The 72089-nt window shown below is 32.1% G+C and overlaps 2 protein-coding genes across 11 annotated transcripts; both read right to left on the reverse strand.

The window, feature by feature from the left end:
- Window positions 1-12975: 12975 nt before the first annotated feature.
- On the reverse strand, window positions 12976-30862 carry LOC142643862 (cyclic nucleotide-gated ion channel 1-like). 2 transcript variants are annotated; one of them, XM_075818589.1, is made up of 5 exons: window positions 30706-30862; window positions 25090-25399; window positions 18354-18634; window positions 16534-16645; window positions 12976-13474 (listed from the first exon to the last, which is right to left on the reverse strand). In XM_075818589.1, exons 1-5 carry the CDS (start codon window positions 30750-30752, stop codon window positions 13298-13300), a joined length of 927 nt encoding a protein of 308 aa, XP_075674704.1. In that variant the 5' UTR covers window positions 30753-30862; the 3' UTR covers window positions 12976-13297. The 2 variants fall into 2 exon arrangements, with proteins under 2 accessions (XP_075674704.1, XP_075674705.1); XM_075818590.1 differs by lacking the exons at window positions 25090-25399; window positions 30706-30862 and adding an exon at window positions 19577-19777.
- Window positions 30863-40592: 9730 nt separating this feature from the next.
- On the reverse strand, window positions 40593-60372 carry LOC142642559 (cyclic nucleotide-gated ion channel 1-like). Of its 9 annotated transcripts, none has more exons than XM_075816940.1 (7): window positions 59917-60372; window positions 58189-58319; window positions 52461-52767; window positions 46967-47170; window positions 45799-46079; window positions 44086-44197; window positions 40593-41037 (listed from the first exon to the last, which is right to left on the reverse strand). In XM_075816940.1, exons 2-7 carry the CDS (start codon window positions 58233-58235, stop codon window positions 40861-40863), a joined length of 1128 nt encoding a protein of 375 aa, XP_075673055.1. In that variant the 5' UTR covers window positions 58236-58319; window positions 59917-60372; the 3' UTR covers window positions 40593-40860. The 9 variants fall into 9 exon arrangements, with proteins under 9 accessions (XP_075673055.1, XP_075673057.1, XP_075673056.1 ...); XM_075816942.1 differs by lacking the exon at window positions 59917-60372 and adding an exon at window positions 58967-59109; XM_075816941.1 differs by lacking the exon at window positions 59917-60372 and adding an exon at window positions 58744-58767.
- Window positions 60373-72089: the final 11717 nt, after the last annotated feature.

Here is a 72089-nt window from a genome sequence, read left to right on the forward strand (position 1 = left end):
ATTGTTATTCAAGAATTCTTTATTAAGCAATTTACATCATCCATGTCTCTCTTTTGGTTTGCTTAATATGGCATTCACCTCTATTGTGGTTTGTTACTTTTCTTTGTGAGGTATTTTGATTTTTGACTAATTTTGCTACCTTCAGCGGAATTTTATAATGTGGCAAGTGCTACCAACACTCACTGGGAAAGAATTAAAAAAAAATTATTTGTTCTACCTTAAACGCTCTCTCTTTTAAACATACACAAACCCAAATGTCAGGAATTGAAATAGAAAATTAGAGAGAGAACCAGAAATATGAGGGTATGAGTCTTTTTCTTCCATTCTTTTTCTATCTGTGATGTTGGCAATTGCCAAATCATCAACATTAGCAAAAATGCTAGCTGCATAAGGCAATCCATGACAAGTTAAATGTCCTTTAAAACGAATCACACTGGAATTATTAAGTGTCATGAAATTATTACATGGTAGTTCTATGTTTGAAAGTGTAAAGTTGTGATTTCGAACTAGCCTTTGTTGGCTTTAATTCCGTGCCAGATTTGGTTGTAATTCAGTCAATCATTTCCCTGTATTTGTATGGGTTTAATTGTAAGGGATGAATGTAAGAGATTGGTGAAAAATCAAGCGTGCAATGAAGATTAGTATAGTTTCATGACTAACTTGTGAGAAGCTCGAGAGTAAAGTAACCCCCAAAAAGGCCATGTGTGAAGTACATGACTAGAAGCTGAAGAGCCATGTTAGCTTGTCATTTCACGAGCACTTCGCAAGAAAGACCATCTCGCGAGGTACCTACAAAACCCTCTGTTTTACAGAAATGAAAAGTGTTTTTCTAAATTCTTTGTACACACTATATATACTCTCATTACCTATGAAATTGTAAGGAGTCATTTCAAAGAGAAAACCCTAGCAAAACACTTGAGAGTTGAGATTGTCATACCCACAATCATCTACACAAATTCTCTTGATTTTTCTTTATTCCTACCTTTTGATCTATACATCCTTGAGAGGTTCTTAGCCCAAACACTTACCTCACCCATTCTGAGTGTTAAGAGAAGTTTTGGTGCCTTTGGGAAGCATTGGAAGAAGCTATTTAGTGGCGGATGCAATCGGGTGAAATTTTAGGATCCCGAAAGCTAGTGAAGACAAGACTCTGAAAAGTCCGTTAGTAGCTGGAGCTTGAAGGGCTCAAGACATTGGGTAGATTAGGCTTGAAGGGTCTTTTTGATATTCATGTACTCCAACTTATTCACTAGTGGATTGATTTCGACTTAAAGGGTCACAGATAGGTTTTTCACTAAGTACTTCTATTTCTCTTCGATAACACGCCTCGGTGTTATCTTATGTTTGCATCTCTCTTCCCTACTCTTTAAGCGTTACTTTTATTACTCATTGTGGTTGCATATGGCTTAGAGTAGTGTTACTAGTTTATAATGCGTGTTTTACTCTTATTCCGCACTTAGTTAAGTTAGAGTATGTAAAGTTGTTATTTACAACTATTTTGTATTGACTTTAATTCTATGCCAAATTTGATTGTAATTTTATTCAATTATTTTTCCCTGTATTCATGTGGGGTTTTAATTGTAAGGGATGAGTGTGAGAGAATGTGAAGACTTAAGCTTAAAATGAAGAACAAGTAGATTTCATGAAAAACTCACGAGAAGCTAACCCACGAAGTAGCCATATGTAAAGCACATGACTGGAATGTGAAGAGTCATAACAGCCTAGAGTTTTCGCGAGTGTCTTGCGGGTAAGGTCTTCCTGTGAAATAATCGTGAAACATTATGTTTGGCTAATTTTTCATATTTATTTTACTAAGTCTTTAATCACACTACATATACCCTCATTACCCACATATTGTATGCAATGCTTTTTAGAGAGAAAACCCTAGAATAAACACTTGAGAGTTAGAGATTGTTATACCCACAATCATCTTCACATTTTCTTATGGTTTTCCTCTACTCCTACCTCCTCATCTCTAAATCCTTGAGAGGTTGATAGCCCAAATACTTTTCGCACCCAATCTGAATGTTAAGTGAGGTTTTGGCGTCACTGGGAAGTATTGAAAGGAGCCAATCATTAGCAGATGCAATCAGGTGTATTGCAAGATTTGGGAAAGCTAGAGAAGACAAGGTTCTGAGAAGTTAGTTGGTTGCAGGAGCTTGGAGGGCTCAAGTACATTAGGTAGACTAGGCTTGGAGGATCTTTTGTTATTCGTGTACTCCAACTTTATTCTTTAGTGGATCGATTACCGTTTGGAGGGCAGCGGAGAGGTTTTTCACCGAGTTCTTCGGTTTCCTCTTCGATAACACGTCTCGGTGTTATCTTATGTTTGCATCTCTCTTCCCTACTCTTAAACTTTACTTTATATCATTGATAATGGATGAATATGGCTTAGGGTAGTGTTATCGATTGTTTGTGCTCAATTACTTTTATTCCGCACATATATTGTTTGAGTATAAGCTTGTGTTGGTTATTTTGAAATTGGGGATCTAAACATTCATTAGTATTTTATACACCAAGTGAACATACAATTGGAATCAAAGTGGGTACACATTTTTTAGATTTCATTATCCTAGTGTGGTCCTAGACCCTAAGTGAGATGGATCGATCTTAATCTCTTAATGCTCCTCCACTCTTTGATGGGAGTAATTATGCTTTTTGGAAAGTATGTATGTGTGCTTTTCTTTGTGTTATTGATGAGACGGTATGGTATTCCGTTAAGAATGGATATGTTAGACCTACTACCACCAAATCTGAATGGGATAAGGCTGCTCTTGCTTTGGCAAATTCCAATAGCAAAGCGATTAACGCTATTTTCTGTGGTGTTTCTACTAATGAGTTCCACAGGATTTCGCATGTGAAGACCACCAAGGAGGCGTGGACCATTCTTGAGATGACCTATGAAGGTACCAAGAAGGAAAAAGACACTAAGTTTCAAATGCTCACTACTCGATTTGAAGAAGTAAAGATGAGCGATGATAAGTTGTTTGATTCCTTTTATAGGAGACTTGATGAGATAGTGATTGTCAAGCTTAATATTAGGGAGAAGATTGAAGATGCTAAGGTGGTAAGGAAGATTTTGAGATCTTTACTTAAAAGCTTCCGGGCTAAGGTCATAGCCATTGAGGAGAGTAAAGATTTGGATGAGATAAAGATTCAAGAACTCATTGGATCTCTCCAAACCTATAAGCTCGGACTACCTTCTTACAAGTCTAGCAAATCACTTGCTCTTAAAATTATAAATGAGAGAATGGATGATTCCTCTAAAGATGATGATGTGGAGAAGTAGGTGGCGTTTCTTGCAAAGAACTTCCGGAAATTTCTCAAGATAAAGAACAGTGAGAAGTCTTTTGACAGAGGAAAATTTTCATCCTCAAAAAGTGATAAGAAGGAGTTTAAGAAGAAAGACGAGAAGGATTCTCCATCCACTCAAGGAATCGTGTGCTATGAATGCAATGGCCATAGATATCTTAACAAAGAATGTCTAAACTATTTGAGAGGAAAGGGTAAAGTGATTGTCACTACCCTTAGTGATTCTGAAAGCTCAAATTCCTATGCAGAAGGAGAGTGTGATAGTGAGGGAAACTATTTAGCTTCCATGGCAATTACCACGGTTGACTCTAGGGATGATTTGAGCAACTTGGTTGATGAGCTTGGTGTGCATTCTGTAGGTGAGGAAGTTGAAGATTCAGAAGATGAGGATGTGTGCCTCAATGAAGGTGAGAAGAACCTTCAAGAAGTGTATGATACACTGATAGAAGATTGTGGCAAATATGCCTAGGTTGCAAAAAATGTCGATAAGAAGATGAAGAAAATTAAAGAAGAGCATAGGTGCACACTTGTGCAACTTAAGGAGGCAAAATGTGAAGTTGAGGGACTTAAGGGAGAATTGGTTGAAGCCTATTCAAAATCAAGTTTCTTGAACTTGAAATTATTCAAGAAAATGTCAAAATGGAATGTATTTCCACCAAGAAACTTGACAGCGTGCTATCTTCTAAAAAATCTTCACATGACAAGACCGGTCTTGGCTATACCGGTGAAGGAAGCTTAAGCAACGAACCCAAGAAGGAAGTGAGGTTCGTGTCGACAAAAAATGTAAAGAAATTCAAAGAGGTGAAGCCTAAGATTGAGATCCCTATTGTTGCAAATAGAATCGTTGGTGCAAAACCAACGGATAAAAGGAAGTCATTACCCAAAAGTCAAAGGGGACCTCAAGTGAAGCATTTTTGTCATCATTGTGGTGTGTGAGGGCACACAAGGCCAAATTGCTTCAAACTTCATGCACTTAAAAGGGCTAATTCTATGCGTGGCCAAGACAATGCAAGAAGAATGCCAAAGGGAACACAAGCTAAAGGAAAAAATGATGGAAAACTCATTGGAGATGTTATGGAAATGTTAAAGAACATTTCATTATTCCTTGATAGTTTCACCCCAGTTTGTGAGTTATGTCAGTCGTACCCCTCTGTCTAAGGATCTCACCCAAAACACTCATACAGTGTGGGTGAAGAAGGGTACTTATGCATAATCATTCTATGCCCATGCATTAATACTTTCAACGTATTAGGGTTATAATTTCATGCATCATGACATATGCAATCTTCTTATGTCATTACTTCTAGTTTATAGCATGTTTCTTTTTCATGTTTTTGCTTGTTGTTTTTGTTGATTTTTCTTTGCTTGTTCTATTTTTGAGTGTGTTGAAAAATTCAAAAACCCATCAAAAGTGAAAAATCTCAACAAGTTTAATCGCTTATGTTGTGTATATCACATGTCAGTTTGGCCAAGTACCTCTGTACTAATGGTGTAGTGCATTTACAAGCTTAGCTTGTTATGTATGCACATTTTCTAAGTGTGAGCGACATCTAAAAATCTATGTTCTGATTGTTGTAAATAGATCTTCAAGTTTGTCATGAATGATTGGTCAATAGTCTTGCTTGATCTTGATACATGAGTAGACTTGTGCTTATATATCTCCTCACACATTTTTTTTTTCAAGAGCTCTACAAATGTCTATCTCAGAAAGAGATATTAAGCTAAAAAAGTCATCACACTAACTAGTATTTTACCAGAAAAAAGGGAAAGCGATTTGTATTAAAATGTATGGTGCCAAAGCCAAAGGCTAATGTTTGTCAAAGTTATATCAAAATGTTTATAGCATCGCTTCTCAAAATTTGAGTTGTATTTGATAAAAAGTGTGAAAAATAGAAGCCAAATGAAAAGCTTTCAATCTATTGTAATCACATTGGTAAGGGGTCATATATGTCCATTTCTACAAGTGAGATAGGTCACTTGATTTCATACTACTCATGTATGACTTGATTGAATTTATTATTGAAGCTTCATACTAGACTATAGACTAGTTCATACTTGATCCACACACAAAACACACAAGTCTAATGTTCAATGAATGCGTATTCCATTTGTGTGATTGTACGTGTTCAATTGCTTGCTGATCAAAACCAAAAATATTTTTGAGTATTTTATATGTTTTTCAAAGTGTTTTTATACATTTGTGTGTTTAGAGTTTTTGTTCAAAATTTCTATTTCTTATTTTTATTATAAAAAAAAAACTCTTTTAGGGGCATTTTCGTGAGTAAGTTGCAAGTTAGCTCTTCCCGTAAAAATGAGGATGGCAAAAATTAGAAACATTGAAATTCATACAGAGACTTTCGCGACTGTCTTGCAAGAAAATGCTACCTGCGAAACAATTTATATGCTTCAGTGGCCTTTTCGTGAGTAACTTCGCGAGAAGCTTATCCGTGAAAAGCACGTGTTTTCAGTTTTTAAAGGCAAACAGTGACAGTTTTTCAAAAATTTGTGTTTTGCCTCCTCCAAGCCTCTCTAAACCCAAAACTCATTTTCTCTAAAAAAAACCCATCAAAATCTCAAGATCAATCACTTCTAAGACTACTCTAAGGTATGTTTCAACATCTCTTTACTTTTGCTTCCTAAGATTAAGCCTTAGATTCTAGAATTTCTAGAGTTGGGTATATTTTTGAAAGGGCTGGGAAAAACTTAAATTCTTGAAATTTTTTTATTTTATTTTATTTTCTTGATTGGGTTGTGTCCCATTTTGTTTGTTTGTGTTTGTGTTGGCCCCAAGTGGCATTATGTCATGTATTTAGGCAAGTTTTTCACATGTTTATGTATTGTTTTACATGTTAATGGTTTGTATGCATACTACGTGTTTGATGAAATGCCCAAATGGCATTTTGGTCTTGTTATGGACTCCAATGAGTACCAAACTTTGGGGATTACCATGATTATGCATGTTTATCATGTTTTAATCATTGGTTGTGTGTTTTACACACTTTAACCCAAATGTGCTTGGTCATGCCTTGATCATACATCACATATGCACACCACATGCACACTTAATGCACACACTTGATCACTTGACATGTTTTGTATTTCACTCTTGCTAGATAAGTAGTTTTACATGTTTAGCACTTAAAACATGATCCAATGACTTTAGATTTTATGTTTTTATGTTCTTTTTAGGACTAGTTGTTTGGTTTTTGGACTAACTTGGAACTAATCAAGCTTGTTTTTGTTTTTGTCCTTGTTTCTTTGTGTTTGTGACTGTTTTGCAGATGTCTCCCCTTAAGAAATCAGCCACAAAGAAGTCCTCAAAGTGTTAATGCACTTCCTTGGATGTATTCTGAACTGATGATGCAGACATAACCTATAATGATTGCTATAAACGGGCCCCGAATATCTTGGAAAGGACTATGGAGCTAGAGTCCCTCGAACACACTTGCATCCCTAAAGTGTTCAACGAGAGGACATGGACAAGGCTACTGAACCCAATGGGGAATGTCCATGCTGAAATCATTAGGGAATTCTTCTCCAATGCCATTGTGGAAGGGGATCGTATAGGTTATTGGCTGAGAGGGACGGAGTTCTATGTCACAAGGGAGTCCATTCAAGAGATCTTGGAGATTCGTCCAACGACTCCACACACATCCCTCTAGTATGATGAGAGAAGGGAACTGCTTGGACCAATTATGGACATCCTAGGAGTTGAAATTAATAAGAAGGCATTGCACACCATTCCATTTGCCCTAGAAATGAGAGCATTGGCCTATATCATGATTTTCAACCTCTACCGGTGAAGAATTTGACTAACTTGTCAATACTATGGGCCATTTTTTTGTTTAATCTCTTCACACACAAGGAGATCGACATTTGCAGTAACATCTACTACCTCTTCACCAAGTGCATCACAAAGAGGAATTCAAGGCTGATCTTATCATTTCCAAGTCTCGTCATGGCTCTTATAGCAAGGGCAAGGGTGAAGATTCCTAGTGGTCTTCCTGTGATGCAAAGGGATTATCCAATTAGTGCTCAAACCATGACCCAAAGCAAAGCCCATATGCTCGGACCATCTATTGGTATCTCTTAAATCCCAAGAGACAATGTTAATGAAGAAGGTGGGGACACGGAAGAAGAAATAGATCATTTCACATCAGCTCCAGAGGACACTGCACAACCCTCTTCTCAAGCACGTGCACGGGCACCCGATTGTCTTGATCATCTCATTGCAAGGGTTAAACAGATGTATGGCATGCTAGAATCACACGTGCAACACTCCTCGACTCAATCCACCTACCTAGATGGCCTAATCACTGTACTTTCGTCTCAGATTGAAGAAATGATGATGGAACAGCAGCGGCAGTAACATGAGGATTCGGATTCGGACAGTTCTAGCCTCTTTGGCCATTCTGGTAAAAAAGGGGGAGTAGCATAGCTTTGAGGGGGAGCATAGAGTAGCATATTAAAAGCATCAGTTCATTTTGGTGGTTTAGTAGTTTATTTTTTTAAGTTTTTATAACTTATGGATATTTACATTGCTTTCTTTTAAAGCTTTAAAGTACTTTAGTTTAAATTTCAATTTATCTTTAGTACTATTTGTGTATTTTGGTTTTCATAGCCTGCTTGTTGCTTATTGATTTCTATTGCTTTTAGCTTTAGTTTCTTTAATGCATCATGCTTGTTGGACATGCAATTAATTTTAGCATTGCTCTTAATTGCGTTGCGTGTCCAGATGATCATTTACTAAATAAATGTTCATTGTAGTCATTCCTTAATGACCACTCATGTTTGATCAAGTTACATTTCAAAGATTATATCTTGTTTAATATCTTGATTGCATTTTACATGTTCCTTTATGTACCTTGTGTTCAACTTATCATAACCTTAATGAAAGTTTTGTTTATGTGCAAGTGTTTCAGGATACAGGTGTATACGGTGCAAGTGTTTCACAGCTTCTAGAATTAGGTGTAAGTGAGTTTTGCTTATGTTCCCAAACTCAAGTTTAAGTCTAGAGTCTGTTTAGGAATTTTGTCACGGAATAGCCAAAAGAGGAGATTGTAAAGTTGTTATTTACAACTATTTTGTGTTGGTTTTAATTCCGTGCCAAATTTTATTGTAATTTTATCCAATCATTTTCCTTGTATTTATGTGGGGGTTTTTAATTGTAAGGGATGAGTGTGAGAGAGTGTAAAGACTTAAGCTTAAAAAGAAGAATAAGTGGATTTCGCGAGAAACTAACCCACAAAATAGCCACATGTAGAGCACATGACTAGAATGTGAAGAGCCATGACTAGAATGTGAAGAGCCATGACAACCTGGAGTTTTCACAAGTGTCTCGCGAGTAAGGCCTTCCCGTGAAATACTCGCGAAACATTCTATTTGGCTAATTTGTCATGTTTGTTTTACTAAGTCTTTACCCACATTATATATACTCTCATTACCCACATATTGTAAGGATTGCTTTTTCGAAAGAAAACCCTAGAATACACACTTAAGAGTTAGATATTGTTATACCCACAATCATCTATGTACGTTTTTAGACCCCTTAAACACAATTAGATTAACCTAGTTATTTAGTCAAGTGATTAACTTAGGTAAATTATGCAGATTTAGGTTAACACATATAAATCACATCATTGTAAAGTGCGGAAAATAAAGAACACAACAATATAATAACCCAGAAAAATCAAACTGGTAAAAAACTTGGGGTGGATTTAACCTAGCTATCCTCAAGGTAAATTGAATCCACTATGAAAGAATTAAAGTTTACACAATAGCGACTTAAACCACTAACATTCTATTGCTACCTCGAATAGGAAACTTACTACCACGACCACGTGATAACTCCGAATCTACGAACTACTTCTTTCTTGAATTTCCAGCAAGTACAAGCACTTCTACTTGTATATCTTTAAGTTCTTGAATCTGCAACTGAATTGATCATCAAACTCTTGACATCAATCTAGATCTTAATAACCCTAAGTGTATGTGAAGGTAAACACCTCTAGATCTCACAAAAGATTTATACACACAGCATAAAGAGCATCCTTAAAACATGGCTAGGGTTTTCCCTTTTATACTTAAAACAAAACATAAAATCCTACATGACAAACCGGGCTTAGGCTGAATTGAAAAATTCTACAGAAAAACAATCTGCACAAGCTCCGATCAATCGAGTCTAATTTTTGATCGATCGATCCAGGCAGATTTACACAGTAAATCTTGCAGAACACTCGATTCCAACTTTACAACTTAAACATACTTTGAGCAAGTCTAAAACAACTATACATTTTGATCATGGTTTGTCAACATTACAAATTGAAGTTCTAATACATTTAAACCTAAAGTCTTAGAACCCAACAATCTACACATTTTCTTGTGGTTTTCCTCTACTCCTACCTCTCCATCTCTAAATCCTTGAGAGGTTGATAGCCCAAACACTTACCACACTCAATCTGAGTGTTAAGTGAGATTTTGGTGCTACTAGGAAACATTGGAAGGAGCCAATCTTTGGTAGATGCAATTGGGCGTATTGCAAGATCTAGGAAAGCTAGAGAAGACAAGGTTCTGAGAAGCCAGTTAGTCGCAGGAGCTTAGAAGGCTCAAGTACATTGATAAATTGGGCTTAGAGGGTCTTTTGTTATTTGTGTACTTTAACTTTTTTCTCTAGTGGATCGATTACCGTTTGGAGGGCGGCGGAGAGGTTTTTTGTTAAGTTCTTCGGCTTCCTCTTCGATAACATGTCTCGGTGTTATCTTGTGTTTGCATCTCTCTTCCATACTCTTAAGCTTTACTTTATATTGTTGATAATGGATGAATATGACTTAGGTGTTAGGATTAGTGCCCCTAAATCCTAATGTCTGATGATGTGTATGATATTATGTATGACAATATGTATGACTTAATATTGTGATTGATAAAGTTGTTTTATTTTTATCTAAAATAATGGTAACATGAATATTCGAACATTATCATTAGTCCATGAGATGCATAGCATGTGATTTAGTCATAGAATGTATAAGTCACATGTTCTTTGTAAACTCAAAATTTTAGTTCGTAGTCGGTGATGAAATTGGGTATTTCATCTGCGAAGATTATAATATATCAACTAAGATGATTTGTCTTAATCATGGAAGTGGAGACTTCTAGTTGATATGTTTTAAGAGTTAAGACATATTGAACTGGACTGCTATAAGATTTATTATTCTCCTAACAATTGTCAAATAAATAATAAATCTTACGACTTCTATTTACATGAACTCTTAATCTTGAGAGAATAATGGACCTGATCATAAAGCATTGGCTGCTTTGATATATTAGGAGTGAGATCTAAAGTCACGGTCAAAATCTCAGTATGTTGGGCAGCCACATTTAGTGTTGATGGAACATCTATTCTCAAGATAAAATTCATAATCTCTTAATGGAGATATAAAATATTCCCTTAAGATAAGTTTAATGGGTTTGGTTATTCAAAGTGTTAGGCCTAACCACTTTAGTAAGGAGTTACTAAAGTATATATTTATGAAATTGGATTTCATAAATATATGATAAATAACTTAAAGGATTAAACTGAATACTCAATGATTAAGATGTAGTAATCTTCAAAGTGGCAGTCTATATTCATGACTTTGTATTACTACGAATATTTTATGAAAGAGTTGGATGTAAAATAAAGTTTTGGGATACAATTTATTAATAAGGCCTAGAATGCAATTATATATATATAGTGGTATTAAATATAATTAATGGTAACTTTAGACTTGTCAAGAGTTGACTGAAAAGTCTAAGGCCTATTGGAGCTAGTGTCTTATTTGCTCCCTTTTGATCCCACTCCAAACCACATACTAAAGCCTAATTAGAAAGGCTCAAAGGCTAGCCCAATTAGATAATCAGTTTTAAGAAGAGAAACATACAGAATTTTGAAAGTACATGAAATAGTTTGTATGTGAGTGTAGGACACTCTCTTATTCTCATTTGAACACATTCATAGAACTGATTGAGAGACTACAATTCTTGGGCACAAGTGGAATTGAAGTCAAAATTAAAAGTGTTCCCAAGTACTTCTAATCTTTGTTTTTGAATTTCACCACACCAAGGTATACTCTATTGTCCTTAAATTCTAAAACTTACATAGTTGTTAGGAGCTATGCAAGTTTCTGGTGATGGTATGAGGAATTATAGTGCTTGGACAACATCAGGCCAGCCACTTGGCTCAATGTTTTCTCAAGACAACAATGGCTCCTCATGCCTATCTAGTGAAACTCTTAAGTGCTCTTTGAGGGGAACAAGCCCAGTATCCCTGCTAGATTTAGATTAATGAGCATGATGAGGGGCAGCATATGGAGGCACCTTGCTCCACATGATACCCCACGACCATGACAGTGGTGAGCCATGGTGGGCAAACATGGTTTGGTGATAATGGGCAATAGTAGGTGGTGCTGACCCTAGGTGATGGTTGATGGCATGGTGGATTGGTTGGGATGCTTTGTGTGTGGGCTTGGTGGCTTATGTGAAAGGCAGTGCTGGGCTGCTGTGATGATATTAGGCTATGCAAGGCATGGGATAATCATGGGCTGCTAAAGCATGGGTAGATGAGCTTGGTGTGCTGAGTGATGGGCTGGCATGTGCAGAGTGTGCAGTAGCAGTTACCAAGCAGTTCCTAGCTTGCTGGATATTTAAACCTACTGTGTAGGCGCTGGAAACATGGAGAGCAGGCCAAGACAGCATCAGTTGCAAATGTCCTAAGTCAGACTACATGTGGCAGCAAGTCCTGGACAGGGGGCAATTACTTGGCGGTAACTGCCGTGACAATTATTTCTGTGCATATAGCCTAGGCTGTTGGGGCTGTCAACAACAGAGAGTGTATTTGGCTTAGAGAATTTTGTGTGTGTTCTCTAGGCTTCCTTTGTACTTGAATATTAAGTAATAAAGGTTGGGGTTGGTGCCTTGTAAATACTGTGTGTTCTGTGTGTGAATTCCTTAATAATTCTATTCTAAGTGTTTCTACAGTGTGTGTGTAGTGTATTGATTGAGACTAAGGGAGGAACTTAGTGCCATCACAAACAGAAAATTTAAAAGAAAAATTGACCCTGTGACAATAGTATATGTTATCAATTGCGAATGAAGTGAATCCGTTAATTTTTCGCTGCGTATGTTTTGTATGCGATACAAACATGTATTTTTCCAACATTATGGTAGTGTTATTGGTTGTTTGCACTCATTTACTCTTGTTCTGCACATAAAGTTTTTAAGTATAAGCTTGTGTTGGTTATTTTGAAATTGGGGGTCTAAATATTCACTAGTGTTTTATACACCAAGTGAATTTACAGAGTAAAAGCAGGTAAGCCATAACTTAAAATTGAAGGTCTAAACAAGCATTAGGGTTTTCACACTAATTGAGCTTTCAGAATGGTATACCCTACATATGAGAGAAAATTATTGTATACTCTAGGAGTATATATACTTCCTCCCTCCCACAGAGGGGTGGGTCTCACCCACCATGGGGCTTATTTCTCTATGAGACAGAAGGAGCATATTCCCAGAGTTTGCAATAACAACCCATATATGGGGGTAGTATGTGTAATTTAAAAAATAAAAAATAAATTCATCCTATATATCAGGATGCCCATGCATTGCATTAGTAAGTTAAATAAATGAATAATCCAGCATGATTGGATCCCGTCATATGAAAAAAGATTAGATAACCAAATCCCATACCACATCACACGGATTACAAAAGATGTAAATATAAGGTTCTCTACACATTAACTCTTATTGAATTTAATACGGTGCATCAAACAGATTATTATTTCACACGTTGTCCTTTTCCTAATTATACCATTATTATTCAGAATCCAAACAAGTAGAAACTCCATAACTGGAAATACAAATCTCAAAACAGCGAAGACATCAACACTACGCACCAACGCACTTTGGGTGATTGCAGCACCAGACTCGTTGTAAAATAGAAGCTGTCTTGGGTTCAACAACAGCACCTTCTTTTTTTGGGTAATTTTTCATTTGATTTTGAAGCAATTCGCTGCTTGTAAAGCTGTTCCAATTCATTTAGTATGTTTTCAACAACAGCTTCATCCAATGCCTGATTCTTTCCTTCACCAGATTTTTCTACATATTTTGAAGCTCTACGCTGCATGTAAACCTGTCCCAATTCTGTTAGTAAGTTCAATTCGGGATATCTTACAAGTATACAACATCTCATTCCTCTTCACACAAATTTGCTGGTTTTTTTTTTTAAGAAATGTTATGGACACAAGAAAAATTCACAACATTTCCAAATTAACATTTTTAAAAAATTAATTGGAGATTATTGTCGGCCTATGTGAAAGTTGGCATGTTAATTTGAGAATGTTATGAAATTGTTATGATATTTTGTTTGTGTTCTTAGTATTACTATATATATATATATATATATATATATATATATATATATATATATATATATATAATTTTTTTTTTTTAACTCCATTACCCTAAAATTGAGAAGTATAGCTAAATAATAATTTTCTTTAAAAAAAAGGGGGGGGGGGGGGGGAGAGCTTTGATGGTGGTCATGCACATGGCATAATAAAATATGATTGATTTTTATAGGGAAAAAAGTTTTATAGAATATTTGATGAAGACCAAAAACAATAAATGGCATGGATTTCATAGATGGTTAAGTTTGAAATTTGAAGTAAAGAGTTTCAAGACTAGTTCGTCTAAAGACACTATTCAAAGACTAAAAAGTGCTCAATTATGAGCTCTAATACAAACTTTTCAAAAAATAAAAACACACATGTTAATGATTCATTAGCTTACACAAACAAATTATTATTCTTTAAATGTAGTATAAATATTATTTAATATAACATTAAGAATGTGTTTGGTTGGGGTGAAAACAAGGAGGATGCAAAATAGGGAGAGGAAAATATGATGAAAAATGATGTTTTTTACTATTTGGTTGAGGAAGGAAAATAGGAGAGATAGAAAATAGGGGAGAAAGTTTTCCCTCTTAGGCTCACTTTTTTTATCCTCCCAAATTGGGAGGAAAATGAGGAGGAAAAAGTATTAAGAAATGCATTTTACACAAATACCCTCTCACCTACCCCTCACTTTATTTCTTACATATTATGTAACAAGGGTATAATAGTCAATTTATATAAATTACATTTTCCTTCATTCCCTTTTTCTCTCCAACCAAATAAAAGAATTTTCCACCTTCCCACTTTTTCACCCCTCCAACCAAACACACAAGAGGGAAAACCAAATATTTTCTATCCTCTCACTTTTCCATCCTTCTACGATTTTCTATCCTTCCACTTTTCTACCCTTTCAACCAAATGGATCCTAAATGCATCTTAATCATTGCCCTTAGGGAAATCATTAACAAAATCATTAATTTATATTTTCTATAAGTTTACCTATATTGCTATATTAATCCTTGTAAGGAAATCAGTGTAGTGAAATGAATTTAAATCATTTTCTGGTGCAAGCCTTTCTAGCTTTCCCTAGAGAGAGTGAGTGGCCCTCTGAGTGAGTCACAATTAATCCTTAAGTGAGTGAGTCCCTAAGTACACTGTTAGAGAGATTGAGGGAGTCTCTCCTCAAGGGAGCACTATTGATTCCTTAAGTCTATCATATTTCTTTACTATAGAGAGTAATAATTTCAGCCAATTATGATTTGACACGTAATATCACTAAATTAAAGTAGTTCGTTCAAAATGGCTGATTTTAGGGTGCTATATACTACTCTCTCTTTTTTTTTAGAGGAAGTTGCTTTATACTACTTAATAGGATGCACTATCTTAATTCATAGATTATTCGAAATTTGCCAAGTGTCACTAAATAAACATTTCAAAGAATGCTCAAGAGCCAATTACACATTGACACACGTTGAGATTTAATTTAAAATACAAGTAGTTTAATTAAATGTTATCGTATGTTATTTTAAATTCAATTAAGACACTTTTGACTAATCAAATGATTAAATGTGCCCCTTGGAGAATAAAATATTATTCTTTTTCTCAATAAATAAATAAATATTTATTTATTTATTTATCAATAAAAAGCAAAAATATGCTTTTTGGTTAGCTAAGTTGTTGGCTAAAGTAATTTTATTTAAATTTCCTTATTTTGAGAGTAAATTTTTAGGTAATGTGCCTTCTTTGTGTTAGCTAAGTTGTTGAAATGTTTTTTTTATTATCATTAATTTAAGCTAATGAAGACAAGGATACAAAGAAACAAGCTTCAAAAGAGTTAGGACACAAATAAAATAAAATAAAATAAAACAAAAATTTATAAGGACCGAAATGAAACCATCCCAAAAATTTGACTGAAAGCAATTTAATACTAATTAACAACGGTAAATGACAATAAAACAATAATAAAGTAACAATAATATCACTGGTAGGACAAAAAAAGTACTAACAATATTTGGTTGTGATTGTTATGGTCTCATAGTATACAGCCTGTACATTTGGGGTATCTTCTTCTTGTTTTTGTTTTTAAGTTCTGTTATTTATCAAAATAATAATAATAATAATAATATGTATATCTCTGGGTTAATGGAGCTAATGGGATTTAATTGTATCAGGTTTTGCCTGATCTGCTTTTAAGTCAGTCAGATATGGTTGCCATTAGACATTTGTACATTGTAGAAATATGAGCAGGCTGGTGGCTTGGTGCACTGTCTGTTACTTCTGATTTTCCCAGCTTTAAAATCACTTTGCTATCTATAAAATGTTTTTGTGAAACCTAACTCTCTATTTATCTGGTGAAATAGTTGGATTGGGTATACTAGGGATTAATGGATTCGATCAATTTGAGTGATATGGGTATAAAATATTGTCGTTGAGATTGGTTCCATATTGTGAACAACATTCATTTTTGGAACATCAATGTTTAGATGTTATTATGTAGACGAAATCTAGATATCATCGTAAAAGTAGAATCTCTATCTTTCATTTAATTTTTACTCTTTCCAATTTTTTGCTATTTCTTCTTTTTTGCCCTTTGCCATACAAAAGATATCAACGGTTTAAATCTATCATTTCCTCTATTTTTGTAGCTATTGAATTATATAAAAATAAAAGTAATTAGCATATTACTTAGCGAATTAATGAGATATCATTCTCTCTCTCTCTCTCTCAATTGTACAACTAGGACACTTAAACAATTTTTAAAAGAAAAGAAGTGAAAGGAAAAGGATTGGGTACTTACCTGCAAGTTTCCCAAGAGATAAAGAAATAATAACAGGCCAAAGGTAGAAGTTCCAAGTGCAAACATGTTTTCCCATATGTACGTACTTGTTTGGAGGTTTGAACCATAAGAACTACATGCACAACTATAATGTATGAGAGTCTGAAACACTAATCTTAAAAATTTATAACTACAATCATAAAGTGAGAATTTACAAAATTATACAGGAAATGCATAAGTTAAGATAAGATATGCAGTAGTGGAAGCATATAAGAGTAACACAATAACACAAAGAATTACATAGTTCGGTCTTGATGACCTACGTCCACAAAGAAAACCCTTAAGGCCCACATCTTTTAAACCTGAATGAGACCTAACTTGGCCTGTTTACCAAGTCTAAGAACACATCATACACACACGATAGAGTTTCAACCTATAACATCAACTTCACGATACTTGTTCTTTATTATCAAATCAAGATACCAATTTATTTTTGGTGTAGGCAAAGTTCAACCCAGATTTGTTATTCAATGATATGAAACTTTACTAATTGAGCTAACTGAAACCCGCATACCATATATATATATATATATATATATATATATATATATATATATATATATATATATGTTGAGTTTTGTTTAGAGTAATGTTTATAGTACTATGTATATAGTTAAAGAACAAAACATACCAGAGCATCTCTAGGATAAAAGCATGTTAGTTCTATAAGTAGCAAACTAAAAAAATAAAAAATAAAAAAATAATAATAATTATAAAAAAAAAAACTTGTAATTTAGATCCAAATCTATAAAAAAAATTTGTAAAAAACTCAATACAAATATTTATATACTAGTCTCATCACACGCGCTTTGCACGTGCAATGATGCGCTTTTTATTTATTTATTTTAGGTTTAGTGTCATAAAATTTAAAAGTGAGATAAAGATAGTGTCCTAATGCTTAGGATCTTTCTCCATGAGTTAGTGGCTGATGTGAATGGAATAAACTATTTGAAATTAAAACCTTTTTTTTTTTTTTTAACTCTCACATAGAGGCATTGGAATTCAAATAAGAGAAGTAATCTTTCTAAAACATATATATAAATAACCGTGTGTATTTTTTTGAAAAAAAAGATAAGGTAATGTGGAATAATATTTAAAAGTGAGATAGAGATAGTGTCCTAATTTTTGGGGAGAATGGAGAAGGGAAATGAAAAAAGTCCAAAACTTAGGAATAATAAATTATTCTTTTAACTAGTTCGTGTTTTTTATTAAAATTATTTAACTAAAAGATATGAGTATTTTAGAGTGTTTAAAATTTTGTGTGAGGATATTTTAGTACACAAAATGATAAAACCCAAATAGAGAATCTTGTTATTAATAGTACATATAAAAAATTCAAGGATTAACTATTTTCTTTCTATTGTGATTTAATGTTCATTAGGCAATTCATGGTTTAAATATGTGTGACTGTAAGGACGAGTGATTCTGCTTAACGATTTTACTACGTAAGAAATAGAGAATAAAATAATTTTTATATTAAATGAGGTCACTAATAAAATCTAGGAGAACTAATAACTATTTTAACTATTAGAACAATAAGAATAGATATAGTAATTTCCATGAGCCTAGTGATTTTTTTTTTTTTTTTTGAGAAGCATGAACCTAGTGACTTAGTGATATTGCTTAGTTTCTATTACGATCGAGGAGATCAATGGATCAAGTCCCTTTACTTGTTGTAACAACTGATATATATATATATATATATATATATATATATATATATATATATATATATATATATTGTAACAATTGATATATATGGAATAGTAAAGGGTGCAAACCTTAAATTTCGCACGCCCCACCAGGCAGAGTAAATTAATTTTTTTGGAAAATCTGTGGACTCTAAGATCCCGGACTTACGGGCTTCGAGAAATATTCCAAAATCAAAGGTACTTGTATTTATTGAATCAATTGAGCAGAAATCATGTAAAGCAGAGAGATTTCCAAAACGGTGGTCACAGGTAAAAGAACCTTCGATGCATCCACCTTGATGCAAACACGCTTTACGCCAACAAGATATCAGTCGTTGAGTTGAGAAAAAATACCAAAAGGCTCCTGCTACCTAAACGATCATAAAACCCATTAAACATTAGGGTATGTTTGGTACACTGAATGTAGATTACATTAGGAATTACAATTTTTTTTAAAAAAAAAATTTGAGAAACATACACACACACACATCTATATATATATATATATATATATATATATATATATATATATATATATATATATATATAAGGGGAAGAGGAATGAGATAAGGGTATGCACTATTACTATCTATTAATAGAAGACGTTGTAATGAAATAACTATTACTATCCATAAGTTTGGTTATTACATTTGGAAATCTTGTAAAAGATGATATATAAGAAAATTTTATATTTTTAGAAATATATTACTTTTAAAACTTATTTTATGCACTAAGAAATAACTATTATATTCATTTTAAAGAAGAATAACTATTTTTCAATTTAAAGAATAGTTATTCCAATGTAATAACTAATCCGAAGAATAAAGATGGAATCAAATGACCAAATTACATTACACATTAATAGCTATTATATTACAAGAGCTATTACAACATAGCAAATGTGCCTTTAGTAAATTTCGAGGGAAAAGACTAGGATCATGAATTGTTTTACAACTTCTTGCTACAACTATAACATGTCAAAGTGTGATTGGTAAATAAAAAATGTTGAGTCCATGTGTAAGTGATGGTTAACTACCCACAATCTACCACGTGAGAATTGTAACAAAAAATTGTGGAATAATTTGTGATCTTAGAACTACTTATTTTGCGGATATCGAACAAAATGCTAATAACCATTACAACAATATCAATAAGAGAGAAAAAGAATTGAATAAATATGAAGCGTCCACTTAATTTCTTTAAAATATTTTTATTTTTTAATTTAAAAAGAAGTAATATAAATAAGTCATCCTCTATATGCCAATGTAAAAAAGGAAAAAGAAATAGCTAAGTAAGAAAACTTTAAAACTTACATGACCACCAAGGAGGAATAAAAAGAAATTGAATGAAGCTCTGATCAGTATGGGAATATTTTTAAATTTCTCCAGTTCCTTCAAGGATTGGTAGATTTGAAGAACTCTTGGCACATATTGGATGAGAAGAACAATGTTCAAGATTTTTACATTATTTGTATATTCCGTGCGTCTCATTTCTGAGAGTGCGTTTGTCATTTACACCTGAATGGATTGCAAGAACATTCGTGTTTAGAGTCAATGGATATATAAATTAATAACTATGAATGTATTAGAATTTGTACGTTTTTAGATCTCTTAAAACAAAAGTCGTTTAATCTAGTTATTTAGCCAAGTGATTACTTAGATAAATTATTCAGATCTAGGTTAACACAAGAAAATCATATCATGCAAATAATGCGGAAATATAAAGAACACACGATATGATAACTTAGGAAAACCAAACCAGTAAAAAACCTGGGGAGGATTTAACCTAGCTATCCTTAAGGTAAAACAGATTCACTATGAAAGAATTAAAGTTTGTATAATAAGACTTAGACTACTAACATTCTATTGCTACCTCGAATAGAAAACTTATTACCACAACTACATGATAGCTCTGAGTTCACAGACTACTTTTTTTTTTGATCCACTACAACCACAAATTCTCCTACTTGTGATTTTAAGACTCCACTTAAAGGTTTCAAATCTTCTTTAAGTTCTTTATGCAGCAACTGAAGCGATCACTAAGTTTTTTACATAAATCTTGATCTTGGTAACCCTAAGTGTGTATGAAGGTAAACACCTCTAAATCTTACAAAAGATTCAACACACAACACATTAGAAAGACTTCTAAAATGTATCTAGGGTTTCTCCTTTTATACTTGGAGTAAAACACAAAACCCTACATTGTAGAAAAACAATTTGCACGAGATTCGATCGATAGATCAAGTCTAATTTTTGATTGATCGAGCCTTGTAGATTTAGTCTAATAAATTCTGCAATCACTCGATTCCAATTTTACAAATAAACACACTTTGAACAGCCTAAATCTAGACTCTAAATTTTGATCATGGTTTGCCAATACATTACAAATTGAAGTTCTAATACATTTAATTCTTAAAGTCTTAGAACCTAACAGAATTTGTTTCAAAATTTTATTTTTATTACTAATATTATATTTGAAGTTTTGTTGTTGGAAAATAATTTTTTTGTCAAATAAGTAACATAACGTTCCTTATCCAAGAAGAAAAATTCTTTGTCCTTTGAAAATTAGGTTTTTTTTTTTTTTTTTTTTTTTTTTTTTTTTTTTTTTTTTACATAATAGAATTTCAACCTATGGTATCAACTCCAAGATAATAGATCTTTATCATTAGACCAAGACACTAATCAATTTTTGGTATAGACGAGGTTCAAACCTCAAATCTTTTATTCGATAAAAAAACTTTACTAATTGAGTTAACTAAAACCCACATAAATCACATATTAGAGCTTTATTCTATAGCCACTACTATTAAAAAATAGAAATAATAAACATTGGCATAGTGTGTCAAACACATTTAGGACATGTTTGGTAGACTATAATAGACACTGTAATGTAATAGTTATTTATATGATCTAGCTATTCTTTAGTTTGATTATGTTTTTATTACAAAGAATGAGCATTACTTATAAATAGATATTCTTCGAAATGAGGAATAACTCTTTTTCTTTAAAAGGGTTGAATTAGTTATTCCTTAGTAAGAGCAATAATTTCAAAACTTATTATATTTCTAAATAAACAAACTTTTCATATACATTCAACAATTTTAAAAATATAAAATCATAAAAAATAACGTATATCTCTCTTAAATTTTAAAAAAAATAGCAACTTTTAAGGAGATATAATTGTATAAGATATTTCCTAAAATAAATCTTAAGTTTTATTTAAATATTATAACTCACAACCAAACTTATAAATAGGTTTTGTTATTACATTACAACACATTTTATTCCTAGTAATAAAGATTTCAATTCATGTCGTAATCTCTATTCAGTGTACCAAAAATTAGCTCATGCGGGCCGAAATATAATTTTGATGATTAAGTGTTTTTTAATATATTATACTCTTAATATTTATAGTAGGATAAATATATAGTGTTATAGACACAATTCAACATGTAAATCAAGTATTTTATAATTCAACGTGTAATACATAAAATACACCCATGAAACTTTAGCAAAGTTGAGTCAAGATTGACAAAAAGATTCAATATCTTTAATCAAAATTATTTTTTTCATGAGATTATCCCTTTAACTTTTGAGATAACGGTTAAGGTAACTATATATTCATAATAATTTATAAATACCCAATTAATTTAAGTACTTATTATACACAACTCATCATTAATAAGATTGTGACTTTATTCAAATGAATATTAGAAGCCTCAGACTTTCGTATAAATGTATATAGTTTAACAAATACTTCATGAATAAGTTATACTTTCTATCTGTAAAATTTAGTGTAATCTTGATTTTGGCCTGTTCAATTTATGAAAAATGGATTTGGTCCCTAAAATTTCACAAAGAAAACATTTTCCTACCTAAAATTTAGGGTAAGTTCAATTTTGGCTCCCTATATATGAGGTTGGTTCAAATTTTTTTTTGATAGGGAGGTCGGTTCAATTTATTCCATAATAAATGGGGTGCCTAGATGTACCCTTTTTTTTTGGGGGGGGGGGGGAGAGAAAGTTGATGTACCGTTAGTTGTGTAAAGAAAATGAAGATACCAAATTGTGCCTTTTTAAAAAATTGAAGGACCAATTTTGAAATTTTTAAATTTGAGTGGCTAAGTGTATTCCTTTATCCTATTCTATTTTATCATCTACTGTATCAATTACTAGCCTCATAGCATGCGTGATGAAGATACCAAATTGTGCCTTTTTAAAAAATTGAAGGAACACCACCGCACCCCTTAGTGTGATGGTCACTTCACAGGTATAAATGTTTGTGGAGTATGAGAGTAAGAGCCGGAATTCAAGTTTCCTGAAGGGAACTTCACACACATATACACTTAGATTATGTTAAATGAGAAATTCTATCTTGTATAAAAATAAATAAATAAATAAAGTACCAAATTTGAAATTTTTAAGTTTTTGTAGATAAGTGCATTCCCTTATCCTATTCTATTTTACTATTTACTTTATCAATTACTAGCCTCATCATACGCGCACGCAATAAGGCTTTCCCTTTTTTTTAGTGGTCATAGCAAAAAAAAAAAAAAAAAATTGTGTTCTTTTTAAAGAAAAAAAAAAACAGCAAACATGAGTTGTATAACTTATTTTTCTTTTTAAAAAAAAATAAATAAACATAAAATTACTTTAAAGAAATAAGTTAGTAGAAAAATATTTCTATTTTGTAAACAATATTTTAGTGGAAGAATGGTCCTATCTTTTAATTTTGTTTTTACTTAAACCTAGTAGTGTAAGGAAATTTTAGAACAAAAAAAAATTCCGATCCAAACAAGGATAGTCTTTAAATAGTAGTAAAGATACCATACCATTTTTAATAATCCTCACATTTGAAATTTTATTTTATCATACAACACGTTAAAAAAATATATCTCAAATCCATATCTATTCTCACCCATCTATCTCCTCTCTCTAATTTTTTTTTGTCTCTTCCACTAAAACCACCTACTACCTGCTGCCACCACCTACTGCCACCATCTCCACCATGAACAAACCCAAAAAGGCTACCAAAACTCAAACAAACCAACCCTGCCACCCACCACCGCCAGAACAAAACCCACAAATAACCCACAAAACCCAGAAAAATCAAACCCACACCAATCCAATAATATCACCACAGTCAGAACCAAATAAAACCCGCAAATGAACAACAAAACCCAGCAAAATCGAACCCACACCAATCCAACAATATCATTGAAATCAGCACAAAACAAAACCCACAAATGACCAACAAATCGGAACAGCAATATCACCACAAATCGGAACCCATGCCGATCGCCGATCCACCTCAACCGCCACCAACCCACAAAAACCACAACCACCGAAACAAGGAATGATGAAACCCAGCCACCCACACCACCAAAAATGAAACCCACACCACGGAAGATGAAACCCAGCCACCGATCCTTGAGTCCCACGCCACATCTCCACCATGGAGGCTTGATTCAAGGGAAGATAGAGAGGAAAAAAAAAGAAAAAAGATAAAATAGGTGAGAGAGAAAGAAAGGGAAGAGAGACCAGATAGGAGCGAGGAAGACGAAGAGGGAGACAGAGGGAAGAGAGAGTCTGAAGTGGAGAGGAGATGAGACACTGAAGAGTGAAAGAGGCAAATATTTGTTCAGTAGGGAATAAAAAAAGATTATTTAGGTTTACACTTGCAAGATTTTGCAAGACCGGATGGTTCAGGTTTTTGAGAGACAAATAATGCTCTAAGATCAAACCTACCAAATTTTAGTAACCAAAAATACAATTTATCTAAATTTTATTTATATTAAATTTGTCATTGGCATATATGGAGGCCATAAGTATAAATATCTTTTTTTTTTTTTTAAATGGACTACCCATATGTAAAATCTATATCTATTTATAATTTTTTATTTGAAAATAATAATAATGGAGAGGGGTGGCTCCGGCCGTAGTTGACTTAATGGTTGCAAGATATATTATACTACTTTTGGGGTTAATAGATACATAGGTGTGCAATTTTTTTTTATAAATATGATAGAATTTCAAGTTATGATATTCGCTTCATGATAATTTTTTTTTATCATTAAGTCAAGACATTGATTGGTTTTGGTGTAAACATGAATAAAATCCCAAATTTCTTAATCAATAAGACTTTATTAGTTGAACTAATTAAATAAAACTTGTCACATTAGTGTGATTTAAGAGTTTGTTTATTCCGCCAATATGAAAGTACTGTTGAGTATATTGGCCTTCAGGTTATCAAAGTGTTACTTTGTAGCCTCATATTTAAGAGTTTTTTATGAGTATGTAAGATTTAGTTTAGTTTGTGTCTTTAAGAGAGTGCATTTATAGTTGTGAGAGTTAATTTGTAGGTTTAATTTATGAGTATTGATCAAATTTACTAATGTATATTATTGATAATAGTTTTTTGTTTTATGAGAAGCTAATTTACTAATGTATATTATTGACAATAGTTTTTTGTTTTATGAGAAGCTATTGATGATAAATTTTGATTGTTAATGCATGTAGATGAAACATGAAATTGGTTAAATTATGTTAGATTTTGTGCAATTAATTTCTATGTGAATGTGCTCGGAGTACATCTAACCTAATATACTCCGAATTAATACAAGGATTATTTGTTGACGGATGCAAGTTAATTTTTGTATTATATTGATTTTTTTTCAATTGGCTTTGGAAAACCATCTCAGTTGTACTCTTGGAGTACCCTGGACCCCAACAATTTTCTGAACGTGCTTTTGTTAGTTATGTTCCAATTCACAAGAAAACTTGAAAATAACATTTTCCAAACTACAATTTAGCTGTAGTCTCTCTTACCTGTGGAATGGGAAGAATAACTATAATGTCGAACATGAAACACATCCGCGGGTGCCTTTGATGTTTTGTGCTTGCAGTATTTGACGCACCTTCTTTCTTATTCTTATAAAATTTCACAACAACATGCACCAGGTAAATGAAATCTAGGACCGATCGCCAAAAAATAGCATTGATCCACATTTTTTTGTCTTCACTAATGCACTTCTTGTCTTCATGGATCACAGGAACAAAAAAGAACAAGGGATCCAGTGATAGTGCGATTGCACGCGACGATACAAGTAAGATATTATACCAGCTCTCTATGGCTTTCCTGAACAAAAACATGGCAAACATATATATAATTATGCTTATCATTAAAAAAATATATATCTATTTATTTATATGCACATTTTATGTTTATTTATAAGCTTTTAAAGTAGATAACAACTAACAAAATCTATAAAAAAAAACACAAATAAAATTAAAGGAATTCTTTGGTAATAATATATTTTTTTCCTAATAATGAGGACATGCACGCATGTAAAACTATCCCCAATACGTCCAACACAGACGCATGTTTTAATTACATATTTCTTAGCTCTTAACCTATGTGCAATGCAAGTAGAGCACTAAAAATACACCAATCAAGTTACATGTTTTTAGTAAGTATTTGTTTCTAAAAAAAAAAAAAAAGATTATATCTAATTTCTTTTCCCAAAAAATATAAGAGGAATGAGGGATTTTTGAAAAGTCAAGGGGGTCATGGCTGCTGTAGCCCCCTCTCCTTCTACCTTTGTCCATAAGATACTCTAGAAACCTCATAGACCGCCAATTGCACTTAAAACCTCTAATGTTACATCACGTCTTAGACCAATAAGTGCACCACCCGTGTACCCCTATTGGAGATAAGAATTTATTACAATTGGAGGAAATTTTTTTTGTTCCACAAATTTCATAATACCTGGTTAGATAAAAATGAAGTTTTTAAAAATTTTAATCTATATTTTACCCTACACCCTTTAACTTTTGGTTCATTGATGATAATTTTTTTTTTTGGTAAATTTCATCTTACATCATGAGTAATGCTACGGCTACAAACTATTTTACAACATCAGTAGTTTGTAAAATTTCTTGTTAGTTTTCATCTAGGCTCATCATTAACATTACTTTTTCATTTACCAATAACCACTCACCACATCAGCAGTTTGTAAAAAAAATTGTATATCTAGCATTACTCCCTATATCATTGTTGATGTAGTCTTTTTGTCAACTGATTTTTATATTTTGCCATTAAAACCACTAAACAACATAATTTTAATTTTTCTAATTTCTAATCATTACAAAATTAGACCAAAATTTCAACAAATTAAGAGATGATTATACCAAATTACCCATTTTCTTTAAAATTTAGGTATATTACCAATCTCATCATCCTAAAACCATCAAATCCCCCAACAATGATTCATACTAAGGATAAAATTTGGTTACAAACTTGGTTGTAATCAATAGCTACAATTCCTACTAAAAAAAAATTAACATGGCTCCATATTTTGAAAATTTAATAATTGGATTGCATGTTAATTATGTTTTTAACACACATCAAATTTTATGCCAATAGGATGTTATTTACTTGTCAATCTATAAACTTATTTTTTATGTATAATTTTAGAGTACAAAAACGTGACGTTTAAACATATAATTGATGACACAGTTATTAATCTTTGATCTTTTAGAAATTTTGCAATGATGAAAGATATAAGAAGGAAATGAAGGCTAATAGTGAATTTGTCAAAAATCCCATACAATAAAAAGATATTAAGTAAAGTTATAATCATTTTCTACAGCCAAATTTATAGTTAAACTTTCTACTCATACTAATGATTCAAAATGCTGAAATCAAAGTTTGAAACATACAAACTTGGTAAGGTGAAGAACGCTCCAATGCAGAAGCAAGAGAGTTGCACCCGTTCCAAGTTTTATCGGATTCACATCTTTTATTCATGATCTCTGTGTTTGATGCATATGCTTGTTTTTAGAAATTTTCACAAGCATTTTTTAATTTTTAGTGCAATCCCATGAAACACAAAGCGCTCCAAATTCCAACGCCATTTACAATCCCATGACAACCTCATCATAACATTAGCATCATGTGTGATAAATGCTAAAGTTAAACACTAAAAAAAACCACCGATATGAGATGTGCTAAATGCCAAAAAGAATTTGGCACATGCTACAGTGCAATTCTAATACTAGCACAGTAGGGATAGAAATGGTAAAAATATTTGGTTATTTTTTTATTCAAACTTTCTCTCTCTTCATGATTGTTGGAATTAATTAATCGTTATTTTAACTTTCTTTCTCTTATATGTCTTCAATGCTGTTAGGAACAACAAAAAAGATAGAATAAAAAAAAAAGAATTAAAAGAATAAAGAAAGAATATTTAACTAAAATTGTAAAAAAAAAAGAAAAAAAGAATATATGATCTAGGGTGTATTGTAAAGTGGTGTGTTATAATAAATAGAGTAATTTTTTAATGTGTCAAAATAGCATATTTTTTGAACACCTCATGCTAATACTAACCACTTCATCAAAGTATTAGTAGGTTGAAGAAAATCCAAATAGGACTTTTATACATTTACATTGTACTTGCAATATAAATTTATATTGTAGACACACAAAAAGTGACAAGTGTTGTACATATTTGCAAAAAGTGGTAAATATGTAAAACATTAGCCACTTTTTGTGTGTCTACAATATAAATTTTCATTCTACCGCGCAATGTAAAAGAAGAATTTCTCATTCAAATATATATAAATGAGAAATGGGGGATCCTTTGGAATTCTTATAAAATTTAAAAAAAAAAAATATATATATATATATATATATATATATATATAATCACTTGACCATCTAACTCATATTGTGATTATTGGCATGACACTTCAATTATTTTGTTCAACCTAAAATTTTTTTTGGATTTAAAAAAAAAAATTATTTGGCAGCACTAATTAGTTTTTTTTATTTATAGTAAATTACCATTTTGTTCCCTAATATATACTGTGTCAATTTGTTTTACAATGAGTCGGGTTGGGTTCGAGTCATAAGATTCACAAATCCACTTAACTTGACCCGACACACCTATATTTAATATATATTTAATATTTAAAAAATATTTTTATTTACTTTTTTACCCCTCTTCATAAATAATACTCAAACCTTAAGTTCTCCTCATATAATTTGTATTCATTTTGTGTTATACTCAGTATTACATTATTTGGTTATAAATATGTTCTTATTTGTGGTGGTGGTGTTCTAATTCTCAATTTAATATCAATAAAAGAAATTAAAAAACTTTGTCCAACTCGATCCACATGGGTTAGGTTGGGTTGGACCCTTGTGATAGGTTAAGTTAGATTGGATTTTTTTTAACCCATAGTGGGTTGGCTGGGTTGAAAAAACCCTTCAACCCGACCCAAATTAGAACTCTAAAATAGAGTTCCAATTTTATGCCATGTGTCATAAATTATTTATTCTTAAAGAATTTTATTTCTTAATTTTAAAATCAAATGTGAGACCACATCATAAATATTCATTCAAGTGAGTTATTAAGTACAAAAATCAAAGAGTCTAGAGTAAATGAATCGTAAAAAAAAAAAAAGTGTTTCACAATTAAAAAAAATGGACAATTTACATTTTATACCTAATAATATCCTTACAAAATTTTTAAAGAGTTAATAAAATATAAAAATTACTAGCAATAGTATTTAAATTATATATATATAAGAATTATATTATGTATCTTATTGTATATCTTTAAGTGTATTCATGCATATGCATGGAGTTACGAGCTAGTAAATACTAGTGGACAATAGAATAGAACAGCCACGCAAAATCTTCTTGAAAAATGTTTGAGCTGATAGCCTAATTAATAATAACCAATTTATTTATTAAAAGAAAGAGTTTTATTTTTTACTTTTAGAATCAAATGTGGGACCACATCATAAATATTCATTCAAGTGAGTTATTAAGTACAAAAACTAAAGAGTCTAAAATAAATGAATCGTTAAAAAAAAAAGTGCTTCACAATAAAAATAAAAAAAAGAAGGAAAATTTACATTTTATACCTAATAATATCCTTACCAAATTTTTTAAAGAGTTAATAAAATACAAAAATGACTAGCAATAGTATTTAAATTATATATATAAGAATTATATTATGCATCTTATTATATATCTTTAAGTGTATCCATGCATATACATGGAGTTACAAACTAGTAAATACTAGTAGGCAATAGAATAGAACAACCATGTGAAATCTTCTTGAAATATGTTTGAGCTGATAGCCTAATAAGAACCAATTTATTTATTAAAAGAAAACCGCAACAATTTAGAACTAAATTTGTTAAACTACTAGCCAAAAGAAAATCTGTATATATAATTATAGGTGAAGCTAAGAGAAACTCAAATTAGATTTCCAAAATAGAGTTCCAATTTTGCGCTAAGTGTCATAAATTATTTATTCTTAAAGAGTTTTATTTCTTAATTTTAGAATCAAATGTGAGACCACATCATAAATATTCATTCAAGTGAGTTATTAAGTACAAAAACCAAAGAGTTTACAATAAATGAATTTTAGAAAAAAAGTGCTTCACAATTAAAAAAAAATGAAAAATTTACATTTTATACCTAATAATATCCTTACAAATTTTTTTAAAGAGTTAATAAAATATAAAAATGACTATCAATAGTATTTAAATTATATATATATATATAGAAATTATATTATATATCCTATTGTATATCTTTAAGTGCATCCATGCATATGCATGGAGTTACAAGTTAGTAAATACTAGTAGACAATAGAATAGAACAGTCATACGAAATCTTCTTGAAAAATGTTTGAGCTAATAGCCTAATAATAACCAATTTATTTATTAAAAGAAACCGCAACAATTTAGAACTAATTATTTATTAAAAGAAAACCACAACAATTTAGAACTAAATTTGTTAAACTACTGGCCAAAAGAAAATCTGTATATATAATAATAGATGAAACGAAGAGAAACTCAAATTAAAATTCTAAAATAGAGTTCCAATTTTGCGCCATGTGTCATAAATTATTTATTCTTAAAGAGTTTTATTTCTTAATTTTAGAATCCAATGTGGGACCACATTATAAATATTTATTAGTGAGTTATTAAGTTCTAAAACCAAATAATCTAGAATAAATGAATCATAAAAAAAAAAAAAGTGATTCACAATAAAAAAAATGACAATTTACATTTTATATCTAATAATATCCTTACAAAATTTTTTAAAGAGTTAATAAAATATAAAAATGACTATTAATGGTATTTAAATTATATATATATGAATTATATTATGTATCTTATTATATATTTTTAAGTGTATCTATGCATATGCATGGAGTTACAAACTAGTAAATACTAGTCGATAGTAGAATAGAACAGCCATGCGAAATCTTCTTGAAAAAAGTTTGAGCTGATAGCCTAATAATAACCAATTTATTTATTAAAAGAAAACCGCAACAATTTAGAACTAAATTTGTTAGACTACCGGCCAAAAGGAAAAAGAAAAAGTCAGTTTTAGCATATAAGTAGAGAGAAAGAAACTACCTTGCATCGTTCCCTTGCGTTTGGTTACTTTGGCGAGGAGTAGTCATACCTAAAGCTTGTTGATGATCTATCCTCTGAACTATGTTTACACAACCCAACGAGCTTACCAAAAAAGTTTGAATTTTGATCCCTGGAGAAATGGAAAACAGAAATTAGACAATACTAACAAATTTTTCATTTATTTTGGAGTTATAGATAACATCACAAAATAATATATCTCCTTAATGGGTGGTTGAAAATATAGTGAAGTTGGCTTAGTTGAGAACTTAGACTCCAATATTTGTTTGAAGTCGTGGGCCATTAGAGCGAAGGCTTCCACTTTCGTGTGGGTTTTGAGGGTTTTTGAAGAAACAAGAAGTATGGACATGAACATGATAGAAAACCACAATTACAAACACTAGAAAACCCAAACACACCAACACAAAATCTTCAGATTGGTGATCCAAACTTGCCAACCCAAACCCTGGAATCCTTCGATCGAGGACCAAAATCACGAAAATGAGGAGTGAGTTTCTGTTTCTGGATATATATTTATGCATGGATGAACATGGTGAGTGAGTCTGAAGAAGAAAGAAAGAAAGAAAAAGAAGAAAAGAAAGAAAGACAAAACCAGGAAGAAGAGGAGTAAAAAAAACCGTTGGTGGTGGAGTGGGTCTAACGAAGAAAGAAAGAAAGAAAAAAAAAGAAGAAAGAATGAAGAAGAAGAAGTAAAAAAGGCCGTTGGTGGTGGAGTGGGTACGAAGAAAAAAGAAGGAAGGAGTAGAGAAAAAGCAAAATTAAAAAAAGCCAGTAGAATTCTGCAAAAGAAGAAAGAAAAAGAAAAAGAAAAAAAGAAAAAGAAAAAGAAAAAAAAAGTAGTATGACAATGTTACTTGACACTGTCCAAAATGAAGAATCAAACTTTAAACTGTGTCTGGACCCTGCGAACTTTACCAGAAAAGTCTGGATTTTGATCCCTGGAAAATTGGAAAACATATTTGTGCTTAGAAAAATAGTGACATACTGCCAATTTTCATTTATCTCAAATGCAACTTCCCATGACCTTACAGGTGTGCACCACAAGGCTTTTTCATTATTTATTTTTTTCTTGGAAGAAATGAAAAAATTATTAGAGAACTATGTTGGTGTCACAAATTGTTGCACAACTTATATCACAATTTGTCTACATAATAAGTTATAATTGGTGAAAGAATGATGATGGGTCTATGTGAATACACCCCTCAACCAATTCCAACTCACAGCATGGTGAATTGTGGCCCACAAGTTATGCCACTAATATTAGTCTTTATTAGGCCCTCAACGGATAAGAATTCAATTTGTTGTAAGAAATTGACAGGTCCTTCCAAAAGGACATGTTTCATTTATTCCAAAGTCTTTATTTATTTTTTATTTTGAGAATCTCCTTTATTTCAAAGTAAAATGAGCTAACTAAACATAGTAATGTGGAATATGAGAAAGCTACGTTTCACTGACAGACTGACACGTACGTTTTTATTTAAAATTTGTAGTGAAACATAATATTTTTTAATAATTGAGACCCAAATATTTGATGTATCGGACTAAATTAGTGAGGTCATAACAATTCTTTTTTTGTTTTAATAAAAGAAGATTAATTGCAACAACTAAAACAGGGACAAAAAGTATCTTGGAGACCTGGCCATCTTCAATCTGCTTCAGACCCAAAAACACTTAGGTTTCGCGTGGATACTGCTGAAAACTAAAAACTGAAAATACTGTAGTAAAATAATTTTAAAATTTGTGAATAGTGCAGTAAGACCCATTTTTAATGAAAAAGTTACTAAATAAAGTACTTGCGGGTCCAGAGAACAATGCACGAGATCCACTGGAAAAGTATAATCTGCTCTTCTCAAGCAATTTAAAAAAAAAAAAAAAAAGTGAAATGCTGGACATGAAACGTAGACTCAATATTCAAACGGGTACTTAGTAGCAGCGTGTTTAGTGTGAACCATGGCCAATGATTTAGGGGTGTTTGGTATTAATATTTAAACAACAGTTTTCAGTATTTAAACACCACAAAATATTTTTTCACAACACTTTTTAATCTACATATTTCCATAATACTTAAATAATGATATTAGAAGTCGCTTACCAAATAGCCCTTAGTCTCTCTTTTAAGATTGTCTTCTTCACCAACCAATAAGAACTCAATTTTTTCTAAGAAATTATTAGGGAGCTACGTTGATGCCACAACTTGCGGTGAGTTGTGATTGGTAAAAGAATGGTGATGAGTCTATAAGAGAACACCCTTCTACTAATCACAGGTCGTTACATATCCAAATTGTGGCACAATTTATAGCAACAGCATTAGTCATTATTAGGCCCTCATCGGATAAGAATTCAATTTGTTCTGAGAAATTGTCAGGTCCTTCCAAAAGGACATGTGTTATTTATTCCAAAGTCTTTATTTATTTATGTTTTTTGAGAATCTCCTTTATTTCAAAGTAAAATCTGCTAACTAAACATAGTAATGTGGAATATATGGCGGAAATGAAAATGAACATGTTAAAGCTTAAAAGGACTTATAATATTTTCCAAAATTTAATATGCCGAGAATTATGATTTAAGCTAAATTACTTTTAAAAGAATTTGCTATTGACAGAATTTTTTTTTATAGGCTAATCACCATATATCATATTAATAATTATGAAATATTTTATATTTTTTGAATTAAAAAAATCTAAGTTCGCTACTTCTTTAAAAAAAAAAAAAACAATGGTAAATTTTTTAAAAAAATATGTACACTTTGCAATATTTTTCAGTAAGTTTTTTTTTTTTTGGTACAAATACAAAACTGACCTTTTAACTTTTACATTTTTTCATTTCAGTCCTCTAACTTTTAATTATGTCAATTCAGTCTTCTAACTTTCAATTTTTGTCAATGTAGGGTTTCGTTACATTTCTGTTAGTGGCTGCCTTTAGACCCACTAAAACAACGTTGTTTTGCATTTTATTTTATTTTTACATTCAGAATGAAACAAAATTACGAAAGATCTGGAAAAAAAAATAATAAGGGGAAGACCCAAATCCCTAACCCATCACCGATTCAAAATCCACACAATCCCAATCCTCTCCTCCTCGCCTCAACAACAACGTCAGCGAAATCCTCCAGCAACGCGGCCCCATTGAATCCCTAACCAGCCTTGACCTCCATGACACTGCCGCCGTTTCCTCCTCCTCCTCCTCAGCTCTCAAAGTTTACTACGATTTCGACCCCACCTCTCACCTCGGCAACCTCATTGTCCTCTCCTGGTTCCACCACTTCAGCCACCAGAGCGTCGTCCTCATCAGCGGGGCCACCGCTCGCGCCAGCGACCCTTCCTGCAAGTCCCTCAAGCATCCCAACCTTGACCTCGACTCTCTCTGCCGCATCACCGAGTTCACATACCAACTATTGCAAGGCTATGATTTCTGAATCGGTGATGGGTTAGGGATTTGGTTCTTCTTTGTTTTGTTTTGTTTCCTTAATTTTTTTTTCCAGATTTTTTTTAATTCTGAATTAAAAAAAATTAAAAAGTAAAAGGCAAAACGACGTCGTTTTAATGGGTCTAATAGCAGCCATTAACAAAAATGTAATGGAGCCCTACATTGACAAATATTGAAAGTTAGAAGACTGAATTGACAAAACTGAAAGTTAAAGGACTGAAATGAAAAAATGTGAAAGTTAGAGGGCCAGTTTTACATTTTTGCCTTTTTTCCTTTTTTTTTTTTTTCTTATTACTTCAACTTTGTTAGCAATTGCACACTTGTAATATTTTAAAAGTAAGTACACTTTGCAAAAATTTTCAGCATATATGTTTTATTAATTAATGAGTTAATAGTTAAAACCAAATTAACTATAAATTGAAAATAATACGAACTAAGTACCTATTTGGATACAGCTAAATAATTCCAGCGTCTGTGTTTTGGTTTTTTTTTTTTTTTTTGAGAACGTGCACTGTGGATCCCATGCAAGAAGAGAAGAGCTTTTTTTGCTTTTCCAGTGGATCTCATACACTGTTTACAAGACCCAAAGGTACTTTATTTAGAAAAAAAAAATTAAAAAATGGGTTCCACAATACTACTTACACATTTAAAAATTATTTTACTGCAATATTTTTAATTTTTAATTTTCAATAATAAGCGGTATCCAAACCACCCTTAAATTAACCATTTTCGTGACCAAATTAACTGTATGTGACCCATGCCGTCTGTTTAAACCTATTTTGTTTTGTCCGCTTATACCACGTGAAAGACAATCACAGACTTTTAGAATAATTATTTAACATATGACTACCTATTTTCTTAGGAGAAGCTATTTGGTATCAAATGATACCATATCAGCAGTATCAAAATCCAATAAGTGTGAAATATGCTAGCAAAAAATAATTAACCCACTAACAATTGAAAGACATGTGTTATTGGGTAGTTATTTTTGTACACATATCTCTCATTTATTTAATTTTGAAATAAAATACTTTTTCATATCGTAGAATCTATTTACTAAAGACAGTATATATCTACTCACAAAAAAAATTCTACTAAGAATGATAACAAATGTCGTCGTCTTTGGCCATTCTGGTCAAAAAGGGGGAGTAGCATAGCTTGAGGGGGAACATAGAGTAGCATATCATAGAGCATTGGTTCATTTTGGTGGTTTAGTAGTTTATTTTTTAAAGTTTTTATAACTTATGGATATTTACATTGCTTTCTTTTAAAGCTTTAAAGTACTTTAGTTTAAATTTCAGTTTATCTTTAATACTATTTGTGTATTTTGGTTTTTATAGCCTGCTTGTTGCTTATTGATTTCTATTGCTTTTAGCTTTAGTTTCTTTAATGCATCATGCTTGTTGGACATGCAATTAATTTTAGTATTGCTCTTAATTACGTTGCGTGTCCAGATGGTCATTTACTAGATAAATGTTCATCGTAGTCATTCCTTAATGACCACTCATGTTTGATCAAGTTACATTTCAAAGATTATATCTTGTTTAATATCTTGATCGCATTTTACATGTTCCTTTACGTACCTTGTGTTCAACTTATCATGAGCTTAATGAAAGTTTTGTTTATGTGCAAGTGTTTTAGGATACAGGTGTATACGACGCAAATGTTTCACAGCTTCTAGAATTAGGTGTAAGTGAGTTTTTCCTATGTTCCCAAACTCAAGTTTAAGTCTAGAGTCTGTTTAGGGGTTTTGTCATGGAATAGCCAAAAGGGGAGATTGTAAAGTTGTTATTTACAACTATTTTGTGTTGGCTTTAATTCCGTTCCAAATTTTATTGTAATTTTATTCAATTATTTTTCCCTGTATTTATGTGGGGTTTTTAATTGTAAGGGATGAGTGTGAGAGAATGTGAAGACTTAAGCTTAAAAAGAAGAAAAAGTGGATTTCGCGAGAAACTAACCCACGAAATAGCCACGTGTAGAGCACATGACTGGAATGCGAAGAGTCATGACAACCTAGAGTTTTCACAAGTGTCTCGCGAGTAAAGCCTTCCCATGAAATACTCGCGAAACATTCTATTTGGCTAATTTGTCATGTCTGTTTTACCAAGTCTTTACCCACACTATATATACCCTCATTACCCACATATTGTAAGGAGTGCTTTTTCGAAAGAAAACCCTAGAATACACACTTAAGAGTTAGATATTGTTATACCCACAATCATCTATGTACGTTTTTAGACCCCTTAAACACAACCAGATTAACCTAGTTATTTAGCCAAGTGATTAACTTAGGTAAATTATGCAGATTTAGGTTAACACATATAAATCACATCATTGTAAAGTGTGAAAAATAAAGAACACAACAATATGATAACCCAGAAAAATCAAACTGGTAAAAAACCTGGAGATGATTTAACCTAGCTATCCTCAAGGTAAATTGAATCTACTATAAAAGAATTGAAGTTTACACAATAGCGACTTAGACCACTAACATTCTATTGCTACCTCGAATAGGAAACTTACTACCACGACCACGTGATAGCTCTGAATCTGCGGACTACTTTTTTCTTGAATTTCCAGCAAGCACAAGCACTCTTGCTTGTATATCTTTAAGTTCTTGAATCTGTAATTGAATTGATCATCAAACACTTGACATCAATCTAGATCTTGATAACCCTAAGTGTATGTGAAGGCAAACACCTCTATATCTGACAAAAGATTCACACACACAGCATAAAGAGCATCCTTAAAACATGGCTAGGGTTTTCCCTTTTATACTTAAGACAAAACATAAAACCCTATACGTCAAACCGAGCTTAGGCTGAATTAGAAAATTCTGCAAAAAAATAATCTGCACGAACTTCAATCGATCGAGTTTAATTTTTGATCGATCGATCCAGGTAGATTTACACAGTAAATCCTGCAGAACACTCGATCCCAACTTTACAACTTAAACATTCTTTGAGCAAGTCTAAAACAACTAAAAGTTTTGATCATGGTTTGCCAACATTACAAATTGAAGTTCTAATACATTTAAACCTAAAGTCTTAGAACCCAACAATCTACACATTTTCTTCTGGTTTTCCTCTACTCTTACCTCTCCATCTCTAAATCCTTGAAAGGTTAATAGCCCAAACACTTACCACACCCAATCTGAGTGTTAAGTGAGATTTTGGTGCTACTGTGAAGCATTGGAAGGAGTCAATCATTAGCAGATGCAATTGGGCATATTGCGAGATCTAGGAAAGCTAGAGAAGACAAGGTTCTGAGAAGCCAGTTAGTTGCAGGAGCTTGGAGGGCTCAAGTACATTGATAGATTAGGCTTAGAGGGTTTTTTATTATTTGTGTACTCCAACTTGTTTCTCTAGTGGATCGATTACCGCTTAGTGGGTGGCGGAGAGGTTTTTTGTCGAGTTCTTCGATTTCCTCTTCGATAACACGTCTCGGTGTTATCTTGTGTTTGCATCTCTCTTCCATACTCTTAAGCTTTACTTTATATCGTTGATAATGGATGAATATGGCTTAGGTGTTAGGATTAGTGCCCTTAAATCCTATTGTCTGATGCTATGTATGATATTATGTATGACATTATGTATGACTTAATATTGTGATTGATAAAGTTGTTTTATTTTTATCTAGAATAATAGTAACATGAATATTCGAACATTATCATATAGTCCACGAGATGCATAGTATGTGAGTTAGTCACAGAATGTATAAGTCACAAGTTCTTTGTAAACTCAGAATTTTAGTTCGTAATCGGTGACGAAATTGGGCATTTCATCTGCGAAGATTATAACATATCAACTAAGATAATTTGTCTTGATCATGGAAGTGGAGACTTCTAGTTGATATGTTTTAAGAATTAAGACATATTGAAATGGACTGCTGTGAGATTTATTATTTTTCTAACAACTGTCAAATGAATAATAAATCTCACGACTTCTATTTACATGAACTCTTAATCTTGAGAGAATAATGGACCAGATCATGAAGTATATGTTGCTTTGATATGTTAGGAGTGAGATCTAAAGTCACGGTCAAAATCTCAGTATGTTGGGCAGCCACATTTAGTGTTGATGGAACATCTATTCTCAAGATCAAATTCATAATCTCTTAACGGAGATATAAAATATTCCCTTGAGATAAGTTTAATAGGTTTGGTTATTCAAAGTGTTAGGCCTAACCCCTTTAGTAAGGAGTTACTAAAGTATATATTTATGAAATTAGATTTCATAAATATATGATGAATAACTTAAAGGATTAAACCGGATACTCAATGATTAAGATGTAGTAATCTTCAAAGTGGCAGTCTATATTCATGACTTTGTATTACTACGAATATTTTATGAAGGGGTTGCATATACAATAACGTTTTGGGATATAATTTATTAATAAGGCCTAGAATACAATTATATTTATATAGTGGTATTAAATAAAATTAATGGTAACTTTAGACTTGTCAAGAGTTGACTGAAAAGCCCAAGGCCTATTGGAGCTAGTGTCTTATTTGCTATCTTTTGGTCCCATTTCAAGTCACATACTAAAACCCAATTGAAAGGCCCAAAGGCTAGCCCAATTAGATAATCCGTTTTAAGGAAAGAAACATACAGAATTTTGAAAGTACATGGAATGGTTTGTATGTGAGTGTAGGACACTCTCTTATTCTCATTTGAACACATTCATAGAACTGATTGAGAGACTACAATTCTTGGGCACAAGTGGAATTGAATTGAAGATTAAAAGTGTTCCCAAGTACTTCTAATCTTTATTTTTGAATTTCACCACACCAGGGTATACTCTCTTGTCTTTAAATTCTAAAACTTACATAGTTGTTAGGAGCTTTGCAAGTTGTTGATGATGGCATGAGGAATTATAGTGCTTGGACAACATCAGGCCAGCCACTTGGCTCAATGTTTTCTTAAGACACCAATGGCTCCTCATGCCTATCTAGTGAAGCTCTTAAGTGCTCTTTGAGGGGAACAAGCCCGGTATCCCTGCTAGATTTAGATTAATAAGCATGATGAGGGGCAGCATGTGGAGGCACCTTGCTCCACATGATGCCCCAAGACCATGGCAGTGGTGAGCCATGGTGGGCAGAGATGGTTCGGTGATGATGGGCAGTAGTAGGTGGTGCTGACCCTAGGTGATGGTTGATGGCATGGTGGCTTGGTTGGGTTGCTTTGTATGTGGGCTTGGTGGCTTATGTGCAAGGTAGTGCTGGGCTATTGTGATGATATTAGGCTATGCAAGGCATGGGATAATCATGTGTGGGCTGCTAAAGCATGGGCAGAGGCCTCATGATGTGCTGAGTGATGGGCTAGCATGTGTAGAGTGTGCAACAGTAGTTACCAGCAGTTACCAAACAGTTCCTAGCTTGCTGGATGTTTAGACCTGCTATGTAGGGGTTGGAAATGTAGAGAGCAGGCCAAGACAACATCAGTTGCAAATGTCCTAAGTCAGACCACATGTGGCAGCAAGTCCTCGACAGGGGGCAGTTACTTGGCGGTAACTGTCGTGACAATTATTTCTGTGCATATAGCCTAGGCTGTTGGGGCTGTCAACAGCAGAGAGTGTATTTGCCTTAGAGAATTTCGTGTGTGTTCTCCAGGCTTCCTTTGTACTTGAATATTAAGTAATAAAGGTTGGGGTTGGTGCCCTGTAAATACTGTGTGTACTCTGTGTGTGTGTATGTGTGAATTCCCTTAATAATTCTGTTCTGAGTGTTTCTACAGTGTGTGTGTGGTGTATTGATTGAGACTAAGGGAGGAACCTAGTGCCATCACAGACAGAAAATTTGAAAGAAAAATTGACCCTGTGACAATAGTATATGTTATCAATTGCAAATGAAGTGAATTCGTTAATTTTTCGCTACGTCTGTTTTGTATGTGATACAAACATGTATTTTTCCAATATTAGGGTAGTGTTATTGGTTGTTTGCGCTCATTTACTCTTATTCTGCATATAAATTTTTTAAGTATAAGCTTGTATTGGTTATTTTGAAATTGGGGGTCTAAACATTCACTAGTGTTTTATACACCAAGTGAATTTACAGAGTAAAAGCAAGTAAGTTGTAACTTAAAATTGAAGGTCTAAACAAGCATTAGGGTTTTCACACTAATTGAGCTTTCAGAATGGTATACCCTACATATGAGAGAAAATTATTGTATACTCTAGGAGTATATATACTTCCTCCCTCCCACAGAGGGGTGGGTCTCACCCACCATGGGGCTTATTTCTCTATGAGACGGAAGGAGCATATTCCCAGAGTTTGCAATAACAACCCATATATGGGGGTAGTATGTGTAATTTAAAAAATAAAAAATAAATTCATCCTATATATCAGGATGCCCATTCATTGCATTAGTAAGTTAAATAAATGAATAATCCAGGATGATTGGATCCCGTCATATGAAAAAGGATTAGATAATTAAATCCCACACCACATCACACGGATTACAAAAGATGTAAATATAAGGTTCTCTACACATTAACCCTTATTGAATTTAATACGGTGCATCAAACATATTATTATTTCACACGTTGTCCTTTTCCTAATTATACCATTATTATTCAGAATCCAAACAAGTAGAAACTCCATCACTGGAAGAACAAATCTCAAAACAGCAAAGACATCAACACTACGCACCAACGCACTTTGGGTGATTGCAGCACCAGACTCGTTGTAAAATAGAAGCTGTCTTGGGTTCAACAACAACACCTTCTTTTTTTGGGTGATTTTTCATTTGATTTTGAAGCAATTCGCTGCATGTAAAGCTGTTCCAATTCATTTAGTATGTTTTCAACAACAGCTTCATCTAATGCCTGATTCTTACCTTCACCAGATTTTTCTACATATTTTGAAGCTCTACGCTGCATGTAAACCTGTCCCAATTCTGTTAGTAAGTTCAATTCGGGATATCTTACAAGTATACAACATCTCATTCCTCTTCACACAAATTTGCTGGTTTTTTTTTAAGAAATGTTATGGACACAAGAAAAATTCACAACATTTCCAAATTAACATTTAAAAAAAAATTAATTGGAGATTATTGTCGGCCTATGTGAAAGTTGGCATGTTAATTTGAGAATGTTATGAAATTGTTATGATATTTTGTTTGTGTTCTTGGTATTACTATATTTTTTATTTTTTTTAAAAACTCCATTACCCTAAAATTGAGAAGTATAGCTAAATAATAATTCTCTTTAAAAAAAAAAAGGGGGGGGGGGGGGGGGGAGAGCTTTTATGGTGGTCATGCACACGGCATAATAAAATATGATTGATTTTTATAGGGAAAAAAGTTTTATAGAATATTTGATGAAGACCAAAAACAATAAATGGCATGGATTTCATAGATGGTTAAGTTTAAAATTTGAAGTAAAGAGTTTCAAGACTAGTTCATCTAAAGACACTATTCAAAGACTAATAAATGCTCAATTATGAGCTCTAATACAAACTTTTCAAAAAATAAAAATACACATGTTAATGATTCATTGGCTTACACAAACAAATTATTATTTTTTAAATGTAGTATAAATCTTATTTAATATAACATCAAGAGTGTGTTTGGTTGGGGTGAAAATAAGGAGGATGGAAAATAAGGAGAGGAAAATATGATGGAAAATGATGTTTTCTACTGTTGGTTGAGGAAGGAAAATATGAGAGATAGAAAATAGGGGAGAAAGTTTTCCCTCCTAGGCTCACTTTTTTTATCCTCCCAAATTGGGAGGAAAATGAGGAGGGAAAAATGTTAAGAAATGCATTTTACACAAATACCCTCTCACCTACCCCTCACTTTATTTCTTACATATTATGTAACAAGGGTATAATAGTCAATTTATATAAATTACATTTTCCATCTTTCACTTTTTCTCCCCAACCAAATAAAAGAGTTTTCCACCTTCCCACTTCTCCACCCCTCCAACCAAACACACAAGAGGGAAAACCAAATATTTTCTATCCTCCTACTTTTCCATCCTTCTCCAATTTTCTATCCTCCCACTTTTCCACCCTTCCAACCAAATGGACCCTAAATGCATCTTAATCACTACCCTTAGGGCAATCATTAACAAAATCATTAATTTATATTTTCTATAAGTTTACCTATATTGCTATATTAATCCTTGTAAGGGAATCAGTGTAGTGAAATGAATTTAAATCATTTTCTAGTGCAAGCCTTTCTAGCTTTCCCTAGAGAGAGTGAGTGGCCCTCTGAGTGAGTCAAAATTAATCCTTAAGTGAGTGAGTCCCTAAGTACACTATTAGAGAGGTTGAGGGAGTCTCTCCTCAAGGGGATATGGAGCACTATTGATTCCTTGAGTCTATCCTATTTCTTTACTATAGAGAGTAATAATTTCAGCCAATTATGATTTGACACGTAATATCACTAAATTAAAGTAGTACGTTCAAAATGGCTGATTATAGGGTGCTATATACTACTCTCTCTCTCTTTTGAGAGGAAGTTGCTTCATACTACTTACTAGGATGCGCTATCTTAATTCATAGATTATTGGAAATTTGCCAAGTGTCACTAAATAAACATTCCAAAGAATGCTCAAGAGCCAATTACACGTTGACACACGTTGAGATTTAATTTAAAATACAAGCAGTTTAATTAAATGTTATCGTATTTTATTTTAAATTCAATTAAGACACTTTTGACTAATCAAATGATTTCATGTGCCCCTTGGAGAATAAAATATTATTCTTTTTCTCAATAAATAAATAAATATTTATTTATTTATTTATTTATCAATAAAAAGCATAAATATGCTTTTGGTTAGCTAAGTTGTTGGCTAAAGTAATTTTATTTAAATTTCCTTATTTTGATAGTAAATTTTTAGGTAATGCGCCTTCTTTGTGTTAGCTAAGTTGTTGAAATGTTTTTTTTATTATTAATTTAAGCAAATGAAGAAAAGGATACAAAGAAACACGCTTCAAAAGAGTTAGGACACAAATAAAATAAAATAAAATGAAAAATAAAAATAAAACAAAAATTTATAAGGACCAAAATGAAACCATCCCAAAAATTTGACTGAAAGCAATTTAATACTAATTAACAACGGTAAATGACAATAAAACAATAATAAAGTAACAATAATATCACTGGTAGGACAAAAAAAGTACTAACAATATTTGGTTGTGATTGTTATGGTCTCATAGTATACAGCCTGTACATTTGGGGTATCTTCTTCTTGTTTTTGTTTTTAAGTGCTGTTATTTATCAAAATAATAATAATATGTATATCTCTGGGTTAATGGAGCTAATGGGATTTAATTGTATCAGGTTTTGCCTGATCTGCTTTTAAGTCAGTCAGATATGGTTGCCATTAGACATTTGTACATTGTAGAAATATGAGCAGGCTGGTGGCTTGGTGCACTGTCTGTTACTTCTGATTTTCCCAGCTTTAGAATCACTTTGCTATCTATAAAATGTTTTTGTGAAACCTAATTCTCTATTTATCTGATGAAATAGTTGGATTGGGTATACTAGGGATTGATGGATTCGATCAATTTGAGTGATATGGGTATAAAATATTGTCGTTGAGATTGGTTCCATATTGTGAACAACATTCATTTTTGGAACATTAACGTTTAGATGTTATTATGTAGACGAAATCTGGATATCATCGTAAAAGTAGAATCTCTATCTTTCATTTAATTTTTACTCTTTCCAATTTTTTGCTATTTCTTGTTTTTTGCCCTTTGCCATACAAAAGATACCAACGGTTTAAATCTATCATTTCCTATATTTTTGTAGCTATTGAATTATATAAAAATAAAAGTAATTAGCATATTACTTAGCGAATTAATGAGATATCATTCTCTCTCTCTCTCTCTCTCTCTCTCTCTCTCTCTCTCAATTGTACAACTAGGACACTTAAACAATTTTTAAAAGAAAAGAAGTGAAAGGAAAAGGATTGGATACTTACCTGCAAGTTTCCCAAGAGATAAAGAAATAATAATAGGCCAAAGGTAGAAATTCCAAGTGCAAAGATGTTTTCCCATATGTACGTACTTGTTTGGAGGTTTGAACCATAAGAACTGCAGGCACAACTATAATGTATGAGAGTCTGAAACACTAATCTTAAAAATTTATAACTACAATCATAAAATGAGAATTTACAAAATTATACAGGAAATGCATAAGTTAAGATAAGATATGCAGTAGTGGAAGCATGTAAGAGTAACACAATAACACAAAGAATTACATAGTTCGGTCTTGATGACCTACGTCCACAAAGAAAACCCTTAAGGCCCACATCTTTTAAGCCTAAATTAGACCTAACCTGGTCTGTTTACCAAGTCTAAGAACACATCATACACACACGATAGAGTTTCAACCTATAACATCAACTCCATGATACTTGTTCTTTATTATCAAATCAAGATACCAATTTATTTTTGGTGTAGGCAAAGTTCAACCCAGATTTATTATTCAATGATATGAAACTTTACTAATTGAGCTAACTGAAACCCACATACCATATATATATATATATATATATGTTGAGTTTTGTTTAGAGTAATGTTTATAGTACTATGTATATAGTTAAAGAACAAAACATACCAGAGCATCTCTAGGATAAAAGCATATTAGTTCTATTAGTAGCAAACTAAAAAAAAATTAAAAAATTAAAAAATAAAAAAAAAACTTGTAATTTAGATCCAAATGTATAAAAAATTTGTAAAAAATTCAATACGGATATTTATATACTAGTCTCATCACACGTGTTTTGCACGTGCGATGATGCTCTTTTTGTTTATTTATTTTAGGTTTAGTGTCATACAATTTAAAAGTGAGATAAAGATAGTGTCCTAATGCTTAGGATCTTTCTCCATGAGTTAGTGGCTGATGTGAATGGAATAAACTATTTGAAATTAAAACTTTTTTTTTTTTAACTCTCACGTAGAGGCATTGGAATTCAAATAAGAGAAGTAATCTTTCTAAAACATATATATAAATAACCGTGCATATTTTTTTGAAAAAAATAGATAAGGTAATGTGGAATAATATTTAAAAGTGAGATAGAGATAGTGTCCTAATTTTTGGGGAGAATGGAGAAGGGAAATGAAAAAAGTCCAAAACTTAGGAACAATAAATTATTCTTTTAACCAGTTTGTGTATTTTGTTAAAATTATTTAACTAAAAGATATGAGTATTTTAGAGTGTTTAAAAATTTGTGTAAGGATATTTTAGTACACAAAATGATGAAACCCAAATAGAGAATCCTGTTATTAATAGTATAGATAAACAATTCAAGGATTAACTATTTTCTTTCTATTGTGATTCAATGTTTATTAGGAAATTCATGGTTTAAATATGTGTGACTGTGAGGACGAGTGATTCTACTTAACGATTTTACCACGTAAGAAATAGAGAATAAAATAAATTTTTTTATTAAATGAGGTCACTAATAAAATCTAGGAGAACTAATAACTATTTTAACTATTAGAAAAATAAGAATAGATATAGTAATTGCCATGAGCCTAGTGATTTTTTTTTTTTTTTTTTTGAGAAGCATGAACCTAGTGACTTAGTGATATTGCTTAGTTTCTATTACGATCGAGGAGATCAATGAATCAAGTCCCTTTACTTGTTGTAACAACTGATATATATATTTGGAATAGTAAAGGGTGCAAACCTTAAATTTCGCACGCCCCACCAGGCAGAGTAAATTAATTTTTTTGGAAAATCTGTGGACTCTAAGATCCCGGACTTACGGGCTTCGAGAAATATTCCAAAATCAAAGGTACTTGTATTTGTTGAACCAATTGAGCAGAAATCATGTAAAGCAGAGAGATTTCCAAAACGGTGGTAACAGTTAAAAGAACCTTGGATGCATCCACCTTGATGCAAACACACTTTACGCCAACAAGATATCAGTCGTTGAGTTGAGAAAAAATACCAAAAGGCTCCTGCTACCTAAACGATCATAAAACCCATTAAACATTAAGGTATGTTTGGTACACTGAATGTAGATTACATTAGCAATTATAATTTTTTTTTTTTTTTAATTTGAGAAACACACACACACACACATATATAGGGGAAGAGGAATGAGATAAGGGTATGCACTATTACCATCTATTAATAGAAGACGTTGTAATGAAATAACTATTACTATACATAAATTTGGTTGTTACATATGGAAAGCTTGTAAAAGATGATGTATAAGAAAATTTTATATTTTTGGAAATATATTACTGTTAAAACTTATTATATGCACTAAGGAATATCTATTATATTCATTTTAAAGAAGAAAAACTATTTTTCAATTTAAAAAATAGTTATTCCAATGTAATAACTAATCCGAGAAATAAAGATGCAATCAAATGACCAAATTACATTACACATTAATAGCTACTATATTACAAGAGCTATTACAACATAGCAAATGTGCCTTTAGTAAATTTCGAGGGAAAAGACTAGGATCATGAATTGTTTTACAACTTCTTGCTACAACTATAACATATCAGAGTGTGATTGGTGAACAAAAAATGTTGAGTCCATGTGTAAATGATGGTTAACTACCCACAATCTACCGTGTGAGAATAGTAAAAAAAAATTGTGGAATAATTTGTGATCCTAAAACTACTTATTTTGCAGATATCAAAACAAAATGCTAATAACTATTACAACAATATCAATAAAAGAGAAAAAGAATTGAATAAATATGAAGCGTCCACTTAATTTCTTTAAAATATTTTTTATTTTTTAATTTAAAAAGAAGTAATATAAATAAGTCATCCTCTATATGCCAATGTAAAATAGGAAAAAGAAATCGCTATGTAAGAAAACTTTAAACTTACATGACCACCAAGGAGGAATAAAAAGAAATTGAATGAAGCTCTGATCAGTATGGGAATATTTTTAAATTCCTCCAGTTCCTTCAAGGATTGGTAGATTTGAAGAACTCTTGGCACATATTGGATGAGAAGAACAATGTTCAAGATTGTTACATTATTTGTATATTTAGCGCGTCTCATTTCTAAGAGTGCGTTTGTCATTAACACCTGAATGGATTGCAAGAACATTCGTGTTTAGAGTCAATGGATATATAAATTAATAACTATGAATGTATTAGAATTTGTACGTTTTTAGACCCCTTAAAACAAAAGTCGTTTAATCTAGTTATTTAGCCAAGTGATTACTTAGATAAATTATTCAGATCTAGGTTAATACAAGAAAATCATATTATGCAAATAATGTAGAAATATAAAGAACACGCGATATGATAACTTAGGAAAACCAAACCGGTAAAAAACTTGAGAAGGATTTAACCTAGCTATCCTTAAGGTAAAATAGATTCACTATGAAAGAATTAAAGTTTGTACAATAAGACTTAGACCACTAACATCCTATTGCTACATCGAATAGAAAACTTACTACCACAACTACATGATAGCTCTGAGTTCACGGACTACTTCTTTCTTTGATCCACTACAACCACAAGTTCTCCTACTTGTGATTTTGAGACTCCACTTAGAAGTTTCAAATCTTCTTTAAGTTCTTTATGCAGCAATTGAAGCGATCACTAAGTTTTTTACATGAATCTTGATCTTGGTAACCTTAAGTGTGTATGAAGGTAAATACCTCTAGATCTTACAAGAGATTCAACACACAGCACATCAGAAAGACTTCTAAAACGTAGGAAGGGTTTCTCTTTTTATACTTGGAGTAAAACACAAAACCCTACATTGTAGAAAAACAATCTGCACGAGGTTCGATTGATCGAGTCTAATTTTTGATCGATCGAGCCTTGCAGATTTAGTCTAATAAATTCTGCAATCACTCGATTCCAATTTTACAAATAAACGCACTTTGAATAGCCTAAATCTAGACTCTAAGTTTTGATCATGGTTTGTCAATACATTACAAATTAAAGTTCTAATACATTTAATTCCTAAAGTCTTAGAACCTAACAAAATTTGTTTCAAATTTTTATTTTTATTACTAATATTATATTTGAAGTTTTGTTGTTGGAAAATAATTTTGTTGTCAAATAAGTAACATAACGTTCCTTATCCAAGAAGAAAAATTCTTTGTCCTTTGAAAATTAGATTTTTTTTTTTTTATTTTGGTTTTTTTTTTACATAATAGAATTTCAACTTATGGTATCAACTCCAAGATAATTGATCTTTATTATTAGACCAAAACACTAATTGATTTTTGGTATAGACGAGGTTCAAACCTCAAATCTTTTATTCGATAAAAAAACTTTACTAATTGAGTTAACTAAAACCCACATAAATCACATATTAGAGCTTTATTCTATAGCCACTACTATTAAAAAATAGAAATAATAAACATTGGCATAGTGTGTCAAACACATTTAGGGCATGTTTGGTAGGCTATAATAAACACTGTAATGTAATAGTTATTTATATGATTTAGCTATTCTTTCGTTTGGTTATGTTTTTATTACAAAGAATAGCCATTAGTTATAAATAGATATTCTTCAAAATGAGGAATAACTATTTCTCTTTAAAATGGTTGTATTAGTTATTCCTTAGTAAGTGCAATAATTTCAAAACTTATTATATTTCTAAATAAACAAACTTTCCATATACATTCAACAATTTTAAAAATATAAAATCATAAAAAATAACATATGTCTCTCTTAATTTTTTTTTTTTAAAAATAGCAACTTTTAAGGAGATATAATTGTATGCGTAAGATATTTCCTAAAATAAATCTTAAGTTTTATTTAAATATTATAACTCACAACCAAACTTATGAATATGTTTAGTTATTACATTACAACACATTTTATGCCTAGTAATAAAGATTTCAATTCATGTCGTAATCTCTATTCTGTGTACCAAAAATAGTGGTAAAGCCAAAAATTAGCTCATCCGGGCCGAAATATAATTTTGATGATTAAGTGTTTTTTAATATATTATACACTTAATATTTATAGTAGGATAAATATATAGTGTTATAGACACAATTCAACATGTAAATCAAGTATTTTATAATTCAATGTGTAATACATAAAATACACCCATTAAACTTTAGCAAAGTTGAGTCAAGATTGACAAAAAGATTCAATATCTTTAATCAAAATTATTTTTTTCATGAGATTATCCCTTTAACTTTTGAGATAACGGTTAAGGTAACTATATATTCATAATAATTTATAAATACCCAATTAATTTAAGTACTTATTATACACAACTCATCATTAATAAGATTGTGACTTTATTCAAATGAATATTAGAAGCCTCAGACTTTCGTATAAATGTATATAGTTTAACAAATACTTCATGAATAAGTTATACTTTCTATCTGTAAAATTTAGTGTAATCTTGATTTTGGCCTGTTCAATTTAAAAAAAATGGATTTGGTCCCTAAAATTTCACAAAGAAAACATTTTCCTACCTAAAATTTAGGGTAAGTTCAATTTTGGCTCCCTATATATGAGGTTGGTTCAATTTTTTTTTTTGACAGGGAGGTCGGTTCAATTTATTCCATAATAAATGGGGTGCCTTGATGTACCCTTTTTTTTGGGGGGGGGGGGGGGGAGAGAAAGTTGATGTACCGTTAGTTGTGTAAAGAAAATGAAGATACCAAATTGTGCCTTTTTAAAAAATTGAAGGACCAATTTTGAAATTTTTAAATTTGAGTGGCTAAGTGTATTCCTTTATCCTATTCTATTTTATCATCTACTATATCAATTACTAGCCTCATAGCATGCGTGATGAAGATACCAAATTGTGCCTTTTTAAAAAATTGAAGGAACACCACCGCACCCCTTAGTGTGATGGTCACTTCACATGTATAAATGTTTGTGGAGTATGAGAGTAAGAGCCGGAATTCAAGTTTCCTGAAGGGAACTTCACACACATATACACTTAGATTATGTTAAATGAGAAATTCTATCTTGTATAAAAATAAATAAATAAATAAAGTACCAAATTTGAAATTTTTAAGTTTTAGTGGATAAGTGCATTCCCTTATCCTATTCTATTTTACTATTTACTTTATCAATTATTAGCCTCATCATACGCGCACGCAATAAGGCTTTCCCTTTTTTTTAGTGGTCATAGCAAAAAAAAAAAATTGTGTTCTTTTTAAAGAAAAAAAAAAACAGCAAACATGAGTTGTATAACTTATTTTTCTTTTAAAAAAAAAAAAAAAACATATAATTACTTTAAAGAAATAAGTTAGTAGAAAAATATTTCTATTTTGTAAACAATGTTTTAGTGGAAGAATGGTCCTATCTTTTAATTTTGTTTTTACTTAAACCTAATAGTGTAGGAAAATTTTAGAACAAAAAAAAATTCCGATCCAAACAAGGATAGTCTTTAAATAGTAGTAAAGATACCATACCATTTTTAATAATCCCCACATTTGAATTTTTATTTTATCATACAACACGTTAAAAAAATATATCTCAAATCCATATCTATTCTCACCCATCTATCTCTTCTCTCTAATTTTTTTTTGTCTCTTCCACTAAAACCACCTACTACCTGCTGCCACCACCTGCTGCCACCACCTACTGCCACCATCTCCACCATGAACAAACCCAAAAAGGCTACCAAAACTCAAACAAACCAACCCTGCCAGCCACCACCGCCTAAACAAAACCCACAAATAACCCACAAAACCCAGAAAAATCAAACCCACACCAATCCAATAATATCACCACAGTCAGAACCAAATAAAACCCGCAAATGAACAACAAAACCCAGCAAAATCGAACCCACACCAATCCAACAATATCATTGAAATCAGCACAAAACAAAACCCACAAATGACCAACAAATCGGAACAGCAATATCACCACAAATCGGAACCCATGCCGATCGCCGATCCACCTCAACCGCCACCAACCCACAAAAACCACAACCACCGAAACAAGGAATGATGAAACCCAGCCACCCACACCACCAAAAATGAAACCCACACCACGGAAGATGAAACCCAGCCACCGATCCTTGAGTCCCACGCCACATCTCCACCATGGAGGCTTGATTCAAGGGAAGATAGAGAGGAAAAAAAAAAGAAAAAAGATAAAATAGGTGAGAGAGAAAGAAAGGGAAGAGAGACCAGATAGGAGCGAGGAAGACGAAGAGGGAGACAGAGGGAAGAGAGAGTCTGAAGTGGAGAGGAGATGAGACACTGAAGAGTGAAAGAGGCAAATATTTGTTCAGTAGGGAATAAAAAAAGATTATTTAGGTTTACACTTGCAAGATTTTGCAAGACCGGATGGTTCAGGTTTTTGAGAGACAAATAATGCTCTAAGATCAAACCTACCAAATTTTAGTAACCAAAAATACAATTTATCTAAATTTTATTTATATTAAATTTGTCATTGGCATATATGGAGGCCATAAGTATAAATATCTTTTTTCTTTTTTTCTTTTTTAAATGGACTACCCATATATAAAATCAATATCTATTTAGAATTTTTTATTTAAAAATAATAATAATGGGGAGGGTGGCTCCGGCCATAGTTGACTTAATGGTTGCAAGATATATTATACTACTTTTGGGGTTAAAAGATACATAGGTGTGCAATTCTTTTTATAAATATGATAGAATTTTAAGTTATGATGTTCGTTTCATGATAATTTTTTTTTTTTTTTATCATTAAGTCAAGACATTGATTGGTTTTGGTGTAGGCATGAATAAAATCTCAAATTTCTTAATCAATAAGATTTTATTAATTGAACTAATTAAATAAAACTTGTCACATTAGTGTGATTTAAGAGTTTGTTTATTCCGACAATATGAAAGTACTGTTGAGTATATTGGCCTTCAGGTTATCAAAAGTGTTACTTTGTAGCCTCATATTTAAGAGTTTTTTATGAGTATGTAAGATTTAGTTTAGTTTGTGTCTTTAAGAGAGTGCATTTATAGTTGTGAGAGTTAATTTGTAGGTTTAATTAATGAGTATTGATCAAATTTACTAATGTATATTATTGATAATAGTTTTTTGTTTTATGAGAAGCTATTGATGATAAATTTTGATTGTTAATGCATGTAGATGAAACATGAAATTGGTTAAATTATGTTAGATTTTGTGCAATTAATTTCTATGTGAATGTGCTCGGAGTACATCTAAACTAATATACTCCGAATTAATACAAGGATTATTTGTTGACGAATGCAAGTTAATTTTTGTATTATATTGATTTTTTTTCAATTGGCTTTGGAAAACCATCTCATTTGTACTCTTGGAGTACCCTGGACCCAACAATTTTCTGAACGTGCTTTTGTTAGTTATGTTCCAATTCACAAGAAAACTTGAAAATAACATTTTCCAAACTACAATTTTGCTGTAGTCTCTCTTACCTGTGGAATGGGAAGAATAACTATAATGTCGAACATGAAACACATCCGCGGGTGCCTTTGATGTTTTGTGCTTGCAGTGTTTGACGCACCTTTCTTATTATTATAAAATTTCACAACAACATGCACCAGGTAAATGAAATCTAGGACCGATCGCCAAAAAATAGCATTGATCCACATTTTTTTGTCTTCACTAATGCACTTCTTGTCTTCATGGATCACAGGAACAAAAAAGAACAAGGGATCCAGTGATAGTGCGATTGCACGCGACGATACAAGTAAGATATTATACCAGCTCTCTATGGCTTTCCTGAACAAAAACATGGCAAACATATATATAATTATGCTTATCATTAAAAAAATATATATCTATTTATTTATATGCACATTTTATGTTTATTTATAAGCTTTTAAAGTAGATAACAACTAACAAAGTCTTTAAAAAAAACATAAATAAAATTAAAGGAATTCTTTGGTAATAATATTTTTTTTTCCTAATAATGAGGACATGCACGCATGTAAAACTATCCCCAATACGTCCAACACAGACGCATGTTTTAATTACATATTTCTTAGCTCTTATCCTGTGTGCAATGCAAGTAGAGCACTAAAAATACACCAATCAAGTTACATGTTTTTAGTAAAAATATGGAGACCATTATTTAAATTTATATTTTTTTCTCAAAAAAAAAAAAAAAGATTATATCTAATTTCTTTTCCCAAAAAGTATAGGAGGAATGAGGGATTTTTGAAAAGTCAAGGGGGTCATGGCTGCTGTAGCCCCCTCTCCCTCTACCTTTGTCCATAAGATACTTTGGAAACCTCATAGACCGATAATTGAATTTAGAACCTCTAATGTTACATCACATCCTAGACCAATAAGTGCACCACCCGTGTACCCCTATTGGAGATAAGAATGTATTACAATTGGAGGAAATTTTTTTTGTTCCACAAATTTCATAATACCTGGTTAGATAAAAATGAAGTTTTTAAAAATTTTAATCTAAATTTTACCTAACACCCTTTAACTTTTGGTTCATTGATGATAATTTTTTTTTTGTAAATTTCATCTTACATCATGAGTAATGCTATTTACATCATGAGTAATGCTACGGTTACAAACTATTTTACAACATCAGTAGTTTGTAAAATTTCTTATTAGTTTTCATCTAGGCTCACCATTAACATTGCTTTTTTATTTACCAATAACTACTTATCACATCAGCAGTTTGTAAAAAAATTTGTATATCTAGCATTACTCCCTATATCATTGTTGATGTAGTCTATTTGTCAACTGATTTTTATATTTTGCCGCTAAAACCACTAAACAACATAATTTTAATTTTTCTAATTTCTAATCATTACAAAATTAGACCAAAATTTCAACAAATTAAGAGATGATTACACCAAATTACCAATTTTCTTTAAAATTTAGGTATATTACCAATCTCATCATCCTAAAACCATCAAATCCCCCAACAATGATTCATACTAAGGATAAAATTTGGTTACAAACTTGGTTGTAATCAATAGCTACAATTCCTACTAAAAAAAATTAACATGGCTACATATTTTGAAAATTTAATGGTTGGATTGCATGTTAATTATGTTTTTAACACACATCAAATTTTATGGCAATAGGATGTTATTTACTTGTCAATCTATAAACTTATTTTTTATGTATAATTTTAGTGTACAAAAACGTGAAGTTTAAACATATAATTGATGACACAGTTATTAATTTTTGATCTTTTAAAAATTTTGCAATGATGAAAGATATAAGAAGGAAATGTAAGCTAATAGTAAATTTGTCAAAAATCACATACAATAAAAAAATATTAAGTAAAATTATAACCATTTTCTACCGCCAAATTAATAGTCAAACTTTCTACTCGTACTAATTATTCAAAATGCTGAAATCAAAGTTTGAAACATACAAACTTGGTAAGGTGAAGAACGCTCCAATGCAGAAGCAAGGGAGTCGCACCCGTTCCAAGTTTTATCGGATTCACATCTTTTATTCATGATCTGTGTTTGATGCATATGCTTGTTTTTAGAAATTTTCACAAGCATTTTTTAACTTTTAGTGCAATCCCATGAAACACAAAGCGCTCCAAATTCCAACGCCATTTACAATCCCATGACAACCTCATCTTAACATTAGCATCATGTGTGATAAATGCTAAAGTTAAACACTAAAAAAAACCACCGACATGAGATGTGCCGAATGCCAAAAATAATTTGGCACATGCTACAGTGCAATTCTAATACTAGCACAGTAGGGATAGAAATGGTAAAAATATTTGGTTATTTTTTTATTCAAACTTTCTCTCTCTTCATGATTGTTGGAATTAATTAATAGTTATTTTAACTTTCTTTCTCTTATATGTCTTCAATGCTGTTAGGAACAACAAAAAGGATGGAATAAAAAAAAAAAGAATTAAAAGAATAAAGAAAATAATATTTAACTAAAATTGTAAAAAAAAAATATATATAATTTAGGGTATATTGTAAAGTGATGTGTTATAATAGATAGAGTAATTTTTTAATGTGTCAAAATAGCATATTTTTTGAACGCCTCATGCTAATACTAACCACTTCATCAAAGTATTAATTAGTAGGTTGAAGAAAATCCAAATAGGACTTTTATACATTTACATTGTACTTGCAATATAAATTTATATTGTAGACACACAAAAAGTGACAAGTGTTGTACATATTTGCAAAAAGTTGTAAATATGTAAAACATTAGTCACTTTTTGTGTGTCTACAATATAAATTTTCATTCTACCGCGCAATGTAAAAGAAGAATTTCTTATTCAAATATATATAAATGAGAAATGGGGAATCCTTTGGAATTCTTATAAAATTATATATATATATATATATATATATATATATATATATAATCACTTGACCATCTAACTCATATTGTGATTATTGGCATGACACTTCAATTATTTGAATACAAGGTTCAGAGTTAAAATTTTATCATTGTGGGATTTGAGTATTATTGTATTATTTTGTTCAACCTAAATTTTTTTTGGATTTTAAAAAAAATTTATTTGGCAGCACTAATTAGTTTTTTTCATTTATAGTAAATTACCATTTTGTTCCCTAATATATACTGTGTCAATTTGTTTTACAATGAGTCGGGTTGGGTTTGAGTCATAAGATTCACAAATCCACTTAACCTGACCCGACACACCTATATTTAATATTTAAAAAATATTTTATAAATATTTTTATTTACTTTTTTACCCCTCTTCCTAAATAATACTCAAACCTTAAGTTCTCCTCATATAATTTGTATTCATTTTGTGTTATACTCAGTATTACATTATTTGGTTATAAATATGTTCTTATTTGTGGTGGTGGTGTTCTAATTCTCAATTTAATATCAATAATAGAAATTAAAATAATTTGTCCAACCCGATCCACATGGGTTAGGTTGGGTTGGACCCCTGTGATAGGTTAAGTTAGATTGGATTTTTCTTAACCCATAGTGGGTTGGCCGGGTTGAAAAAACCCTTCAACCCAACCCAAATTAGAACTCTAAAATAGAGTTCCAATTTTGTGTCATGTGTCATAAATTATTTATTTTTAAAGAGTTTTATTTTTTAATTTTAAAATCAAATGTGGGACCACATCATAAATATTCATTCAAGTGAGTTATTAAGTACAAAAATCAAAGAGTCTAGAATAAATGAATCGTAAAAAAAAAGTGTTTCACAATTAAAAAAAATGGATAATTTACATTTTATACCTAATAATATCCTTACAAAATTTTTTAAAGAGTTAATAAAAATAAAAATTACTAGCAATAGTATTTAAATTATATATATATATATATATAAGAATTATATTATGCATCTTATTGTATATCTTTAAGTGTATTATGCATATGCATGGAGTTACGAGCTAGTAAATACTAGTGGACAATAGAATAGAGCAGCCACACAAAATCTTCTTGAAAAATGTTTGAGCTGATAGCCTAATTAATAATAACCAATTTATTTATAAAATGGAAAGAGTTTTATTTTTTAATTTTAGAATCAAATGTGGGACCAATCATAAATATTCATTCAAGTGAGTTATTAAATACAAAAACCAAAGAGTCTAGAATAAATGAATCGTTAAAAAAAAAAAAAGTGCTTCACAATTAAAAAAAATAGAAAATATACATTTTATACCTAATAATATCCTTACCAAATTTTTTAAAGAGTTAATAAAATATAAAAATGACTAGCAATAATATTTAAATTATATATATAGAAATTATATATATAGAAATTATATTATGCATCTTATTATATATCTTTGAGCGTATTCATGCATATACATGGAGTTACAAGCTAGTAAATACTAGTAGACAATAGAATAGAACAGCCATGCGAAATCTTCTTGAAAAATGTTTAAGCTGATAGCCTAATAATAACCAATTTATTTATTAAAAGAAAACCGCAACAATTTAGAACTAAATTTGTTAGACTACTGGCCAAAAGAAAATCTGTATATATAATTATAGGTGAAGCTAAGAGAAACTCAAATTAGATTTCCAAAATAGAGTTCCAATTTTGAGCCATGTGTCATAAATTATTTATTCTTAAAGAGTTTTATTTCTTAATTTTAGAATCAAATGTGAGACCACATTATAAATATTCACTCAAGTGAGTTATTAAGTACAAAAACCAAAGAGTCTAGAATAAATGAATTTTAGAAAAAAAGTGCTTCACAATAAAAAAAAAAAGGAAAATTTTCATTTTATACCTAATAATATCCTTACAAATTTTTTTAAAGAGTTAATAAAATATAAAAATGACTATCAATAGTATTTAAATTATATATATATATATAGGAATTATATTATATATCCTATTATATATCTTTAAGTGTATCAATGCATATGCATGGAGTTACAAGTTAGTAAATACTAGTAGACAATAGAATAGAACAGTCTTACGAAATCTTCTTGAAAAATGTTTGAGCTGATAGCCTAATAATAACCAATTTATTTATTAAAAGAAAATCGCAACAATTTAGAACTAATTATTTATTAAAAGAAAACCACAACAATTTAGAACTAAATTTGTTAGACTACTGGCCAAAAGAAAATCTGTATATATAATAATAGATGAAACGGGGAGAAACTCAAATTAAAATTCTAAAATAGAGTTCCAATTTTGCGTCATGTGTCATAAATTATTTATTCTTAAAGAGTTTTATTTCTTAATTTTAGAATCCAATGTGAGACCACATTATAAATATTCATTAGTGAGTTATTAAGTACTAAAACCAAAGAATCTAGAATAAATGAATCATAAAAAATAAAAAATAAAAGTGATTCACAATAAAAAAAAAATGACAATTTATATTTTATATCTAATAATATCCTTACAAAATTTTTTAAAGAGTTAATAAAATATAAAAATGACTATTAATGGTATTAAATTTTATATATATATATAAATTATATTATATATCTTATTGTATATTTTTAAATGTATTAATGCTTATACATGGAGTTACAAGTTAGTAAATACTAGTCGACAGTAGAATAAAACAGCCATGCGAAAGCTTCTTGAAAAAAGTTTGAGCTGATAGCCTAAAAATAACCAATTTATTTATTAAAAGAAAACCGCAACAATTTAGAACTAAATTTGTTAGACTACCGGCCAAAAGGAAAAAGAAAAAGTCATTTTTAGCATATAAGTAGAGAGAAAGAAACTACCTTGCATCGTTCCCTTGTGTTTGGTTACTTTGGCGAGGAGTAGTCATACCTAAAGCTTGTTGATGATCTATCCTCTGAACTATGTTCACACAACCCAACGAGCTTTACCAAAAAAGTTTGAATTTTGATCCCTGGAGAAATGGAAAACAGAAATTAGACAATACTAACAAATTTTTCATTTATTTTGGAGTTATAAATAACATCACAAAATAATATATCTCCTTAATGGGTGGTTGAAAATATAGTGAAGTTGGCTTAGTTGAGACTGCATGGTTTATTGGTCTGGTATTGATCTTAGCATACCCCCTCGTTCTTTCTTGGGTTAATGGAACGAATACTTGTTCAAGAAAAAAAAAAAAATGGTAACCCCTTATTGAGAAAGAGATTGTGTAATTGAACCTGATCAAAAACTCAAGTAGCATGCATTTTACAAGGCGGAACAAGGGGAAAGGGAATTTGGACAATACAAAGGGTGGCAGAAACTGGTTTTCTTATAAAATTTTAAGAACATGCAGAGGTGCAGAAGCGGCTGAAAGCAATAAATAAGAGTCAGACCCGTATCATGATCTTAACTGGTGAGTAAGACCTGTCATCATGATCTCAACTGGTGAGTTATATGAACCATTCACACTAGTCAATCCCTCAAGTCTTCCTATGTTTGTCTTTTTCACCAACCAATAATGGAGGGGGCCAACGTATGAATTTTCTGTTTTAATGAAAATTCAAATGAGTATTTAGAGGTGCAGAAGCGGCTGAAAGTAATAAATAAGAGTCAGACCTGTATCATGATCTTAACTGGTGAGTAAGACCTGTCATCATGATCTCAACTGGTGAGTTATATGAACCATTCACACTAGTCAATTCCTCAAGTCTTCCTATGTTTGTCTTTTTCACCAACCAATAATGGAGGGGGCCAACGTATGAATTTTCTGTTTTAATGAAAATTCAAATTAGTATTTATTTAATATTAACAAAATATCATAAAATGAAAAGATACAAAATAATTGTTTTTTTTTATATACGAAATATTTAGTTACTATTAGATATCCGATTTGCTACTGTATATACGTATATCTCTGAAAAACATGTTTAAACTGTTACAACCAACTTAATGAATTAATGAATTATTCGAGGAAAGATGATATATCTACAATATTTTTATAACAAATTTTAAGTGGCAAGTTATTACTGGTTGTTATTGTTGAGGCAAATTAAAAAAGTCATCTTAGTGTTAGATTTAAATTTGAATCAATAACAACTAACTATTAGTGATTTATTATAAAAATATTGTAAATGTAGCATCTCTCTTGTTCAAGACTTAAAGCAGATAATTATTTATCACAAGTTTTGCATGGATAAACATATTTATGGCAATAAATAATCAACACACCCACACAGACACAGGCAATAAATAAATGCAACTCCTGTCATGCTCATAATCAGAATGGAGGATTTCAATTGAATGGAGGGGACCAACGTATGAATTTTCTATTTTAATGAAAATCCAAGTTAGTACTCATTTTGCGTTAACAATAGAAAATGAAAAGTGTCTAAACTTCTACCTGATCATATGCATTGTACATGAATTTTAGACACATGTTTCTCTTTTTTTACTGTCACATAACCCATTATGTAACAATTGCTACATGCTAGTAAATAGCAAAACCTTTCACTTAAAAAAAAAATTTGAAATGAAAAAATATAAAATAAATGTTTCTTGATACTTGCATTGTAAATATCAATGTTGTGGATTCTGTTCCATTTTGGCCGAAACAACCAGAATATCTTGTACTGATGTGTAAAACGGAATGGTAATATCCTCCATTCCACTTCGGATTAAATTTCTCCCCATTTTGGCTTGTTCCAGTCAATTCCGGCCAATTTCAGCCGAAATTCATTTTCCGGCCGGTATGAATTTTGTCTTCTTATTTTCCCATTCTGAACTTGATCGGCATCTTTTTTCCTAGATCACCAAAAATCCTTCTCATTCTCTCACAATTGTAGCTCCTTGTCTCTCTGTCATCTCTCACTATCTGACCCTCTTAACCGTGACAGAGAAGTTAAAAAGAAAATTGAAGAGCAAGATGAAGAAAAAAAAGTGTGACTTGCAAAACAAAAAGGGAGAAGAAGAAGAAGAAGATGAGAAGAGGAGAAAATAACTCAGAAGGTGAAATGATGAAGAAAAAGTAGCAATAATGAAAGAAGTAGCATTTGAGCAGCTAATAGTGTTGTCACTAGTCACGTGGGTGGGTCGGGAAATGAGAAAAATTAAAAAAGTAGTCAATTGGAAGCTTCTTGAAAGCTCACTTTCGTACAATTACACAAAATGTGAGTTTTATTTTATTTTTAAAAAAATCATAAATAAATTTTTTTTAAAATAATAATCCCACTTCTTTTAATAGAAAACTATATTAAATTTATTATTTTATATAATAGTAATAATAATATATAAATATATATTTTAGCAGTAATTTTGAAATGGTACTCGAAATTGACCGGTACCGAAATATTCCATTCCAATGAATAAACCAAAACGGGTTCCAAAACGATATTCATAACAATGGTAAATATCAATTAAAATGAAATTTAACTTTCTTTACATCTCGGAAACCATCTATAATTGATACTATACTAAATATTTGAGGAATTTTTTTAAAATATATTAACTTAAAAACAATTCATTAAAAGATCATAATCAATAAAAGTTACCAATTAAAAAAAAATCTTCTGGATAATTTAAGCTTTTTTTTTTTTATATATAAAAGTTAAATATTGCAATTAACTTCCCCATAATCTAAAACTCAAATAAAAGTTGTGTTTATTATCACATTGTCTATATCCCATTATATTCTAAAAGAAGACTAATTATTATTCCTAAATAAAGAAAGGGAAAAAAAAAACCCAAAATAAAATAAAATTTATATGTGGAAGTCTATTAAGTAGGCTTAATAATGTCATAGTGCTCAATGTATAGAGACACCCATCACAAACTTGATAAAACAATAAAAATTAGCGGGCCACTCAATGAAATACATAAGAAAAATAGATGAAAATAACTGAAGTTGTAAGTTATTTAGTTAAATGTAATGATCCCAACTAATGATGCTCAGGATCATCAACAAAAGAATCGTCCAAACTCATAGTGTTAGAAGACCTATGTGATGGGCCTTTCTATGTCTTGGGCTGGATTACTCTTGCTATACCACAACCTTGTGATTCTAGGGTAGGAGAGTCAGAATTGGCCTAACTAAGACATGCCTTAAGCCAGCTTGTGCGCAAGTTAGGCCCTTTTTGTGTTGACATGTCCTGGCAGCAATCTCGAGCGTATTCACGTGCTCTAGGCAGGAAATTTGTTACAAGTGTTATAGTAGGAAAACATAATACAACAAGATATCTAAAACACTTTAACAAAAATATTTTCTGCTAACAACAATAAACATGAATAGTTCCACGAAAGAGACAAAGTAATATCACAATGTGATTACTATAGAAATAGATTGATGGCGAGATGTTCGGTTAGTCATTAATCAACGATGGCAAAGGAAAGAAGATTAGTCTGCTAAGGGAATGGGCTTGGCTCTTTAACATATTCAAGTCCAAAAAGGGAAACAAATCTCCAATGTGGGTAACCTTAGAGAGGATTCCTGCTATAGAAGTTACTCACTTTGGAAAATGGACATAGATGGCTTAATCTCAGATTCTTGACTCATTAGAGAGTGGCCATTGAGAGGGAGAGAAGTGGGTAGCCTATTGATGCATACTTTTACTCCTATCACTCATATTACTCTTGGTTTTCTGTATTCTTTCTTTCTCTCACTCGTTTTCTCTGTTTTCTTCCTTTTTCTTCTTCCTTTTTTTTTTTTTTCCTTTTCTTCTCCCTTTTCTCCCCCCCCCCCCCTTTTACTGTGCATGGCTATGGCCTTTTTATACTACCTTCCGTGACAGGATTTGCCATTTTTATCCCTTAACAGCTTTTGGCTTGTCGTGGGTGTCCTTCCAAGACTACCCACTGGTCTACCAGCTGCTTAGCCAACATAGTATAGTGGTGTGGCTGTGCCATGCCTCATTCCTAGAAAAAAGTGGTTTTGTTTTGTTTTTTATTTCCCCTTGATACTCCCATCTAGTTAAGGGTTAAATTTCTCCCTTACCAACCTCTATAGCATGCACCTAGTGATTCCAGCTCATATTTACCTCTTTTGGATGAGATGTTATCATAGTAGGACATTTTCCTCAAAAAAGCTAGAACGGGAACTCCAAAATAGGCTCTCCCTTTCTCCCCACCACCCGACCACACACTCTCTTACCTCTGACCCATGGCCCACCTCCCCTGTATTGGTTGTGTACAAGGAGGTGGTGCCTAAGCCTTGTGTGCATGCTCCACTTCCATATGAGTCCATTGCTTTTTTGGCTCTCACGCATTTGCTGTTGCCTCCAAGTTTGTCTTATTTTGCTGCACGCTCTGGTGTTTGTTTAACTCTTGCAGCGTGAATGAGTTTTTGGGTCTTCATTCTCTACATCCTATTTCTTCTTCGAGTTGGGCATTGCTTGGGTGTGGGCTTTCTCTTCTTTAATTCGGCCCATGTCCCCTTTTTATTCATTGTCCATGAGCTAGCTGGTGCTCCTACCACGCCACTGCATTCACCCTTTCTTGTTATTATTTCGAGCTCGCGGGCTGAAGCGCCAACCATGCCAATTTCTCATATTATTCCTGTCACACCCCGAACCCAAGTAAAAGTTAGGCATGTGACAATAGCCACACACACTTATAAAGTTTACACCTTACAAGTGTGAAAGGCCTTCTTAAAAACTAAAAAATTTATTCTTAAAGAAAAATTTCATTAATAAATCTAAAAATATCTTCAATAATGCAATTCTCAAAGGATCTCCAAAATAATAATCTTTTTAACATCATAAAGAAAATAAACTAAATCTTTAAGACTAAAGTCTGAACAAAAGACAATATTAAACCTAAAAGTCCAAATCTTATTCCAATGATTCATAAACTTCACTCATACACACATCCCAACGGAAGCCCAAACACATGCTACTCTTCCTGATCAAAATCTAAAAGGAGAAAGACCGGGGGGGGGGGGGGGGGGTGAGTTGACAACTCAATAACTAACCAAAGTCTTAATAAGTTCTATCAAGCAAATAGATCTGTAATAAGTTGTATATAGATCAAATATTTTAAATCTTACAAATATATCATAGATGAATGAGAAATTAATATGTTTTCCATATATATCAAAGCTATAATTTACAATAGGTTGCAAAAACAAATAAGCAATTTCAAGGATATAAAACAATTCAAATATTCAACATAATTCATATTCTTAATGTATATCCTCTATTAGTTGGGTCCAGAAACACGGTAGGCTCGTGATGCCTCAGATAGAACTAGTTTAAGTACTAATGAATAACCCCATTGCCTAGGCATCAGAGTACCAATGAATAACTGTCATTGGCTGGGTATTAGAGTCAAAACATAGTTAGATTGCCTAAAATCATATATATCAAATCATAGTTCAAACAAAAATATATTTCATTAAAATACATATATAAAATCATATATTTAGTAAATCAATTATATTTGTCATAATTCTTTATTCTTCACTTTAAATCAATGTAACTAAAAAAACTAAAATAAAATTGTAACAACTATAAACAATTTTCAGTAGTTAAAATACATAAAATAAAACAAATTAGGATAAGGTTACTTACCTCAACTAACTCACCACAAAGAACTTCTCCCTAACACTTTTTCTAAAATCCTTAGATATCACCTAAACAATTTTCATGCACTATATTCAATAATCAAATAATTCAAGAAAAACTTATAATGGTACTCAACCAAAAGAGAGTGATAGGTCAAAAACATATTGACCCCTTGTGATAAATTAATTGATTAATTAGCGAAGTTTATTAATTAATCAAATTTACATGCAAACACGTGGCAGCACAAACAAATCACCAATAAACTAAAGTGCAGTGAAAAATAAATTGACACGGTGATTTGTTTACAAATGGGGAAAACCAACACGGCAAAAATCCCACCGGGTGATTTTAAGGTCACCATTCCTGAGAATCCACTATTATCAAACCAAGCGGTTACAAGTAAAGGAATTCCAGTACCTTATACCAACCTACAGTTGAACCCTTACCCTAATACCTAATTGGACTTGTTCTGTAGTGACAATCTCTCCTTGTATTGCACAGCTCCCAGTACGTGACTAACCAATTGCGCAGATTCTAGTACACAACTTCAATCACCAACTAGAGAAAGATTGTTGACTGCATAGTTCTTCAGTTCATCACATGATGAAGATAGAGAAACTCCTTGGTTACAAAACCCTACGGTGGACAAACACAGCAGCTTCTTCACAAGAAATATGACTAGGGCAAACTATGTCTCCAGTTACAATTTGCTCTTGTGCAATTGTGCTCTTGGCTGTGTATAACCTGATACGACCCTTAAAATAATCCTTATTGTGCTCCTGACTCAAAAATATGAGTTTCATAAATCTCGACAAATACCCTATCTGTCGAGCTGTTGTCGAGCCACGGGCTAGAACAACTCTTCAAGTCTCAATAGATGCTAGCTGTCAAGATTTAATGAACAACACTTTTCACACTTGAATCTTGGACAAACTTGCATAGCTTCAATACTTGGAATTGAAATAAGGTTCCTTGAAGTATTAAACATATCCTAGATCTACCCAATTACAAGTAAAGTGCATTTTGTCAAAGGATTAGCCAATTACATAAAATGTTGACATATGTTCCTAACATCAAATCATATATGTCCTAACAATCTCTCCCTTTGGCAATCCGTGACAAAACCACAACAAACATATGACCATATGAGAGGAGTTATAAATCACTCAACTCATACTCACTTGTTAGGTACAGTAAAATCTATCCTAACACAAACTCTTGAAAAACTTTGCAAGAAGAGAGTTCATGGCAAGTAGACTTTGACAACCTGTATTTCTGAAATACTTAAACAAAACTCATCAAAGCATCTTTGTGTGAAATAGAAATAAAAGATTGCATACAATATATAAGAAACATGTGTATAAAGAAATGAAATAAACAACGCATGTAAGGGTAGGTGAAAAACATACATTAACATATAAAGAATGTAAGTACAGTGTATGTCAAAAATGGTCACAAGACCCATGTACAAGAGATAATGTATCGAAAGTAGAAAGAAAAGAAAAGATACAAAAATCATCACTACATTCCTCAATATCAACACTCCCCCTAACAAAAATCTCTTATACTAACTCTCCCCCTAACTATGACTACTCTCATAACCAAAACTACTCCCCCTTTTTGTCACGAGTGACAAAGGGTAAGAGTGTCAAGTAGACATCTCGTCAGTACTGGAAGAGCAAGCATTACCATCATCCTCATCATCAGAAGTAGTAGCATCATCATCATCATCAGAAGTAGTAGCATCATCATCATCATCCTCAGAAGCCTTTGGAGAAGGTGGAGGAGAAGCAACGAAGCCACCCATGACCGCCTATCGTCATGCAATACGACCAACATGGATGGTCACCTGATACAACTCATCACTAAGAGTGTCAAGGTGAGCATTCGTGCGCTGAATCTGCGCCATGATGTCCTCGAGAGTCACACTGCTCGTAGAAGGAGAGGGAGCAGATGTGGATCATAGCGAATCGCCTCGATCGAAACTATGCCTCGCTCCATTTAACAGTAGTGTTATCTATAGCACCCACGAAAGAGAAGTGGTCGGACATGGGAAAGAGAACAGAAAAATGACGTAAGATCCTCGTGATAGCAAAAGGGAAGATGAGTTATCATAAGTCGTCGAATCCCTATACACATCTATGATAGAAAGAATGAAATGAGAGGAAAAATCTATATTAAGATGCTCAAGAAGGGAAAGCAAAAGAATAGGGCTCTGTGATAGAGTTATAATGAGAGAGAGGATGAAAGAGACAATTAGAAAAGTCCCAAGCAGTTCAATTCTATCAAAAATATATTGAAAAGAAAGGAAGTATGCATGGGAATGCATGAACATGTGACATGCAAAGGTAATTGCATCATGGGCTCAGCCCAATCCAATCCTACCAGCACACAATTAGATAACATATATAACACACATCTAAATGCATGAAAATATAGTTATAATGCACATGAGATGCAATGTATGAAGTTTTCAAAATCAAAACTACAAAACCCATCCTAAAAATTTAGCAAAAACCTCTTTGATTTGAAAAACCCCAAATTTTTCATCAAAACCCAAAAGTTAGGTCATAAAAGATGAAATGCATGAAAATGAAGGATTTAGACACTTACCAAGTGTAGAAAACTTGATTAAGGTTGAAGAATCCTTGAGGAAGAGGTTTAGAGGGAGAAAAGAGTGTTTAGGAGGTGAAAAGTCTAAGAGCAATCGAGAGAGATCGAGAAGTGAGACCGAAATCGCGAAGGCCCTTTATATAACACCTTAGTAAATCTTGATAGATCGAGAGGTGTCGAGCTTTAAAGGGTTCGATAGATGCATCTATCGAGGAGATGTTCAAGGCAAAGAAAAGCTCGATGGATTGAGGATATGTCGAGGAGCTATCAAGGAGATAGAAGAAATTTCGATCTATCCACATAGTATCTGAGAGGTGTCGAGATTGCAATAAAAAGCAACTGAAGAGCTCGATAGATAAGCCAGGTGTCGAGAGGTGTTGAGGAGCTGTCAAGATTGCTTAAAAACAGTTTTTCAAAGAGGGGAAAAACACATACATGAATGCAATCAAACAAGCAACTCAACCAATGATCCAATCAACATATTAAGCTCTCAAAATCATCTCTCAACAAAAATATTAAGCACATAGATCCCAAAACACACACACTCACACACTAAATAAGTCTAACCAATTTTATATTTTAAAAACAAGTTAAGCCAGTTTAGTGAGCATACATTAACACATGTAAATTTTGTGATGACCAAATCACATTGTACCTGCACATGTATCAAAAGTAGCAAAGAATATTGCGTGTTGTGTGTGAAAAATATCGCAAGATTGCATAAGTATATCTATGTTATGACGATTTGATATATGAGTAAATCAATTTAACTCATACACGATCATAACTGCTTGATGAGGACTATCACCTTCAAAGTACATCCTATAACTCCCACATCTTCTAGAATACATGCTTGCAATCATATATAAAACATTTTAATCTTTTTGCTTTTTATTTTTCTTTGCATATTTTTCTTTTTAAGAAAACCATGCATGAGAATGCAAGAGATAGAAAAGAAATACTCAATTATGTTAAGCTTTTTGACATTGCACTTTTGCTATGCCAAAGCATACGGATGTAATTGAAATTATACTTTTGCTATGCCGAAGCATATAAATGTCATTTCATGATTGGCGGGCAACAGTGGTAAGATGATTATTTATGCCTTTCTCTTAGAATTTTCTAGTCCTTCTTGTCAAAAAGAGTGATATGAGTGTTAAGTACAAGAAATTACTTAACCTTACTCATCACAAACAAAGAGCCACAAAGATCACTTGCTTAGTTGTGCATAGATATGCTCGTCTAAGGTACAAGAGATACAAAATTTAGAAAACTTTGTTTCAATGGTCATCTAAGGTGCACAAGCACCAATGTACACAAACACACCCTATTTTTGTATTTTTCAAAATTTTCAATTTTTTTTATTTTAAAAAAATAAAACAAACTAAAAATAACCAACAAAAGCATAATAATCAAAACAAAGCAATGCATAAAACTAGACCGACTAAAAAATAAGAGAGCAAAAACACACAAGTAATGCAATAAAAAATAGATAGGGAGAGAGAAGAAGTGGTTAAATCACTTGGAGCCATTTTCCTTCCACACCTTGGAAGAACCTTATTTTTGAGCAAATCCTTGAACCGGCAGTGAGGGGGAAGAATTGAACTCGTTCAAGTTCGAAAGGAACATGAGGGCTTTGAGAAGATCTCTAAGAGGTGTAAGAGAGGATGGAAACTGATTCTGGTTTCCCGATGCAATCATGTCGTTGCTCTGTTGAGTGACTAACCACTTATAGTAATTATGTTGAGTATGACCAGCTGCTTTACTATGATGACAGAGATGTTGCTTCTTCTGTTTAGGCTTTTGAGAGTTAACCTTCTAAGCCTTAGGATTTTTAGCTTCTTTCTTATTCTACGTAGGGGGTGCTCCTAAGAGGGATTTACCCTTGTCTATGTTCTCACTAACTAAATCAGTTTTGACATTAGTGTTCTCAATTTCAACATTATTACTAGGAGAAAAAAAAACAGTAGTACTAGTAGAAGCAATATTAGAAGTAGAGAAATCATACCCTAAACCGGTTCGATCAGAAGCAGAATTTTGAAGACTAAGCATCTCATCGAGCTTTGCGCTTGAAGTCCTTTCTAGTTGAGCTCTAACTTGGAACAGTTCTGCCTCAAGCTTCTTGGTCTTCTTAGCTAGGAAGTTGTTCTCAAACCTCAGTACTCCAATAGTCTAATTGGCTTCATCAAACTTTGTGGAAAGCTCTTCACGCTCAAGCTCCACATCACTTAACTTCTTGGTGGTCAATGTATACAATTTCTCATGCTTTTCTGAAACCTTGTACAACTTTGCATAGGTTGTATGAATGTCATCTTACTCATCCATCTTCTCAAATTTTGACTCCACCAAGCTTTCTTCTTCTTCCATATCTTCTACAATCCCTTCAGTAGGATTGACAATGGTTGTACAGGCATTCAGGATTCCATCATCCTCATTTTCGGAATCATCCTCAAGTTCAGTGTCGCTTAATGTGGCAGCAAATGCCATGCTTTTCCTAATAGACTTGAGGTAAGTGGGGCATTCCTATTTCATGTGTCCGAAGCCTTCACACCCAAAGCATTTGGGTCCTGAGGGAACAATGTACTGACCGCCATCCCTTGCATCCTTCTTCCCTTTGTCTTGGTTCTTGAATTGAGAAGAACTGGATTGCTTACAGTCCTTGTCGAAGCCCTTTGCATTGGCATTCTTCATGAACTTCTTGAATTGTCGGGTGATGTAGGACTTCATTTTAGAATCTTCATCATCAGAAGATTCATCAATGTCACTGCTCTTGGCCTTCAGTGCCATGCTCTTGCTTGACTTCTCGAGCCTTGTCAAACCCAACCCATAGGTCTGCATATTTCCAACAAGCTCTATTAGAGGAATCTTATCAATATCCTTGGATTCCTCAATGATAGTGATCTTTGCATGAAACCTCTCTGGTAGATATCTGAGCACTTTTCTCACAATCTTGGGTTCTGGAATGGTTTCCTTAAGATTAAATGCTGAGTTCACTATATCTTTCAGCCTGGCATAGAACTCATCAAATGACCCATCCTCCCCCATCTTAACCTCTTTGAAGCTTGTAGTGAGCCTCTAAAATTTTGAATCCTTTACAACCTTGGTTCCTTCATAGGTTTTCTGGAGAATGATCCATGCTTCCTTAGCAGTTTCAGTGGAGGATATCTTCTTGAATTCCTCATTAGTAACTGCACTGAATAACGCATTCAATGCCCTGCTGTTGAAGTTTGCCGCCTTGATCTTAGCGTCATCCCAATCAGCCGGCGCTTCCTTAGGCTTGGTCTAGTCTATCTCCATAGTTTGCCACACCTTCTCATTTAAGGACTGCAAGAAAGCTCTCATGCGTATTTTTCAGTATGCATAGTTAGTTCTATCAAATAAAGGAGGTACAATAAGAGACTGTCCTCTATCCATGACAAACCGGGGTCAATGGATCTTCACAGCAAAGATTAAACCCTAATCAGAGTGTGCCTGCTCTAATACCACTTGATAGGCCAAAAACGTATTGACCCATTGTGATAAATTAATTGATTAATTAGCCAAGTTTATTAATTAATCAAATTAACATGCAAACACGTGGTAGCACAAACAAATCACCAATAAACTAAAGTGCAATGAAAAATAAATTGACACGGCGATTTGTTTACGAATGGGGAAAACTAACATGGTAAAAACTCCACCAGGTGATTTTAAGGTCACCACTCCCGAGAATCCACTATTATCAAAACAAGCGGTTACAAGTAAAAGAATCCCAATACCTTATACCAATCTACAGTTGAACCCTTATCCTAATACCCAATTGGACTTGTTCTGTAGTGACAATCTCTCCTTGTATTGCACGGCTCCTAGTACCTGACTAACCAATTGTGCAGATCCTAGTACGCAACTTCAATCACCAACTAGAGAAAGATTGTTGGTTGCAAAATTCTTTAGTTTATCACACGATGAAGATCGAGAAGTTCCTTGGTTACAAAATCCTACGGTGTACAAACACAGCAACTTTTTCACAAGAAAGATGAACTAGGGCAAACTAGGTCTCCAGTTACAATTTGCTCTTGTGCAATTGTGCTCTTGGCTATGTGTAACTTGATACGACCCTTAAAATAATCCTTAAATATGTTTAAAGTTGTGAGAAAAGAAAGCTCAAACATACAATCAAGGATTGGATGAAAAACAAACTCAAAAATTTGAGTATCATAAACCTCGACAGATACCCTATCTGTCGAGCTGCTGTTGAGCCATGGGTTAGAACAACTCTTCAAGTCTCGATAGATGCTAACTATCGAGGTTTAATGAACAATACTTTTCACACTTGAATCTTGGACAGACTTGCATGGCTTCAACACTTGGACTTGAAACAAGGTTTCTTGAAGTATTAAATATATCCTAGATCTACCCAATTATAAGCAAAGTGCGTTTTGTCAAAGGATTAGCCAATTACATAAAATGTTGACATATGTTCCCAACATCAAATCACATATGTCCTAACAAAAAGAATATTAAAAATATCCCATAATTTTCCACTATTATCTCAATGTAAAAATCCACATATTCACCGTATATATTTTCTTTACTTTCTGCCACTAAATACCCATTTGGATTCAGCTTATAAGTGTCTAGTGTTTGCGTTTTTTTTTTTTTTTTTTTTTTTAAATTTTAGAGAAGGCGTTTATGTGGCTGTGGTGGTTTTCCAATGGGTCTCATGCACTGTTCACAAGACCCACAAACCTCTTTTTTCAACAAATTTTTCATTAAAAATGGATTCCATGGCACTATTCACACATTTAAAAATTATTTTGATATAGTATTTTTAGTTTTCAGTTTTTATCAAAATAAGCTGTATCCAAACGGACCCTAAATATACCCTTGGATAAGACCTATAGAATGCATAAAGGTAAAAGTCACTTGTAAAAGAAGAGCAACACGTGGACTCCTCTTTAGATACACGTTTTCTTTTTTTCCTTCGCCTGCTATACCATTATCATCTTTTGAGATAATGACAACTCCAAGTACAAGCTAGGCCATGTACCTTACGGAAAAATAGTCACTATTTTTTATTTTAACTTGTCAAACCTCAACCTAAGCCTATACTTACTAGACTTTTTGTTTTTCCCCAAATCTATAAATTTGGGTACAGTTTCCTAACACAAAAGCTATTCAAAACTTGACTCGCTTATGGGTGTGTTTGAATATCGCTTATTTGTTGAAAATTGAAAACTTATTGCTGAAAACACTGTAACAAAATAATATTTAAAAATGTGAATAGTACTGTGGGGCCCAAATTTACCTAAAAATTTGCGTTTTGTTGAGTTTCGTGGTCCCATGAACAGTGTTGTGGGACCCACAATTTTTTAGCAAAATGCACAAAATTTTCATCCCAACGCTTCACAAATGCACACTAAGTGTATGTTTGGCAAAAAAACTTTTTGCCAACTTATTTTGCTTATTCAACTTATTTTTTTTACTATTCATGGGTTCCACTGTACTTTTTGGTATTATTCATAGGTCATACTGTACTATTTTAGCTAATTTTTACCTTTATCTACAGTACTTTCAGCAAAAAATTTTCAATT

This window comes from Castanea sativa, chromosome 7, assembly GCF_040712315.1.
Source record: "Castanea sativa cultivar Marrone di Chiusa Pesio chromosome 7, ASM4071231v1".
Taxonomy (NCBI): domain Eukaryota; kingdom Viridiplantae; phylum Streptophyta; class Magnoliopsida; order Fagales; family Fagaceae; genus Castanea; species Castanea sativa.

Bases quoted from the DNA above. Each gene is read 5' to 3' on its own strand.
- LOC142642559 (XM_075816940.1), bottom strand. From the start codon at position 58,235: ATGACTACTCCTCGCCAAAGTAACCAAACACAAGGGAACGATGCAAG. The intron at 46,080-46,966 runs GTAAGTTTAAAG...ATGATCGTTTAG, and splicing joins TATTCCTCCTTGGTGGTCAT to GTAGCAGGAGCCTTTTGGTA. The intron at 41,038-44,085 runs GTAAGTATCCAA...GAATTGGGACAG, and splicing joins ATCTCTTGGGAAACTTGCAG to GTTTACATGCAGCGTAGAGC.
- LOC142643862 (XM_075818589.1), bottom strand. From the start codon at position 30,752: ATGACTACTCCTCGCCAAAGTAACCAAACGCAAGGGAACGATGCAAG. The intron at 25,400-30,705 runs GTAGTTTCTTTC...GTTTTTGTTCAG, and splicing joins ACGCAAGGGAACGATGCAAG to GAAAGCCATAGAGAGCTGGT. The intron at 13,475-16,533 runs GTAAGTACCCAA...GAATTGGGACAG, and splicing joins ATCTCTTGGGAAACTTGCAG to GTTTACATGCAGCGTAGAGC.